A 72,089-nucleotide genomic window follows, 5' to 3' on the forward strand; every position below is an offset into this window, starting at 1 on the left:
GGTTATTGCAACACGCAGGGAGAGGAAAGAGGAAGCACGGATTGGATGGACGGACAGAACTGCAAAGTGAAGGGAAAAAAGGACGAGAAACTAGAGATTGGTGAAAGGCGAACGACAAGCAAAGCCATGAACTGGAAGGATGGATGGGGTGAGAGAGAGAGAGAGAGAGAGAGAGAGAGAGAGAGAGAGAGAGAGAGAGAGAGAGAGAGAGAGAGAGAGAAATTTGTGTTTTCTCTCAGTCTTTACATGCCTCTCTCTCTCTCTCTCTCTCTCTCTCTCTCTCTCTCTCTCTCTCTCTCTCTCTCTGTGTCTCTCTCTGTGTCTCTCTCTCTCTCTCTCTCTCTCTCTCTCTCTCTCTCTCTCTCTCTCTCTCTCTCTCTCTCGGTAAACTTCATATATTCACAACGATTTTTTACTACTACTACTACTACTACTACACACACACACAAACACACACACACACACTTTCCCTCATGTATCAAACTCCCTGCTCATCTTACAGACAAATACATACAAACACAACTGCCGTCTCACATTTCTCACTGTTTGTCTGTCAATTAATGCCTGCCTGTCCATCCATTTGTTTCTCTCTTTTATACACACACGTCCGCCCCCCCCCCCCACACACACACGTGGCCAAGTATTATCAAGGCAAACTTAATGAGCCGAGTCGAGTTTACAACAATAAGAGAGAGAAAAATGTTTATAATGTAGCGGAGAAAGAAGAAGAAAGGAAGTGTATGACAAGGAGGAGGAGGAGGAGGAGGAGGAGGAGGAGGAGGAGGAGGAGGAGGAGGAGGAGGAGGAGGAGGAACACACAAGAAATTCAACAATAGCAACAACGAAAAGAAAATGTAAGAGTATACACAAAATAAAAGAGAAAAATATCAAGAAATCATAATTGAACAAAAAAATTTTAATAAAAACAACAAAAGCATTAGACAAAAAAAAAAAACGAAGAAAACAACAAAAAGAAGAAAATATGAAGAGATCACGCAGGAACTCGAACAAAAACACGAATAAATCAAATAAAAACACAAGCCTTTGAAATAAAAAAGAGCAAGATCGGGAAGAAAAAAGGAAGGAAAAAGTAAATATGAGGAAATCACGAAGGAAGCACGAAAAAAAATAAAGAAAGAAAATGGAATAAAGAAAACGAAGGATAACAAGACCAAGAAGTAAAATAAAGGAAGGAAAGCACACACAAAAAAATAAAGAACGGGGGAACAAAGAAAAAAAATAAAATAAAATAAAACCCATAATTTCCATTAAACAAGAGAAGGGGAATCTTGCAGAGGGAAAAAAATATGAAATTAAAAAAAATAAATAAAGAAAAAATACTTAATCTGCAATCACGATCTCAGGGGGAACACACACACACACACACACACACACACACACACACACACACACACACACACACACATACACACACACACACACTGGCTCGGTGGTCACATTCTTGCCTCTAACTGGAAGGGTCTGGGTTCGTGTCCCTTTCAGATAACTAAAGTATTCACTGATATATGAGAAGTTAGTGTCTGTTTATCTGTGTGTCTGTCTCTGTTCGTCTGTCTGCTTATTCCTGTATTTATTTGTTCCTCTTTGTATCTGTCTTACTGTCGATTTGTCTGTCTGTCTGTCTTATTTGTCTGCCCATTTGTCTATCTGTCTATCTATCTAGCTATCTGTCTATTTGTACGTATATACGCATACTTGTTTGTCTGTATGCTTGCCTCTCTCTCTCTCTCTCTCTCTCTCTCTCTCTCTCTCTCTCTCTCTCTCTCTCTCTCTCTCTCTCAGGTAACATCCTCTAATTGGCGTAAAGGTAACACAGCCAGTCTCTTAATTAGCGAGGAATGAAACAAGCCTGTAATTGCCACACACTCATCCATCAGTCCATCAGTCAATCAATTACTCATTCCAGTGGTAACAATCTCCAATATCACTATCCTCAATCTCTCTCTCTCTCTCTCTCTCTCTCTCTCTCTCTCTCTCTCTCTCTCTCTCTCTCTCTCTCTCTCATGTTGTTCGCTACGTTTCTTCACTGACAGGAGGAGGAGGAGGAGGAGGAGGAGTAAATATTTGCTTTTCCTTCCTGTGTACATATTCTCGTGTGTACACCATTACATATTTGTCACGTACACAACGCACATGACTCTGTATAGGTCGATGATCACCACCACCACCACCACCACCACCACCACCAACAACAACAACAACAACAACAACAGCAACAACAGTAGCACCACCAACAACAACAATACCAAACACCACTCTATCACCAATACTAACAACTATAATAATAATAATAATAATAATAATAATAATAATAATAATAATAATAAAAATAATAATAATAATAATAAATAATAATAATAAAATAATAATAATAATAATAATAATAATAATAATAATAATAAAAATAATAACAATAATAGTAAATAATAATAACTTCAAACACAACACAGCATTATGTACTTTACTAACAATCCGTGGACACACTCATAATAATAATATTCCAACTGCATTAACAAACACAGTCTGAACATGATCCAACACACACACACACACACGCACATACGACTCTCTCTCTCTCTCTCTCTCTCTCTCTCTCTCTCTCTCTCTCTCTCTCGAGCCTCACTCAGAATTACGCAGTTCACACCGGGGGTAAGGAGGAGGAGGAGGAGGAGGAGGAGGCGATAGTGGTATTGGTGGTAACTAGTAGCATCGCAGCTGGTGGTGGTGGTAGCAGACCCAGTAGTAGTAGTAGTAGTAGTAGTAGTAGTAGTAGTAGTAGTAGTATCAATAATATTAGTAGTCGTGAAGATAGCGGTGGTAATGGTGGTGGTGGTGGTGGTGGTGGTGACGGCAGCGGCGGCGGCAAACCTCCCCCATCATTTTTCTTGCCTCTCATCGTCACACGCTACGCCGCTAATAAAAGGTAATGGATGAACAGCAAACTCGTAGACCCATAAAGGCAACCAACTAAATACACCATTACCGCTTCTCTCTCTCTCTCTCTCTCTCTCTCTCTCTTAATCTCGAGTACTTTCATCTAATCACGTAAAACTTTTTATAACTAATTAAGTTCAATATTGTATTACTTCATTAATTTCTATATGGCTTCCCTTTTGAAATCTATTAAGAATTATGTCAAGGCAAGTTCTTAAAAGCCTCTACGTTTTGCTCAATTCTAAATTAAAATAGAGTAACAAGTTGTAAGAGGGTTAATTAGTCAGCCTCGTTAATTTTAGAAGAGTATGCAGTGTTTTCTTATCGAGAGAGAGAGAGAGAGAGAGAGAGAGAGAGAGAGAGAGAGAGAGAGAGAGAGAGAGAGAGAGAGAGAGAGAATAGTATGCAGTGTTTTCTTATCGAGAGAGAGAGAGAGAGAGAGAGAGAGAGAGAGAGAGAGAGAGAGAGAGAGAGAGAGAGAGAGAGAGAGAGAGAGAGAGAGAGAGAGAGAGAGAGAGAGAGAATAGTATGCAGTGTTTTCTTATCGAGAGAGAGAGAGAGAGAGAGAGAGAGAGAGAGAGAGAGAGAGAGAGAGAGAGAGAGAGAGAGAGAGAGAGAGAGAGAGAATAGTATGCAGTGTTTTCTTATCGAGAGAGAGAGAGAGAGAGAGAGAGAGAGAGAGAGAGAGAGAGAGAGAGAGAGAGAGAGAGAGAGAGAGAGAGAGAGAGAGAGAGAATAGTATGCAGTGTTTTCTTATCGAGAGAGAGAGAGAGAGAGAGAGAGAGAGAGAGAGAGAGAGAGAGAGAGAGAGAGAGAGAGAGAGAGAATAGTATGCAGTGTTTTCTTATCGAGAGAGAGAGAGAGAGAGAGAGAGAGAGAGAGAGAGAGAGAGAGAGAGAGAGAGAGAGAGAGAGAGAGAGAGAGAGAGAGAGAGAGAGTATATGCAAGTCCCCAAAATTAAAAAGTCAGTTTAAAGGTTATGAATCTTTTATTAACACAATTACCAAAGTTATTGATGCCAACAAGTTAAAAAAAAAAAAAAAGGGAATCTTTAACAAGGCTATCTATGAACGTCCCTGAAATTACAAAGCCGGTTTCAAAGGTTTAGAGAGAGTTTTTCATTAACAATATTCTCCAAGAGACTTAAGGGATTAGGAATCTTTATTAACAATATTACCCAAGCTATTAAAAGGAAGCGGCAGGAATCTTCCACCAGGCCGCGTGTTTGTGGGGACAACACATTCTCAGGCGACGCGGTGTCATTATTACGGTAATGAACAATTTTTACCCTAACTGGCAATCCCTCGCCGCTGGTAGTGATGGTGGTGGTGGTGGTGCTGCTACCTCCACCACTACTACCAGTAACAAAAACACCCATTCAAAAGTTCACTATTACTGTTGTTTTTGTTTTTAATGTTGTGGTCATGAACAGTGTCAACAAGGATATTATTATTATTATTATTATTATTATTATTATTATTATTATTATTATTATTATTAGTTTCGTTGTTGATATAAGTGTTAACATTAAGCGTACACCACCACCACCACCGCCGCCAAAACCACACCACTACCATTATCACCATCACCACCATAACCATTTCAACAGTCTCCCATCACCACCATCATCACCACCGCTATCACCACCACCACCAGCACTGCCTGCCCCTCCAGTCCTCCATTCTGTTCCGCCACCATCACGTTCATTACACATTCTGTCTCCACGATATCATCATCACGAAATACCACGAGAGAGAGAGAGAGAGAGAGAGAGAGAGAGAGAGAGAGAGAGAGAGAGAGAGAGAGAGAGAGAGAGAGAGAGAGAGAGAGAGAGAGTATGTGGCATTATGTTATCACTCCTCACTACACACACACACAAACACACACATTCACACACACACACTGATAACACTATTCCCTCAGCCCCGTAAACTGCTGTCATACCATCGGCAAAACAACACTATGAAGTGTGTGTTTTGTTTTTCTACATCTCCCTTTTATCGCGAGTGGTGAGCGGCGCGCCACACGAAGCATATGAAGCAGGGTTCGCGAAACAGCACAAGGCTCGGGGAAAACACTGCGGCCAGCTTTCAGGCGATTCTATGAAGCTTCCTTTGTCTCGACGCTGTTCAGAGGACCAGGGAGTGAGTGATGTGCTGTATCCTGGCGTGCGTGATGCGTCGAGACTTGTTTGTGAGGCAGGAAAGTGTGGGATGTATATTCTATGAAGATTTATATAGAGTACTGCATGTTGCACTATAATCTTTAAGCATCGACCTGTGTCTGTGAGGGAAGAGAGTGTGAGAGGTGCAGTATATGACGAACATGTTGTGTACGATCGGTATGATGTTTTACACTGTTACTCGTAATCCTATGAAGTCTTAACAAAAAAAAGGTGCTTGCGAATTATGTATCAAGAGGTGCATATTATCAATGTCTTGTTGAAGTATAGTATATGATGATGTGAATACGAATATCATGATTATTAAAAATTACTATACTTTATCATTATTGTTCATGTGTTATACGGTGTTCCTCATGATGCAGTGAATGTTTATGTGGGAGTGAAAGGATGAATGACTGTAATAATGTGCAATGCATCAATGTGTGTATTATGAAGTCTTACATATCATTATGAGGTACTGCATGTTATATTTTGGTGTTTATTAGCAAGGAGGGTGTTGTGTGAGGAATGGAATGAAGATGTGTGTTATGCGTGTCATGAATCGAGTGATGCATTTCATGAAGACATGAAGAGAGCACCAAAATGTGGTTTTGTTATCTTTTATACAGAATAATACACGAGACTGCGTATATGAGTGTTATTCATATCTGAGAATGAGAATACTGTTGTTGTTGTTGTTGTTGTTATTGTTGTTGTTGTTGTTGTTGTTGTTGTTGTTGTTGCTGCTGCTGTTGTTTTTGTTCTTGCAGTTGTTCAATTTATGTGATAATTAAAAGCAAAATGCGTGAATGAAAATATTGAGAGCGACTGCGACTAACATTATAAATATTTTCTTTCGTTTTTTTTTTTTCGTGTGTCTCCGAAATAGAGATGAAAGAAGGCTGCTCAAACATACGCACATACTTGTATCGGAAAAAAAATCCTGTGGTGAAATGAGGCTGAGACATACATACATACATACATACATACATACATACATACATACAAGCAGATCGAAACAAATAGGTGTAGAGATTGGGAGACAGAGGGACAGTCAGACATAGGCAGATAAATAAAGTTGAAGATAAGGGAGAGAGAACACACACACACACACACACACACACACACACACACACACACACACACAGAGAGAGAGAGAGAGAGAGAGAGAGAGAGAGAGAGAGAGAGAGAGAGAGAGAGAGAGAGAGAGAGAGAGAGAGAGAGAGAGAGAGAGAGAGAGAGAGAGAGAGAGAGGAAACGCTGAGACAAATAGACAAGAATCTAAAAGCCTACACACACACACACACACACACACACACACACACACACACACACACACACACACACACACACACAGGTAGATACGTTCCAGGAAAAGAGAGAAACAAGAGACGAAGGAGGCAGGTACGAGACAAGGGCACCTCAAGTATTGCAGGGGAAGGTGTGGGCGAGGAGCACGGAGGCAAAGTTACCTCACCTGTCATCGATAGAAGAGAGAGAGAGAGAGAGAGAGAGAGAGAGAGAGAGAGAGAGAGAGAGAGAGAGAGAGAGAGAGAGAGAGAGAGAGAGAGAGAGAGAGAGAAATTCAAGCAAAGAAGTACATATCTTAATAAAAATAACTATGAATAAATAACAAAGTACAAATAATAAAAAAAAAAATGAAAGAAAACGTTAATGGGATTGAAAACAGACAGGAATCGTGACTAAAAAAAAATAAATAAATAGAAATAAAGACAAAAATACACACAGAGAGGAATAGACACACATAATCAATAAAGAAAATAAGAAAACAAAACCAATAAGAATAATAGTGAAAGACAATTAGACAGACAGACAGACAGACAGATACACACAGACAGAGGAGAGCAGATACATAATCGGTACTGAAAAGAAAAAGGAACAAAAAGGAAAGATTAATCAATGAGAATATAATGAAGAAAGACAAACAGACACACAAACAAACTCATTTCATTCCCCCGCGTCAGATCTTTTAAGACACTCCTCCATCTCCCTGATGACCGTAAGCATGAGTGATGGGGAAGTGAAGTCAAGTGAAGTGAGGTATATTTAGATCAAAATGTCTGAAAATAGTTCTTGATTTTATTATATTCAGTACGTGGTGGTGGTGGTGGTGGTGGTGGTGGTGGTAGTAAGAGATACGAAATGTTGGACTAGATGGAAATAATGTGAGATACCAAAGCTAGATTCTTCTATTTCACTTCCATAGAAATAAAAAAAAAAACCGAACATATTTAAATAATACGAAATGTTATAGTAGAACAGAATAATGTCAAAGAACAATACCCGAGTCTTTATCTGTTTGTCTGTCTCCTACACAAATAATAATAGCGAGGAATTAGGGGCAGCAGGAAGCATTATACTGCATCATAATTACTGCACTCAACAATTCTGGATCCTATTGTTTATCTTCAATACAGACAAAGACAAGAGAACTATAGGAGGTCGGCAGGGATACCAGAGTTACAGGGAAGACAAGGAAGAGGCGAGGGGTGACGAGAAGAGTCATAAGGCATACAGGGAAAACAGGAAAGACGAAGGGTGAGGACAGAACTCTTACAATACAAAGGAAAATGTGAGACGAGAACTGAAAAAAAAAAGATGAAGGAAGACAAGGACAACAGAGACAATAGAGGTAATAGGAACAAGGCCACATGATTTACAAGACAAGAGAAGACAAGAGGCGACGAGAGGAGGCCACCAGGGTTACATGAAAAAGGGAAAAGAAGACGAGACAAAATAAACATGAGGAATCAGGATAGGAAATGATAAAAGGCTAATAACCAAAGAAACGTCAAAAGGACAGCAATGTTACAAAAGAAATAAGTGGAATATGGAAGGGGAAACAGAGACAGCAATGTTAAAAGGGGAGAGATAGAACGGTTCAAGAGGAAGACAAGGGAAACACGAGGGGAAAAGGACACCAGGTAACAAGGAAAACAAGGCAAATGGCAAGGGGAAACAGGGGAAGCAATGTTAAAAGGGGGTAAGAAAAAGGCACAAAAATAACAAGGTTGCAAAGGGTAGGGAAGGAAGACGAGACAACAGTGTAAGGGGAAACAAGGGATAAACAAGGGAAACAGGCCATTAAAACTACAAGCAAGGAAAAAAAATTAATACAATAAGGCAAGATAAGTGGAAATAACGGGAAAACAAGGGTAGATAAGGAGATAGGGACGGTGTTAAGAGGGGAGAGGGGGGTAAGGCGCAGACTGCAAGGTGAACAAGCGAGTTACAAGGGGAGGGGGAGATAAGGGTTGGCAAAGAGGACAGTGCATGAGGGTTGAAAGATAAACAAAGGGAAACAAGAGGAAATAAGGGAGATACGTTATGAAGTTTACAAAGGAGAAAAGAGGAAACCAGGGAAAGGAAAACAAGAGCAGGAAATTTACAAGGTACATAGACAAGAGGAATCAAGGAAGATTACATAGGAAGTCTGCAAAGGAAACAGGGAGAAACAAAGGAAAACAAAGTGAGACAAGGACAAATAATGCAGGCTGTGGAAAAATAGTAAGGAAAGACACAAATAGGAAAAAGCGAGGTAGGGTTTAGTGGCAAGTTAGGGCAGTGGAAAAGAAAAGGAAGAGAAGGGTGACGAGAGAAGATAGAGGGAGATTTAAGGAGAAGATGACGGTCTCAAAAGGCAGGGAGGTCACCAGATGAAGGCAAGAAATATTCAGTACAAAACAAAGAAAAATAAAGGAAAAAAAGTAGGAAGAGATCAGGGAGAAGGTGAGAGTAACAAAGGAAACAGATGAAAGCACCACATGAAAACAAGATAAAAGAAAACAGTTCAAAATAATTACAAGGGAAGACTATTCTATCTATTTCTATATAACAGGCTGGCAATCAAACACGAGGCGGCCCAGACAAAAAGCAGCGCACACACACACACACACACACACACACACACACACACACACACACACACACACACACTCTTAGTCCTTAGCCCTTGGTGGAGAAGAAAATTTAAGGGAAAACAAGGGTGAGGAGAAATTCAGATTCAGGTTTTAGGAACAGGGCAGGGTTACGAAGGACACAAGGCAGGTAGGCAGGTGTGATCAGTGCGAATATTATTTACCTGGTGGATCCACGTAATGCGCAGGTTAATTAGACGAGAGACGATAATGACCCAATCCCAAATTCGATTAAACGCAGGACTTGTACAAATTCACCTTCATTAACGAGGCATTTGCCATGAATTACACTGATCACACCCGCGGCTTCCAGTGAAGGCACGGTAAACACATAAAAGATAGGTAAATAAATAAATAAATAAGTAAATGTAAATAATTATGTCCACGTGTGTGAAACGTTATCATTGAACCTTGTCCCTAAAAAAGCTACTACTACTACTACTACTTCGACTTCTACAACTAATAATAATAGAAATAATAATAATACGACTATTACTATTGCTACGACGACGACGACGATTACTACTCCTATTACTTATAACAACAACAACAACAACAACAACAACAATAATAGTAATAATAATAACAAAAGGAAGGAAAGGGACGTAAAACTTAACCAACATTCTAGATTTCTGCAGACAAAAACAATTCAATTCCACATCTCTTAAAGGAAGAAAAGAAGAGGAAGAAAAAAACTTAAGCACCGTCAGTATTCCTCCCCAACAAAAACACTTCAAACAAATTCATATCGTTGTTGGTGTTGTTTCATGTGAAAGTGATTACCTTCTGGCTAAAAGGAAAACAAATATGAAGGGCAAGTGAGAGAAAAAAGCACAACAAAAAATCCTACAAACAAAATAAGTTACAACAATTTCACGTTTCTAATAACACGTTTGTCTAGTTTTTCCATTTGTTGTTTTTGTTGATGTTGTTGTTGCTACTGTTGTTGTTGTTGTCATATGAAAGAAGCTAAAATGAAAGAAACAATAGCGATCAGATTTGTGTAAAACCTTTTTTTTTTTTTATGATGAATGTGGAATGCAAGAATGAACATTGAAAACTAAATATAATAATAATAATAATAATAATAATAATAATAATAATAATAATAATAATAATAATAATAACAGCAACAGCACCAGATCAATAAAAACATTGTGATGCAGAAAGGTACACACTAGACCGACTTCTGGAAACAGCGAGACAAATCGACAGACGGACAAACAAATACCGATAACTGCAAGAAATAGATGATAAAAAAAACAAATTCCGCGATAACACGAGACAGACAGACAGACAGACAGACAGACATAGAAAAACAGACAGACGTAAAGAAACACAAACACACACACACACACACACACACACACACACACACACACACACACACACAGAGAGAGAGAGAGAGAGAGAGAGAGGAGAGAGAGAGAGAGAGAGAGAGGAGAGAGAGAGAGAGAGAGAGAGAGAGAGAGAGAGAGAGAGGAGAGAGAGAGACTCGTAAACAAACCCACATATATATACAAGTTTTCTTTTCTATAAATAAATAAAAAGGCGATAGAGCAAAGCATACAAAAAGTTAGACAGACAAACACAAACAAACAAACAAACAGACAACAACAGAAAATACAAGTGTTTCTCTTTTATTATTTATCTTATCGACGACAACATATATGACAAGCTTTCCTCTACTTTTTATTCATTCATTTTTTTTATTTATTTTCATTTGTATCGTTATTTCCGTTACTTATAAGATATACAAGTTTTTTTTTCTTCGTATTTCTTGTTCATTTACTCAATTTTTTTTCTATTTTTTTCTATTTATTTTATCTACAACACATACACACAAGCTTTCTATTTTTTCTTCCTTTGTTCATATTTTCTTCATCACAATTTCTCTTATCGGCAACATGCGTTATCTACACTTCATTTATTTACTTTATATATATATATATATATATATATATATATATATATATATATATATATATATATATATTTTTTTTAACTTTCATTGATACCAACGACAAATCCCACGTCCTTCCATGTTCCCTTCACTAACAGAACGAACAACAAAGGTAAACAAGAAGGTGTAGATACAGTTTTCCAATAACGTCTCTACAACACTTCCCAGAGAGAGAGAGAGAGAGAGAGAGAGAGAGAGAGAGAGAGAGAGAGAGAGAGAGAGAGAGAGAGAGAGAGAGAGAGAGAGAGAGAGAGAGAGAGAGAGAGAGAGAGAGAGAGAGAGAGAGAGATGAGGACATATGCTACTGCCCCTACACTCTCTCTCTCTCTCTCTCCTCTCTCTCCTCTCTCTCTCTCTCTCTCTCTTCTCTCTCTCTCTCTCTCTCTCTCACCATTACCATCAGCGCCCTTCCCGCAATGCTCTGGTAATCCTTCTTCAGTTGCAAGCTCACTCACACACACACACACACACACACACACACACACACACACACACACACACACAATCTCTTACAATACTCTTCATTATTCATATCCAATCACCATCACCATCACCACTAACTACATAACTACACCCACCCCTCCCCCTACAAACATACACACACACACACACACACACACACACACACACACACACACACGTACCTTCCCCATTTTCATTCACTATTCACGTACTGCATGGCACGTGTCACCGATCAATACACGATGGGGATGAAGGAGTGAAAGAAAAGAAGGGAAAAAACAGAGAAAGTGAGGGAGGTAGGAAAAAAAAAGACCGATGATGGTAAATGACTAGGGTAGAGAGAGAGAGAGAGAGAGAGAGAGAGAGAGAGAGAGAGAGAGAGAGAGAGAGAGAGAGAGAGAGAGAGAGAGAGAGAGAGAGAGAGAGAGAGAGAGAGACGTAGTAAGGAGTAAATGGGAAAAAAAGATAGGATGAAAAGAGGAACAGAGAGGAAGGGGAAGATAAAAGGGAAGATAGGAGAGCGATAAGGAGGGAAGGGGGAAAGGTGAGAGGGGAGTGAGAGAACGTGAGGGGAAGGGAGAGGAGAAGGGAGAAAAAACAATAACAGGAAAGCGAAACAGGAGACAGAAGAAATTTGGATAGCTGGGGTGAGGAGAAAAAGGAGAACTGGATGGGAAGAGGAAAGATGTGAGGAAAAAAGGGAGAAGAAAAGAAGAGGGGAGGAAGAGGAAGAAGAAACTTGGAGGGTTGGATAAAGTAGAAGCAAAGAGAGAGAGAGAAGAGGAGAGAAGAGGAGGGGAGGGAGAGGAAAAGAGGGAGATAATAGGAGAGGAAGGAAAAAACAGAGAGAGAGAGAGAGAGAGAGAGAGAGAGGGAGAGAGAGAGAGAGATGAGGAGAGAGAGAGAGAGAGAGTCAGGTAAGAAAACTTGAATAAAAAAAAGGCAGCATTAATTTACCTTACATTATTAATAACTTACACCTCTATCCAATAAACACTAAATATATTACCTGCGAAAACAATTAACACCACATCATAATTTCGAGTCTTTAATTACAACATAAGACAGACAAGACCGGGATTGGAGGGAGGATCGGCCACGTGAACTCGTAAACTCCCGGATTAAATCTCACCGTAGGAGGCGATTAGAGGATCGTTCAAACTCCCAAGGCTTTCACGGCTGGAGGGAGAAAGAGACGCGATGTACCTACCAGGGCCACCACCCGTGTTCAGAAATACTGCTCTCTCAACGTGACTGTTTTCAAAGGTAAGAGAGGTAATTAGCAGGGTTCTCAAAAGTGTTTCCGATGTCAATAATGTAAAAATCTTGTTCATCTATCACTAAAACCTTGAAAAAACATCCTCAAATATCCGCGTCACTTCAATTACTAACTTTTGAAAATAATTACCGGGTTTTCAAGTGTGTTTCCCGAGTTAATAACATGAATATTTTGTTCACCTATCAGCAAAACCTTTAAAAAACATCTTTTAAAAACCCGCGTCACTTTAACTACACCCTTTTGAAAACAATTTGTCGGGTTCTCAAGTGTGTTTCTCCATTCAATAATGCAAAATTCTTGTTAATCTGTCACTAGAACCATAAAGATACCCTTAGAGACACGCTTCACTTCAAATAAAGCCTTCTGAAAGTAGTCGACGTGCAGGCAGAAGTGTTTCAGAATATGGACCTAAGACTTAAGGGATCGTTCGGGATTCCGGGGCTGTGAGAGCTGGAGGGAGGTTGAGGGCCGCGATGGAGCACTACGAGGCATCAGGAAGGATGATCCTCACTCAGAAAGTCGTCACACTCTTACAGTCTTGCTGGTTTAAGTGTTGTAGTACAATGTTATAGGAAGGTACAAGTGCTGTTTTTAATTTTTCGAAGCCAAGGATCAGTTTCTTCTACGACTGAAAAAGTAAATACACAAAATAAATAAAAGAAAAGAAATAAAGTAAAAATGAGAAAGAAAAGAGACATTAAAAGAAAGAAAAAACAAAACATACTGGTATAAATGTCAATATAACATACGTAGACACAAACTAAATAAACAAACAAACAAATAAACAAGCAGGAAATGGAGCGTTACTTAAGTACTAAGCACACAACTTTCCTTAACCCCCTAATTAGTTTTCCCTTGCCCATTCACTCAACTACTTAAATCTCCATTCACAGTCCTCCCTCAGAGACGTAAATTACTCCTACTATGCCATTCCTAACTCAGCCTTCGTGCATTACTTTCATTATTCACCTCCACATATTCCTAGCGTCTTTCCTTTACTTGTATTTACCTTCATAAATGTTGTGTTTACCTGCTCCATGTTCGTCCACTTACTTCTCTACTTTCTTTTAAAAACTCGCTATTTGCTCATTCAATTATGCATCATTCTGTTGCTAATTTGCTCTGCACTGGCTGCCTCATGCATGACAAAGACCTGTATTTTTGTAGCCGTTCTCTCAAAAGGATTGGATTTGAAACTATACGAATTAATAGCCATGATTATCTTTACAATTAATGGTGTTAATTTTTTAGCTTTCTTTGTATCACTTGAACAATAAAACTAACTTAAAAAGTACCAAAAGCTTTTTTTCTGGCTGACTCACTATTTTGTAATTTTGTTCTCTCATAATGACTGTTTTAAAGAAACCGATCAAGCGAATTATCGGTTTAGTTTCTTATTCATGGTCTAGAATTACTCAGACACTTTTCTCCTACTAATAGAACCATAAAACATCAGTAAAAAAAAACATAGCTTTTATTTGAACCCGCTGAAAGGAATTTAAACAAGGCAGCGAAACACTTCACCCTGCAGGAGCCAAAAAAAGACAAACAAAAAAAATATATAAGCTTCGTTGAGAGAGAGAGAGAGAGAGAGAGAGAGAGAGAGAGAGAGAGAGAGAGAGAGAGAGAGAGAGAAAGCAAAGTACCACATCCAAAAAGACAATTTCGAATCCAATTATCAACTGTCGAGATTCAGCAACAAATAGGAGGAGGAAAAGACAAACAGAAACACGAAAACTTGATTATGACACTCGTGCATCTCAGAAGGAAGAGATTACGGACACAATACCAAACTTAAGACACGAGTTTAAGAGATTATTGTCGCAACTCAAGGGAAAAAAAAAAAAACACAAAACCAGAAAGCTGCACAACAAACATTAAATCTCTCACAATGAAGCCAAGCAGATCCCGTAAGCACCATCAATTCCTGTACCTCACCATCTTACACCCTTGACACTCACTAAGCCAGTATTCGCGTAAAGGAAGCAAGCACAAGCCTTCTCTATGCAGTGTTACGCCCCTCACCTCACTAACGCACAGTATTCACGTAAAGAAGAGCTCGTGTTCATATTGATCAGTACCACACAGCACCCAACACTGAGCGGCGTCACACAATCACATCATATCATACGGGGCTTCTCTCTCTCTCTCTCTCTCTCTCTCTGTTTTTTTTTTCTTTCCTTCCTTTTTATCGTTTGATCTTTTCAGTCTTCTCGTGTTCTCCCTTTTTTTCTTCTTTTGTTTCTCCCTCTCTTTTTATCTCTCACTCTTTCCTTTTTCCTTCATCTTTCCTTATTTTTTTTAAGAATTTCCACTTTTTTTCTTCACCTCTTTAGAATTTTAACCTTTTTCTTCACCTGATCTTTTTTCTTACTCTCTTTCGTGTCATCCCCCTCCCTCTCTCTCACTCCCCTCCTCTCACAAAGGTGGTATTCGTGTCAGCTTATTCTCTCGCACTTAATATACTTGCCGCCAAGTTCTTTACTCTATGAAATTTTCAGTCACCAATAATCTCGCTGCCAATCACTGCCTTCCAATATCGAGGCACATTATCCCTCCTTACTCCGCCAAGCCTCACTAAGTCTAGCCGAGTCTCCCCATTTACTTGTTACGTTTTCTTCAGCTCGTGTGGTTATCTGCTGCCGCTTCTTTCTCCGTTTTCTTTTTCGATGTCTCGTTTTCTTGACACTTTTGTTGCTATTGTTGTTGTTGTTGTTGTTTTCTTATGTCCCTTTCTTCTTGTCACGTTTTTCTTGTTGCTCCTCTCTCTCTCTCTCTCTCTCTCTCTCTCTCTCTCTCTCTCTCTCTCTCTCTCTCTCTCTCTCTCTCTCTCTCGTCTAGTTCTCAATTCTTTCTTGTCTCTTTTTGTTCTTTCTTCCTCTCTTTTTCTTTTCTTATCTATTTTCTTTCTTTTCTCCTTTTTCCTCCTCTTTTCTTTTTTTTTTTACTCCTCTTTCTTCTAGTCTTATTCTTGACTTTTTTCCTGTTTCTTTTTTTATTCCGTTTCCTTTTTCCCACTTTTTTATTTGTGTTCTTGTTATCTCCGTTTTTTTTTCGACATGTGATTCCCGTCTCTCACCTCTAGTTTTTTCCCTTTTATTTATTTATTTATTTTTTTTTATTACTAGCTTACCTTTTGTTTTTTTCCCGAGATCTCGTTTTTCCAAAGTCACTTTTTTCCTCTTTTTCCCTTTACCAAGTCGGTTTCTTCTAGTCTTTTTTGCCTCTCTCTCTCTCTCTCTCTCTCTCTCTCTCTCTCTCTCTCTCTCTCTCTCTCTCTCTCTCTCTCTCTCTCGTTATCAGGTACGATTTCTTTCTCCATATGTGGTTTTCTTTTCCTATCACACGATTTCACCTGATCGTTAAATTTTCCAGTCTTTTCTTCTTATCACTCTTCATTATTTGCTGTTGCTTTTCCTAAGATCTTACCCTAACGTTTTTTTTTTTTCTTTTCATCTCTGAACTTTTTTTCATCATTATGTAATTTTGCCTGTCGTACATTTTCTTGTTTTTCTGTCATTAGAAACTTGTATGTACTTTTTTCTTTTTTTCTTTTTTTTTTCCTTTAACGAGTAATTTTTCTTTCAATTTTGTTTCGTGTTTTTCTGTTGTTATTTTTTTCTTTTCTTTCTTTCCTCTCGTAGGTGATTTATTTTTTCGATCTTTTCCCTTTTCGCGTCTTTTTTTTTCCTGTAATTTCGTTTCCTTATTTTTTTCCCTCGTCGCTTATCTATCTCGTGTTTTGATGTAGTCCTAATTTATTTTCTTTATTTTCCCCTTCAGAGCCTTTTTTCACCCTTTTGACTTTCCTTTTGCTGGAATTTCGCTTCTTTTTTTTCTTTCCTTCTTTTTTTCCTTCTTTCATGTTTTCTTTAACAGGATTTGGTTTCTTCTTTGTTGCTTTTTTTTTCTTATCATCTTTTCCCAGTAATAAAATAATCTCGTTCTTTTTTTCTCATTTTGCCTTTACAGTGACTTTTTTTATCAGTATTTCGTTTTTTTTTCCTTCTTTTCTTTCCTTATCATGGTTAATATTTTTTTTTCAAAACCTCACCTTTTTTTTTCTTCGGAAATTTCTTTTCTGGAATTGCGTTTTTTTTTTTTTATCTGTGTCTAGTAAGTTTTCTTCCTTGATGTCTGGTCTTCTACCTCTCCTTTTTTTTTCCTTAGAAGCATTTTTTTTTCGTCGGATTCCATTTTCTCTTTCCATCTCCTGGTTATCAACTTTTTTTTCCTCTCTCTTTTGGGAATAGAAATGTCTTGCTTATTTTTTATTTATTTTTTTTTTGAGTCGCTTTTTACTCCAGCATGTTTCCATTTTTCAGTCTTTTTCACTGGAATTCTATTTTCTTCTTTTTTTTAATTTCAAGTCTAGGTTTTTTTTTTAGCCGACTTTCTTTTCGTGGAGTTAAATTGTATCATTCTTTCTTTCTCCCTTTATATACGTTTACCTACGTTTTCCTCTTTTCGAGATCTAATTTTACTTTTGTACTGCACTTTCCTTCTCCAATCTAATTTTCCCTTTGTAGTCTTTTTTTTCTGCTATTCACTTGTGTTTAGTTTTCAGTTTTATACATGACTTTTTCTTCACCGAATCACCACAATTTCCTCCACAGTATCTAGTCATTTTCTGCTGAGATTCTCTTCACATTTACACTTTCCACTGAGTATTATTTGAAATTTTAGCCATTACAATATTCAACGTTCTGTTTTTCAGCATTAAGAGCAGCATCCTTCACTTTATACACCAAGAACAACAGTATTTCAGTTTATGATTCAAGGCACGTTAACATTTTCTATATTTCAAAGAACATCCATCTATAACATCCTCTGAACATTGAATAACACATTTATCCTTCAAAAATATCACTAAGTTTGCACACTGGTACTTTCCATACATTGTTAAGTCTATGGAGGCATTCACCAACACTTTACCATCAGGAACACCGAAAATATACATCGCACGTATCCATTTTATATATAATGACTGAGTTTTAAAGGCACATTTTCATTTTCCATACTTTAAGTTAAAATCCACGGCAGCAGCCTTTAACATTTCACTATTACAAATATAGTTTACATCCCGGAAATACACAAATACTACATAAATATAAATCAAAACACAAAAACCACCAACAAAGAACACAAAGAACAACACATCCACTCTCCAACAACAACCAGCAGCAAAATCACACGAGTAACAAAGTATAACAATCTACCCATAGCGTGTTTATCAAAGTACGGTACGGTACATATAACCATAGCGTGTTTCACCCCCCCCCCTCCCCCATTCCCCCAAGCAAGGCAAGCCCAGCACTCCCCGCCCCGTGACAGCATTAACATCATAAGCAGCACTCGCCCAGCCCCGTCCGCCCCGAGGCTCACGTCAAAATTAACTCCCTGCCAACACTATTTTTTATCTCCCACACCCTAGACTCTTCAATTTGCCATCGATCATATTACACACGCCGCGCCGCTGCTCCCTTTCACGCAAATACCTCACGGGGGAAAAATTATCATCAAAACATAGCGCACTTTTCACGAGGCGGAATCTATTAAGTGCGTGTGTATGTGGTGGTGGTGGTGGTGGTGGTGGTGGTGGTGGTGGTGGTGGTTTAGTAACATGTCCACTCTAGACGTAGATAATGGCAAATTTTAAGTGTGATACAATTTTTACACATTATTTCATAGTAGTAGTAGTAGTAGTAGTAGTAGTAGTAGTAGTAGTAGTAGTAGTAGTAGTAGTAGTTGAAAAGAAGAAAAAAAGAAGAACAAGAATAAGATCAAGAACAGGATCAAAAAAGGATGAGGACGAAGAAAAGACAGGAGCCGAACAACAACAATAGCTGGAGAAAAATAACGAGGACAACAAGAAAGTAAATAAAAGTATGCATTACTACACACACACGCACCTCCCAGCTGTGTAATGAAGTGTGGTGTTGTGTTGTGCAGTGTACGCTTTGCATGTCCCTGCGTAGTTTGTTGGCTAAATTTATATCGTGCGTGTATGACTAATACGTTTGAGTTTGATGTGTATGTGTGTATTTATGAGGTAATGTATAGGTGTGTGTGTGTGTGTGTGTGTGTGTGTGTGTGTGTGTGTGTGTGTGTGTGTGTGGTACGGTGTGGTGTCAATCTATCAATGTATTTATCTATCTACCTGTGCGCGCATGTGTGTGTGTGTGTGTGGGTGTATGTATGTGTGTGTGTGTGTGTGTGTGTGTGTGTGTGTGTGTGTGTGTGTGTGTGTGTGTGTGTGTGTGTGTGTGTGTGTGTGTGTTATTACTAGCCTTTGCGTAACTTAATTAATTTCAGATTCACTCAGCACAAATCCGGACTTCTCTTCTCTCCTTCTCTTTTCCTCTTTCTTTCTTTCTTTCTCACTCTCACACTCACTTTCTTCCCCACTTCGTTAACTTCATTTCCACTTCTTTCCCTTCAACTCGAACACACAACTTTCCTTCCTTCAACATTGCACTTTTTACCCACCACACCACACCTCCTCTTTCCTTCCCTCCACCCGCAAACCCAGCACCGTTTTTTTTCAGATTTCCTTTCACACCCGCAAAGTTTATCCCAGGTAGGAAGAGAGGAAAAAGTAGCGGCAGCATTCTTCACAAAGTTTGCACCTCGTAACGTCGCGGTCATTTCCCTGGCACGGTCGCTAATGGTAAGGAACAACCTCCTGTTAAGCCCCAACACAAGGGAACTGGCGATCATACGTTGTGTTTTCCCAGCATGAGGTGCCTTTTGTATCCCTAGCGAGAGAGTGAGTGAGGGAGGCAATGCACGTTACACTGGAAGTACTACAGTCTGCTAACACACACACACAAGAAGGTAAGAATTGAGAGATAGTGAGATAGGTTAATGATTATGACGGATATTAATTCTAGAAGTTATGCCTTTACTTGTATGTAGGAAAGCGGTTGCCATATTTTTCTCTCGAGGGAAATTGCTTAGAGAAATGCTTATAACCGTTTAGGAACATTTTTTTTTCTAAGAGTTAAATATACATAACGGCACTGGTATTATAATATCATAACCTACGAAACACACACACACACACACACACACACACACACACACACACACACACACACACACACACACACACAAGCAGGTAAGAACAAAAGTGACAGCACAGTAACGATTAAGAAAGTAATCACCTTAAGAAATAAACGCCTGTATATTGGAAAGCTGTTTGATATCTTTTTTTTTTTTTTCGATTTCTTGCTACCTTTCCTTCCTTTTCCTTCTGCAAGTCTCTACCACAATTCAGAGCAGTCTGCCAGCACCCTCACGGAACTAACTTGACACCGTGTATTGACTGAACTAAATTACCTCTTCAAATTATATCATCTTTCTATTGGTTAGTTATAGACATTACAACTAACTTTGAATAGAAAGAATCATATCTTTTCTCTAAAAATATTTTGCTACATTATTGCCCCGTGTAATGATTAAGCAAAGTTACCTCTAAAAGTTATACCACGTTTCTATAGCTTAATTTTTGGGACTCCGTTACTTAAATGTAAGCAACCCTTAACATTTTCGTCTGTAAAAACAACATGCTACATTTGCTATATTTAATTTATTACACCGCGTATTTATTAAACTAAATAACCATGAAATCATAGCATCTTCCTTTGAATTAACTGTAGGTAAACTCTGGAGCTCCCTTCCTGCTTCCGTATTTTCTCCTTCCTATGACTTGAGATCTTTCAAGAGGGAGGCTTCAAGACACTTATCCTGTAATTTTTGACTACCGCTTTTGATTCTGTTCGGAGATCGGCACTTCAGTAGGCCTTTTTCTTTATTACAGTTTTGTTGCCCTTGGCCGGTGCCCCTCCTACATAAAAAAAAAAAAAAAAGTAACTCAAAATAAAACAAAGTTCGCATCTCAGTTTGTAAAAAAAAAGTTTAGCTATATTTGTTACATTTCATTCATTACACAGCGTAGTGGTTAAACTAAATAACTCCATGAGATTATAGCATCTTCCTCAGGGTTAACCACAGGCACTGCAAGCAACTCAAAATAAAACAAACCTCACATTTTCGCTTGTAAAATCTACCTTGCTACATTCGCTGTACTTCATTCATTGCAGTGTGCCAGCACACAAAGAGCTTATAACAAGGGAGAGCGCTTAATGGCTCGCGTTCTTAAACGCTTTGTTCTCTCATCAGAACTATTATCAAAGGCCACACAGATAATTGGTCGGGTTTTCATGCGTGTTTTCCCATTGAAGATGCATGGTCATTAATACTCTATCCCTAGAATCATTAATAACCTTTGAAAACTACAGTAACTTCGACTTGAGCCTGTTAATTGCAAGAATAAGACGAAAGGTTTAAGAATAAAGTTCATTGGTTGAGAAAAAAAATCACCCTTGTAACCTTTGTAATATGTTTAAATGTGTTAAAAGTTATTTTGCTTTGCTTGTTTTCTCACCAGAACCTTTATCAAAGACCAGACTCAGGTCGGGTTTTCATGCGTGTCTTCTCATTGATGATGCGCTGTCCTTGATAAATACCCCTGAAAACCTCACTCATTTCCACTACTGTCTATTAAAAATAGAGATATGATGTAGGATTACACACACACACACACACACACACACACACACACATGAAGCAGGACTTAGTAACCACTCACTTAAATATTGTGTCAAAAAATGTTGGCCCTTTTTCAGTCTTGCCAAAAAGAGTTGGGATTTTTTTTCTCAAAAAAAAACGTAACATTTTCCAGTCTGCTTAAAAATACAGAGCATTTTCAGTGCATCTAAAAAACTGTTAGCCTTTTTAGCTTCCAGGTTTCAAGGTTACTTCAATATCTTCTGCTTCAACAATTTCCTGGAGGTAAGAACAAGCAAGACTAAGGATTGCAACAAGAAACAGTTCCAGAAATCATAGGTACTCGCGTGTTCCAGAAACTCAACATTTTCTTATGTGCTAGTTCTATAATTCCAATACAGTCTAACACACGCACAATGGTGGAGGCATGAACAGGCGAGACCGTGGTGATTGTGTAACCAACTCAGGACACTGTATCTCTGTAAAAACGCTTAACACTTGCTTTCCTTTGAGTTATTTCAAAAGTCTAACACACACACACACACACACACACACACACACACACACAAACGTGCAACTAAGGCAAACTGAAATAACGCATGTAAACGTAAAATAATTAATGCCTACATGAAGCCCGCATCGTGGTAACTCAGTAACTCCTGGTAGACTGAGAGAGACAACCCAGTGAGTAATAACGAAAGTGACTATTGTGATAGATGTGTCGGTAAATCACTGCTGGTAGACTGACAGACGCGACCCACCAACTAATAACTAAGGTGAGTATTGTGATAACTGAGTAACTAACTGCGGACAGACAGACGCAGCCCAATAATAACTAATATGACGTGACGTGGCCGAAGTGCTGCATCACAATAAAAGATTAACAAAGTATACCACGTCTTCCCTACAGTGGCGGCACCATTACGAAACTACACCTGTCTGTCTCACTTGGGAGGTCAACTACGGTAAATCAATATGTAACTATGCATAGATATTGACCTTTACATTACCGTGCCTACCATTTCCATCACAAATCCCTCTTAATGATACCTTACAATCATCATTTTAGTTCATTTTTCCTTTTGATTTTAATCTACTTTCATTTTTCAGTTGCAAATCGCTAGCTCTGGAGGGAAGGTACAGGAGGAGGAGGAGGAGGAGGCAGAGATAAACTGGTGATTTACAACAGAAACGTCAAACAGATTAATTGAAAGCGCATCGGCTGGCTGTTAGCTTTTGAAAATATAAAAGAAAAATAGTTTTGTTTGCCGAGGTGCTTCCAACAAACATCAAAATTTGAAGAAAAAAATGAAAAATGAGTAAAAAAAAAAAAACGCCAATATCTTTGCAATTGTTATCTACTCAGTAAATTAGGTGTGACAATTACAGTTACAAATATAATCCCACAGGAGAGGCAGTGCGTGTCAGCCTCGCCCGCCAGTAGCAGCCCGGGCCGAGAGCCGCCCTGCGTTCACCTGTGCTGTACTCACCTGCCTTGGTGGCGGCGGCGAGGGCTGCGTGAGCGATGAGCAGCAGTATGTGCAGCGCGGCCCCCATCACCACAGGGGCCTGCCAGCACCTGGAGGCAGCACTACGCGATCACAAGACACTCACAGGTGGTTGTCGCCAAACTAATGTTCGCTTGTACTAAAACTCCCATTCATATATCAACTCTGCAACATTCCCCGCCACACTAATCTCGGTAAAAACATGGAGTACTATTTCAGTAGTAATCAACTGCACTGCATTAACTTTTTTTTCAAAAACTATAAGGGCGAAGCTACATAGTTACAAGTCTACAAGTCGGTCCTCTGAACTTCCTCGGGCGGGGGAAGTGGCGAACCGCGCACACAATCACCCGTCACTCGCTCAGTGCCACTGAGCGTCAACTCTCTCCGTGACCTGTTAGCGCCGCGCAGCGTACCAACGTGTCGCGCTGGATCACAGCCATCAAGAGGCTACTAACTGATATATAATACCACAAATATAATCTTTTAAGACGCGGTAAGAAACGATTTGAGTATTATAGAACGAGGAGCGCCAAGGGAAGCCCGTATAGGGAAGAATCAGCCCGGCAGAACTCACACTGCGTCATACGCCTGGCTGTGCCGCCGAGCCCAGAAGAATCATGCGTGGTGCCGATTTTCGGTTCAGGATTGCCATGCCTTATAAACCTTCGGGATTCAGTATTGTTTTGTTACACCGGAAAAATGTTACTGATCAACAAGAGCAAGGAGACGACCCAGAACCCTGACAAGAAAAAGTATCGTGAACCATTATCAACTGCAGACGCGATTCTTGGCTCAAACACTGACCGAAAGGAACTTCACCTCGCTATCCTCCTCCTGTTAGTCAATTTTCACCCTCTTCTTGACGAGAGCTTAATGTAAGCCCTTTGCCTCAAGCTACATTACCACCTGTTAACTGGCGATGTCTGGCGAGGCAGGGAGAGAAGGTTAAGACAGCAGAGAATGACTGAAAGAACAGAAGGACGAGGAGTGGAGTTACAGTGAGGTGAAGCTTCAAACTGCCCTTTCGATAGCGCGTTCTAAATAATGCCTCACCCTGCCAGTCTCCGCATCGACCTTGAACGCCCTGACAAGAGACGCTCATGCCACTCACACTTGGATGTCATCGCTATCACTAAACTCCACCCTAATTAAACACGTGTCCCTTTTATACTATTAGCATTATGAATTACTAAAGGAGTAGCAAACATCACTACCAATCTCTTTCATAACCCTACCCTACGTATCATTGTATCACTACCCATCCCTTCCTGAACTCCACCATACGCACATTTCCTCTCTCCTTTACTATCAACATTATGAATTAGGGAAGGGACCGCTGAGGAAAAGATGCCGCCGCTAGGCAGTCCCGGGGCAACGCAGGGCAGGAATGGTTCACCCTGCCCCTCCCGCAGCGAGGCGAGGCGAGGCTGAGAGGTGCAGTGAGTCAACAATGAACTTCATCAGCTTTAATGACTTCCCGGGACGACACGAAGAGGCACTAGATTTTATGATTCATGGCGTAATTCTTCTGGTGTGTGTGTGTGTGTGTGAAACTACTTTTTTCCTTTTTTTTTTCCCTGCTCGTGTACTTTTCTTTTGAATTTGTTTGCATGTGTCACTTCGTTTATACATTTACGAAATATAACAATGCACGCTTTATGAAACATTTAAACGTAATCTACACTTTCTCTCGGGAAAAAAAAAAAAAAAAGCTTTCACATTCATGGCAACGAAATGGTAAAATTCTGACATTTTCAAAATTTCATTAATTTTACGTTTTTGTGCAGCATGTATATATATATATATATATATATATATATATATATATATATATATATATATATATATATATATATATATATATATATATATATATATATATATATATATTTTTTTAATGCCAACAGATTTGACGTAAATATTTACTTAACTCATCAAAATACATGAAGTAGATGCCTTTGTTTCGTGTTGTGCTGCTGGGAGCTGGATGAGCTAGGCGGTGGTGGTAGTGGTGGCGGTGGCGATGGTGGAAGGCTGGTATTAGTGGTGGCAGTTGTGGTGGTGATGGAGGAGGCGAAAGGCTGGCCGTGGTGGTGAAGTAGGAGGGATTGATGAGCTGGGTGGTGATGGCGGAGGGTTGGTGGTGGTGGTGGAAGCGGAGGTGGAGGTGGAGGTGGAGCGGTTGTTGAGCGACGGCAGCTCTCCACTGGTGGTGCTTTATCCTTCTTTAAATTTGGCTGTGAGTGGCGGAGGCTCAGCGCCGCTCACTCGTGTCTGACTTTTGATCTTCCAGCGGGTGACGGGGCTCGGGGCTGCGAGAGGCCGTCCTTCAGCAGCGAGCGGGGGATTGCGGGGCTCTGGCGACTGACGACGAGCGAAGACTTCATTAGATTGCGTGCGTGTCGCCAAACGGAGGGATTGTGTGTGGGGAGGGAGGTGATGGCAGGAAGGCACGCCGGTTTTCACCACGACAGCTCAAGAACCACCAGGAAGATAATTCTATTGGATATATTTACTCTGTTTTACATCATATGGTTTGGCTTAAGTGTTTGTTCTGCACCGTCACTCAGATCACGGTCCATATTTTGAAACACGCGGGCGCTGGACCTCCAGTACATTCACACTGCTTTACTTGAAGCTATACGGGCTTCTGACGATGTTTTTTTTTTTCTTTTTATGGTTCTAATGACAGATTAACATAATTTCTATATTCTTGGGAGCCCGACTAATCTCTGTGGCATTTGAAAGTAGTCGTTTCTGAACACGGGACCTACGAAATAACATTTCGGGGTGTAGCCTTTGCAACAGTTTTCTTTTATTCCTTTAAGTCTATTTTCTTGTGTGTGTGTATGTGTGTGTGTGTGTGTGTGTGTGTGAGGGAGGGGAATCTCGTTCAATGTCTCTGAATGTAGTACTGAAACAGTGCTCGGAAACAGGTTACGTAGACAAACACTGAACCACCGAACCACTTCCGCTCTTCCAGAGTAGAGTGAATACTTGTGCAGCCATTTGTCTTGGGCATATATTTTTAATCGCTTTTCTTCTCCCATAAGGAATATTCTCAAAGACTATATATATAACATGTCAGATTCATGGGTCTCCTTTATCCAATACTGACGCAGAATCCTTGTTCAACTACCATGAAAACACCCTTGAGCATACATAACAATGGTGTCTGCTACAGCTTGTGAACACAAGACGCCGCAATGTTTGGATATGCTGTTTTCTTTTTCTCTGTGTTTTTCTGACCTATGACGATTCTACAGACACACTGCACTGGGGGGGCGGCGCGACACCCTAACTCAGGGAGGGAAGGGCGTGAGGTTCCAGTGGGACGGGAGATGAAATGTAAAGTTAAATTAATCTGTTTTTTGCTTCAAGACTCGCCATTCAAGTGGAACTAAAGTAAACTTGGGAGTGCTGGAGTTTGTTAAGGCAGTGATGGCGTCTGGGAGTGTGGGGAGAATTGGCGTGGATGTTTCGTGTGGAATAAACACTTTACCGTTTTTCAATAAAGTAATGTATATAAATGAACCAGCCACCTATTTATTTTTTTTATTCAGTTTATTAATTTACTTTTGTTTGTACATGTGTAAGTTATGGATAACATTGCAAACATATAGCTAAAATAGATAAGGTGTTAGAATGAACGGGGTTCAGAATTTCGACGGAGAAAGAAATGCCAGCCGATGCACAAACATTTTTCAGAGGTGCAGATATATATATATATATATATATATATATATATATATATATATATATATATATATATATATATATATATATATATATATATATATATATATATATATTTTTTTTTTATTTATTTATTTTTTTCTCTCTCTCGTTAAGGCAGATTAATAATGTATACCTGAATATTACTCAAATGTGTGAGGAAGCTTACGTCTGACGTAATATTTAAAAAAAACACTTGTAGGATGAACATTTCACATTATTTCAATTAATATGAAAGGTCAGTTGCAGGCTGAAATGCAAGAAAATAATAAATAGATAGTATTGTTTGAAGTGATTACTGTGAGATGCAATAAAGATGACACACAAGCTCCTCAGTCAGTAGCGTCTCACCTACAAATAGAACGCCGGCCGCATCGTGAAGTACGTTGTGCGTACCACTGGAAAAATGAGCAGCAGTACGGGAGTATGACAAATTCTTTCTAGTCTCGCAATTAACCCGGGAGAAAGAAAAGAAAAAAAAATGTATCGACGCAGTCTGAAAAACAAGTAGCATTAAAGAGTCAGAGCAGCGAGGCGTGACCTGAACTCAGCAAATGAAAAGAAGTTCCGCAACACTTTACACTTTTGCACGCTGGTTCCGCTGCCTTTAGTGCAAAACAAACACAAAAATCAAAGTGCCAATACTGCAACTCTGCCTGCATGCAGCGATAATGCGAGGCCACTCCACTCCCGGTGTACATCCTCGCCATCCGCGGAGACTTGATGCCGCGAGGACGTGAAGAGCTTAACGCCCCGACCCCCGACCCCCGAGTCTCGAGTCTCGAGTCTCGAGTCTGCAGCCCTACGTCTGTGGACCATATTCTGAAACGCTTCTGCCCATAACTCTACTACTTCCAAAAGACTAATTAAAGTGACATGTGTTTTTAAGGGTGTTTTCGTGGCTTTAGTAACAGATTAACGAGATTTATACTCTATTTACAGGGGAAACACTTGAAAACGCGGCTAATCCTCACCGTGGCCTTTGATAAGAGTCGTGGTGAGAGCAAAAAGTTTCTGAATACTGGTCTGTACCAGTACCGGACGGGCAGATCCTTGGGCACTCTCTGGTGGATGCTTCTGTATCTTCAGATTACTTGTGTATTTTGGAAACTACAGAACGATTCGAGTATTGTAAAAGTATGTGAAAGATGTAGGTGATTAGTAAAAGCAGAGAAAGGAGAAAAAGGAAAGAAAAACGTCACAGCTCTGCGTCTGTGCGGGGACCGGAGGGGCAGATCCTAACAAGAGTGAGTGTTCAATGGGGACTGATCTGCAATGGCTGAGAAGGTTAAAAGCAAAGGAAGAAGCAACTGGTCACCTTACTCCTGTGCAATCTTGTCAGTTCCAGCCCAGCCTATTTCACTCCACTCCTCTTATTTCCAGTTCACCTTATTCGTGTTCACTTCAGTCCTTTCTTATCCTCTCCTATACAATCCAGTCTAGTTTAATCCAGTACCGGTCTGCAATGACTAGGAAGGTTAAAAGCGGAGAAGCTGGCCAATGTACTTGTGTCGAGGCTCAGGATTGCGTGTCTCGTGGGAGTGTGGCTTGCTGTAAAACCTGCACGATTTTTCAGGGGAGGAATAAAACAACAGGCAGTAAAAGGTCTGAGCCACTCCATTACTCTTTTTGTTGTCAGTGTTGTCTCTCCAAGCTGTATCTTTTGACTTTTCTCTCTCTCTCTCTCTCTCTCTCTCTCTCTCTCTCTCTCTCTCTCTCTCTCTCTCTCTCGTATATTTGTATAACTGGATCATGCAACCAGAGTAATTTTGAAATATTTACCTAACTAAACGCTAACTTAAGATTAAAAACCGTAGCTGTCTTGTTTGAATGAATGTCCATGAGAGAGAGAGAGAGAGAGAGAGAGAGAGAGAGAGAGAGAGAGAGAGAGAGAGAGAGAGAGAGAGAGAGAGAGAGAGAGAGAGACGCTCCCTTGATGTCAGAAGCAGCAAGTCATTACTCTGGCATCTAAATTCTGTTTCATTATATCTGCCAAAGCGATTCCCAGCGTTGATGAAAGCACGGCGGTCCACGAGCCAGGGGAAGCCGGGACCAGCAGCGCGTCACCAGTTGGTAGCCCCTGGTTTCCACATGACTCCTCCTGCAAATAAATAAACAAGTAGAGCTGTGTTTGTAGATTCAACAGAAAGGCGAGAAAGTGCTGGACGCTAAGAGGAGTGGCGTTAAATCATGCAAATATTAGGAATGCATTGCTGAATCGTCGCTCATATGCCGAGGGTGTCAACGAGCAGCTGTCAAGTGGAAAAATAGTTCAGTTTTCAGTTTACTGGGAGTCGATTTCAGTTACGTTTCGCTTTGGTAACGACACAGCCTCGAGGTTTTTTTTCTTTTCCTTCTGGCAAGTCGTTCCTCTTGCAGTGTCTTTCCTCTCGTGTCTTAACAGTAATATGTATGTTGCATCTTGTGTCTCCAGTGATTTCGTTATCAAATACAGTCAAATTTGTTCCTGCATTTTACGTTCTTGTGTTATTTTTGGTTTGTAGTATTGTAGTTTTAATTTTTGTCGTAATTTCTGTGGTAAAAGGTAATTTATATTCTACTACGTGTTTCAGATAGTTCAAATGTTTATTTATTGTATAGCATCAGTTATTTGTTATTGTTTTTACTATCCGGTAAGTCAGTCAGTCAGTGCCTCTCCCTGTCTCCGGTTCAGTATTATCAGCCTTGTTAACGGAGACCCGCTGAGTGTTTGATATCACACTTATTACATATTTCAACACGTATGGGATGGGTAATAGCTTCTGTCCCTGCAATATTGTCGTTATTGGAGAAGTGCCTGATTCTTGTCTCCTTGTGGTTATTATAAAATTGTGGTTTTAATTTGCTTTCTCGTATGTACAGAATTTATGCATTGAAATTTATGTCCCCAGTATTTTAGTCATTAAATAAGATTCTGCTTATTGCGTCCTCTTGTTACTAGTGAGTTTATTGTAATATTTTGCTATTCATTTTCTTTTCTCCGATCGTCGAAGACTGGTGTATTGCAATTTAGGCCTTCCCAAAATTTTCGAGGTCGAGGTCAAGGGTCGTGTTGGTCGTTGTGTTAAGATCGAAGGGCGTGTTGGTCGTTGAGTTAAGGTCAAAAGTCATGTCGGTCGTTGTGTTAAGGTGTAGGGTCGTGGTGGTCTATATATAGCAAAGTGAGGGTCGTGTTGGTCACTATTAAGGTCGAAAGTCTTGGTGGTTGTGTTGAGGTGGAGGTCGTCTTCTCATAGCCGAGAAATGTTGCGATCGTCACTCAGTATATAAAGAGTCGCACATTCTCTCCCTTATTCTTCTCGCCGGCAAATTCTGGACCAGACTTCTTCGGTGCATTTCTTATTTTCCATGACTTTTCACATTTTTCAGGAGCGGAATATCAGGTTGCCTTTAGAGCTAAATTGAATTTGCCTGTTTTGCAATCCTGAAACTTGAAAGAACGCCGCACATCAAGCCTTTGTTTATTCCTTGCTTCCAGTGCTCTCTCTCTCTCTCTCTCTCTCTCTCTCTCTCTCTCTCTCTCTCTCTCCCCCCGGAGTGATAAGACTCGCCTATTTCTCTCGTCTCCAAGGCAGACAGGGTAACAAGGTATAAATATAGTTTGCAAAAGTCTATGGTTATTTTAAGAGTCCTTTTAACTTCCCCAAAGATCAGGTTTCTGGCACATACTGGTACATGCTCTCTGTTACTCACTCCTCCATGAATAATAAGGCACACCCATTCAAGTCCGCTCTTAACCAGGTAGGGCATATGTGCATCTTGTAGACTATAATTATCTTGAGTTTCCTTATAACTTTACAGAACTAGTCTCTTTGCCACAATATTAGTACATATTTCTCTAACGTGCACCTTTTACACGTGTTCCGACACAAATGTACTGTACGCTTGAGTGTGTTTGGCCACGAGAAACAGGGTATGTGTATCTTGTAGAAGACTATGGTTATCTTGAGTTTCCTTGTAACTTTCCCAGACAACAAGTTTCCTCAATAATGGTACACATGTACTCTCCAACACTCGCTCCTCCCTGTATGACAAGGCACACCTGTTTCTCTCCTCTCCCAGCCCGAGCATATGAAGACTTTCATATCTTGAATTTCCTTGTAACTTTCCCCACAGAACAAGCCTCCTCGTCACAATAATGATGCTTGCCCTTTACACTGGGCATATTCTCCTATTCTGCTACATGTACGACATAACTGTACGTAAACTTCAGTGTAGTGAGGCTCCCGCAGCCACCTGTCACTCCAACGAAGATTTTCCCTCCCACTTCCTCTAGTCACGGAGCCACACTGCACATACTAAGCGAGGCCCACGCAGGTCAACGCCACTAAAGGGAAGTAAGATAAATTCGTTACCATCCACAACGTTCCATTCTCAGTGAGTCGCTGCCCCTGTCGTTGCCTCCTCCCCAAGTACACTGACCACACTGTCCGCCGCCTAGCTTCAATAAATCACTCCAGCCGCTGGTGGATCCTATTTCTGTCGAGATTCTGGGTGTCTTGTTTAAATTCTAACAATCCTTTGAATCCTTGTTCGCAGCACTGCTGAAATTGTGGCACACACACATTGGGTATTTGGATTGAAAGAATATTGTGACTTGTTTTTTTTATTTCATCGCTGAACGTGTATCCAGAGTTTCAAATTGTAATTGTACTCGTAAAACGTATTTGCAGATTGATTTGAGTGTGTGTTTATTCTCATGTAGGTACATGTATGAGCTTTCATCCACAAACACTTTAAATTTCATATCTGGCTGAACTATTCCGTTATGTTAGATTACGTTGGTTCAAATTTTAGAATAGTACGCTTCAATTCAGTCTTCGTTTCTTACTTTTCGTTAAGTTGGGATAGGCAGGGGAAGGAAAAAGGAAGGAAGTAAGATAAGATTAGGTCACATCCAATTTCAGAAAGCAGTAATACGCCCCTGCTTGGCCATCAGCGGTTCCCTCTTATTTCACCCACGTGAATAGAGTGTTCAGATGTGAATCATTTAGGTGTGACAGTCTTTCATGTGGCCTTCCTGTACATCATCATGGGGGGTTTTACATTACCTCGCCCTGGTCATCAGCCCCGCTCTGTTATTTGACCCTTCTGGATAGAGTTCAGACATACAGCATTTGTGTGTGGCGGTCTTTCATTTGACCTTCCACTACACCATTCGGTCGGTGCACTGTCCGTATTTTTTAAGATTTACTTCGTCGCTTTCCGCCTCAGCGTTCCGTGCCACAATGGTCGACCCGACTGACAGATTCCATGCATTCGTTGCGTCCCGCTGAGTGCGACGCCGCGCCATTTCATTCCCTTCCTGCTTTTATTCCCGCACCGCATAGACCACCAAGGCGTCTCTCCGTCTTTCAGCCCCTTAATTAGTGTTCATTATTACTTTTTACAGGATTTTACTCTACACTGAGGACTGCAATGCTAATTAACTAGAGTATATATATACGAGTAGTTTTTTTTATCTTATTTTTTTTGCAGTTCTCTTATTATTTCATCTATCACATCTTCTTTCAATATATATATATATATATATATATATATATATATATATATATATATATATATATATATATATATATATATATATATATATATATATATATATCTGCACCTCTGAAAAATGTTTGTGCATCGGCTGGCATTTCTTTCTCCGTCGAAATTCTGAACCCCGTTCATTCTAACACCTTATCTATTTTAGCTATATGTTTGCAATGTTATCCATAACTTACACATGTACAAACAAAAGTAAATTAATAAACTGAATTAAAAAAATAAATAGGTGGCTGGTTCATTTATATACATTACTTTATTGAAAAACGGTAAAGTGTTTATTCCACACGAAACATCCACGCCAATTCTCCCCACACTCCCAGACGCCATCACTGCCTTAACAAACTCCAGCACTCCCAAGTTTACTTTAGTTCCACTTGAATGGCGAGTCTTGAAGCAAAAAAACAGATTAATTTAACTTTACATTTCATCTCCCGTCCCACTGGAAGCTCACGCCCTTCCCTCCCTGAGTTAGGGTGTCGCGCCGCCCCCTGCCTGTGATACACTCGCCCTCCATAAAAGATATCGCCGTCTGTTTTTTTCCCCCGCACACTTTTTCATGATCTCCGCCACCACTGTCTCCCCCTTTTACTCCGGCACGGGGAAAATCCAAACTGACTCTTCCCAACCCGTGAAATCCCGCTTGCAAAAAACAAACCTTTTCACATGAGAGCCGCGGCGGGGAGGCACCTCTGCCGACACATTTTTAAGGCAACAGGTAAGGGTAACGCTAACAAAGAGGCTTCAGAGGAGCACACGAGCTGCAGCAAGGCAAGAGTGTGGCGTTTTATCGAAGCAGTAACGTGAAGAGACTCTTGAGAAATGTGTCCGTATTCTGAAATGCACTGTTCTTATTATTCTATAGTGGAGAGATTCTGGCCCTCTGACTCTGGGCTACAAGACAGAAAAAAGGCTCAGTGATGGTGCCAGTCCTTAAAGAGTAGAGCCAAAAGGATCTTGAAAGGCCACAGATGATTTAGTCAGGTCGTAATAGGTATTTTTCTCATTAATTATTTGAATCCACAGTATTTTCCTCAAGAATCCGTTAAATGCAGCCATCGTAAGGCACCATAACGTCACAGAGAACAAGACATCATGACATCAGAAACACGCGGAATGTGGAATAAACACTACGTAGAATATCTGTAGAAGCAAATAAATATCAAGAGTGTGGAACAAGATGCCCTGCTAAGTACTACCAGCGGAACATTAGGGACAAAACACCATTGCGCGAGCTTAGAAAGAGATAGAATGATGGAATAATGGAAGCAACAGGTGCAAGAATCAATTTAATCACAGAAAATTTAAACAGCAATACAGAATTTACTTTACTAAACAGCATCTAATTTTCTGTTGGCAGTAAGTGCAGACGCAAAACAACGAAGAAGAAGAGTAGGATAAACCAATAAAAGAGCATATACGAGTAATAACAAAAGAAAATAGAGACTGCAAAACCCCAGTTGACCCACACACAGCGACTTTTGACATTCCCACAAACTGAACTGAACAACGAAAGAGAAAGAAGAGCAACATCACGAAGACAAAACAAGAAAGAACAAGGCAAGACAACTTCAGATGCATATAAAAACAAAAGAAAACAGTGACTACAAAAGCCAACTGACCAACAGGCGGAGACTTCTGACATTCGCACGAGCAATACTGGACAGGACAACACAGTGAAAGAAGAGAAACATTACTGGACTGGACAGCAGAGAAAGGTGATGACATTGTGAGAAATTGGATGTAGGTGGTGAAGAGGGCAGGCACAGTCCTCTGAAAAAGCTACTGCGAGACTAGTCAGGAATAAAGTACACATTTCTCAGGTCGTGTTCCCTTCACCTACCTCCAACAGGGTGAATGTAGGATGATGATCATTACTGGATGAAAAAACAGAGTGAACATGAAGAACTGCTTGTTGGAGATCTGCTCGGCATCACGGCTGGCAGCTTTAGCATATCTGAGGAGAAAGGTGAGGAAATAAAGGTTACAACTAGATCTGATTGCCTTTAAAAGCTGCTGTATTCAGGCAACGTCTCACAATAATTTGAAAGGTGACCTTTATATCTGCCTGCCTGTCTGTCTGTCAGCCTGTCTGGGTGTTAAGGTGCATACACACTGCGCTGATGTTTCGTGTTAGCACGCCATATGACGTGTTAACACGTGTTAGCAAAAAATCTGGAACAGGCGTTCTCATAATGAAGTTCACACTGGTCTGATATGTCGCGTAACACGTCAGCTGACGTGTTATGCGACATAACATGCATCAACACGCATCAGATCAAATTCAAAACTCCCAGATATTCGTCAGAAGGAAATCTGCGTCAGATAGGTGTAGGCGCATATTATTGTATAGTGTTTTGATATTATTCAATAGTGTTTCGAAGTTATTCTATAGTATTTCGATATTATTTTATAGTGTTTCGATATTATTCTATGTTATGTGTTTCTATATTATTCAACAGGTACTATTCTATGGTGACAAAGTGTTTTCGTTATGGAGGAACAGTTAATAGAATATGTAAGAGGATACGATCACTTATTTAATCCACGAAACTCGCCCAAACTATCCCTTTCGGCGTTTATCACATTTGTTTGAGTTTTTTCTCCAGAAGTAGCAAGCGCTATAGCTATTGCTACTAACTGCTCCTCTTCTTCATCTAGTTCATTTAACATATTTTCATTCATTTTCAATTTTTACAACACAAAATTGGAGGATAAGAAAGAAAGAACGTGCTCACTCCACAAAAAATCAAATCTTTCTGACGTAACATGCATCAGACAAATAAAAACGTCGTTGTGTTATATGATGCAATCTGTTGCTGTGTGTTGACACGTCACATGGCGTGTTAACACGAAACATCAGCGCAGTGTGTATGCACCTTTAGTCCATCAGTGTGTCATGTTAAGGATCAGTGTCAAGCTTTGTGTCCTGTTGCTCTGTTCCTTTTGGTCTACGAACTCCCTTGGTGTGAGTTCGAATCCCTTCATAGCTTTTAGTTACTGAGTTTTTTGCAATTAGATTTTTCACTCAGCCACTGATCAATCACTGTGTAAATTTGCAGAAACTTTATCATAGAAACATACTGTGTTCTTTTCAGCTATTACCTGACTTCATGCAGAATACGCTCTGCTTTAATTGCTGTTAATGAGTTACCTCCAAATATAGGAGGAATTCTCATTTGTATAATTATTCTATTATTAGAGTTGTCATAGTTTCTTATTTCTCAATATTATTTTTTTCTATTAATCTAATTTATTCATTATTGATATATTTTTAAGCTATATCACATTCCACATCAGTTTCAGCATGCCTTTATTTATATATTCTTTTATCTATTATTACTTTTGAACACTCCATTATTAAATTATGTCCTGTAGCGACTCGACTAACTCAACATTTCCAATTTTTCAATGCTTATTTATATATTTTCGTCCCTTTCCATAATTCGGAGCTTCCTTGAATTTGTGTTGGAATGCTTCCCTGCCCTCAGAAGTCATGATTACCTGAGCCAGAAAGTGTTCCTTCTTCCGCTGCCTTCCTGGAACTGAACCTTCACACACTGATCCCTGGCTTAGCATTATGTGTCTGTCTTTAGCAGCAGCATTACTCGTAAGTCCTGCACTTGTATTCTGTTACACGATTATTTCATCCTATCCAAACAGATCACCATGCATTTACAATAATATTTATGGGACTTATCCAAACTTTGATATTAATAACCGCTCCCCGCCAGTCTAATTAATTTATGGTATTAGCGATTAATTTTTACCGCAGGGACTTGAACTCTTCACTTCAACGACACACAGACCAGGACGCGCCATTCTCTATGTACTGCCGCCTTTCCCAAAATACCAAGAGGTCACTGGGCTGCTGCACTACACTATAGCTGATATGTTTATTTTATGAATTTAAGCCATGTTATATTTCATGTCAGTTTCATTATTTTTTTTCTTTTGCTATAAAATATTTCCATTAATCCTAAATAACGAGATGGTTGACTAACAATTTCCATTTATTTATCTTATTTCCATTCAGTTTTAATTAGTGTGTGTGTGTGTGTGTGTGTGTGTGTGTGTGTGTGTGTTTGTTATTAATTTCCCGACATTGACTGCGTTTGTTCTTCCATTAAAGTCTGTTATTGTTGCATTAATGTGCGTATTCTACATCGCTGTGTATTTCCCTTCACTTCGATCAAAGTATTTCTCTGTTATTTTGCACTATTGCATATTTCATACATTAATTAGCGTTACTGTCCACCACATTCTTTTATTATTACTATTATTTTGTACCTTATTCATGTATTACTGTGTATGTATTCTCGTATTACTGGATAACTCATTCTTGTATACCTGCATCTCTCTCCTCTCTTACTGCGTACGTAATTTTTGCATCATTTATCATCTCCCTCCTCTTATTACTGTGTACTTCGTTCTTGTATTATTTGGCATCCCTCTTTTCTATTACTCCATACCTCATTCTAATATTACAGTGCTTATGTCTTCTGGTACATTCCTGTATCCCTCATGCTTATATCGTCTGGCATCTCTCTCTCTTCTGTTACTGTTCACTCATTCTTGTGTTATTGAGTATATATTTCATTCTTGCATCATCTGCTATTCCTCTCTTCTAATACTCTGCACCTCGTTCTTGCATAATGCCGCACCTCTCATTTGCATGCAAGAGTTGGCCTGCACAAAGCGAGTACACAACTGTTTCTGCTTGAGGTTACTAATGTTCGCTGATGTATAAATGATGACACGTGGTGAAAATTTGAGTGTGGTGTTTAGCGTTTGTTAAAATATTACAATGTTCCGAGTAGTTTCTTGGGAGTAATTTTTCATCGTTTGTCGGGCAGATAATGCACAGCCGTCAAGGATATCAGGGTTCATCAGTGTGTGTGTGTGTGTGTGTGTGTGTGTGTGTGTGTGTGTGTGTGTGTGTGTGTGTGTGTGTGTGTGTGTGTAGTGAGGAAGTGAAAGGAGGTCTTGTCTGGTGTTAATCTAGCGAGTTATAGAGCAGCAAAATAAATAAATAGATAAATAAATAAATAAATAAATAGATTAATAAATAAATAAATAAATGAATAATGTAATAAATAAACATCAATAAAGTAAAAAATGAAATCAAAGCAAAAATAAAGAAAAACAAAAGAAATAAATGAGTAAATAAAAAGACCTATTATTATTATTATTATTATTATTATTATTATTATTATTATTATTATTATTATTATTATTATTACTATTATTATTATTATTATTATTAAGGCAATGGTGAGTTTCCTTCCAGTTTTCTTTATTTTTTGAGCATTTACTTACACTATTTTACGTGTAATATTACTTTTTGTCTTCTTTCATTCCTCTCCTTATATGTCTGTCTGTCTGTCTGTCTGTCTGTCTGTCTGTCTGCATGCATGTATGTATGTATGTATGTATTATTATTATGTATTCCCCTACAGTGATTAAATTATAGTTTTCCACTTAAAATATTACCTTTCTTTGCTTTTTTTTCATAGTTTTTCACATTTTTTTTTCTTATTTTATTGGTGGCGGCCATTGCAGGTTGAACATTCCTGTGCTGCACATTTCACGAGCGGCATTCACCTGCGGCTTGACATTTTCCCCAGAGCTTTGCATCATTTTTTGACAACTGAATCATTTTACTTTTGTCATTCATCTGGTGTTATGTTTTTGTTCATCCATGCTCTCTTTTTTTTTTTTTTGTTTTACCTGAACTGAATGAATTAACCTCTGTCATTCATCTGAAGCTATGCATTCTTTTTTTATTCAGCTGTAATATTTATCATGTCATTCATCGAAATTAGGTTATCTGTTTTTTTCTCAGGAGGATTATTCGACCGTTATCATTCATATTTGTGATTTTTTCTATTATTATTTTTCCACGAAGCAATTGATTTGGCATATTCGTGTGTGTGTGTGTGTGTGTGTGTGTGTGTGTGTGTGTGTGTGTGTGTGTGTGTGTGTGTGTGTGTGTGTGTGTTTCGAGTACAAATTATTTGCCTTGGTCATTCCTGTCTTATTCCGTTATATATATATATATATATATATATATATATATATATATATATATATATATATATATATATATATATATATATATATATATATATATATATATATATATATTAAAGGACACCAGTGCAATATTATTGAGTGCGCGCCCTGTCAATCTAAGTTCCTCCATTGGTTCCCCGTGACATCCCTGGGAGCGGTAATTTCCTCCCCGTCAGTGAGGCGCCGCGTGCATTTCGCCCCGCCGCCAAGATAACCTACATCACACAACACTACGCAGATATTACACACTTTATCTCTCTCTCTCTCTCTCTCTCTCTCTCTCTGTACCGAAAACAGACAACAAAAGATCAAAACTTTAGGTTCATAAAAGAAGTTATGGTGAGCGGACCACGGCTTGTAAGTTTATATCCTGTATTATTAGTTATTGATTCAGAAAGGCGGCACCAAAAAACAGCGGAAGTGTTATTCATGAGCCAGAATGCTGTTAAATTACTGATAGAATTATGAAAACCACCGGATGGTGCCACCGTCAGGCGACTCCAGCAGCAGTTCTCCGCCGTGACTGTGACTGTGCACGTGATTGTGCACTGTCACTGTGATACGTACTGTATCCACCAATTCCCAGTGAAATAGTATATAAAAGCAGTATAATATAATTATAATAATAATAATAATAATATAAGTAATAATAATAATAATAAATAATCATAATGAGAGAGAGAGAGAGAGAGAGAGAGAGAGTTTAGCATGTTCGTCTCACCTTTGGTAAGCCGCCACGCATCCACGACATCCTGCCACGCATCACGCTAAGCCGGGACGCGCCGCACCTCTCAGCCCCTATTAACACAACTTCCCCCCCGCAATGTAAACCAGTCCTGCTAACGCCACGACGCTAAGGCAAGACTCAAGCTGCTCCCCGCCTGTCTCTGAACCATATTCCGAGACGCTTCAAAGGCTGTAGTTGAAGTGACACGGGATTGTATGTTAGGTTATGGTTCTGGTGCTACATTAACAATATTTCTACACTATTAACAGGAGAAACACTCTTGAAAGCCAGGTTTCTGAATACAGGCTTTCATTATTATCATCATTATCACTTTTATAATCCTCGTCATTACCTTTGTGCTCCATTGCAACTCCACGACCTAAGTCTTCTGCAGTAATTCTCCACTTATACCCACCAATCACCTCCTCCCTTAATGAATCAGTCAGGTTAGGTTACGCTGGGAAGAACGAAAGGAAGGAAAAATGAAACAAAGAATCACCACCATCGCCACCATCACCACCACCACCACCACCGCTAAGTGTCCCGCAGTAATTCACCACTTATATCCACCAATCATTCATCTCCTCCCTCAGTGGATCGATTAAGTAATAATTCTCTTCCAGTTCACACAGACTGAGGATAATTAATGCCAAGCCCTTGTTCTTCTACTTCTTTTTCTCCTGTACCTTCGCTCTCCATGTGGCGAGGTCTAACTTTACACCAGTTCGTCCTGTCCTCCGCGGCTCATATGCATAATACAGCCTTGTTTTCATATGCATAATACAGCCTTGTTTTCATTTATATTGAAGTATTTGTATATATATTCATTTTCTCTCTCTCTCTCTCTCTCTCTCTCTCTCTCTCTCTCTCTCTCTCTCTCTCTCTCTCTCTCTCTCTCTCTCTCTCTATATATATATATATATATATATATATATATATTTCTGTTTGACTTACTTATGGAAGTTTCACTGGCCTGGGAGCAGATCTGAAAAGATTAAAAATATACTTAGTAGTGGAAACAAACTTGGGAAACAGTTTTGTTCTTTGGTGGATGGTTGGTAGTAATACTGGAGGAGGAGGAGGAGGAGAAGAGAAGGCGGAAGAACAGGAGACCCTAAAAGAAAAAAAAAACACCACCACCACCACCACCGCCAACACCACTACCATCATCACCACCAACACCACAGCCACTACCACCATCACCACCACCACTAATACTTCAAAGAGCCTCATTAACACCTACTAGTTCGCGAGGGTTGATACTAGAGGGAGAGACTGGTGGGTGTCTAGGAGCAGTGTGTGAGCGTCTCTGTTCCTTCCCAGATTGAGCCCCGGGCGTGTCTCAGCGGATCCCCAGTAAGCAATACTAACCGCGTTACTGCCACGGCATCCATTTATATATTGATGAGGGTGTTTCCGGCATGTTCTACACTCTGTGGATGCTGCAGCAGAGACGCCCAAGGCCTAGCCCAGACCAAGATGCCTTGTATCGAAACAGTTGCTCAACGATGTACATCGTCTGGAGTGTTGCAAAACAATGTATCTGGAGTGTTGCGAAACAGTTGCTCAACAACTGAGCAACAATAAGCTACGTGAGACAATACATCTGCGTGATACGGTACTATTTTTTGCATTTTATCAGACTTTTTCCCTTCTCTCCTGCTAGTGCAACTTCTCCTGTAAAAAAAACGTAGAAATTTCACCTATGAGTGTAATGTAGATTCCATAAATTTTTCTGTATTCAATCTCACTATTTCCCTCAAAACCCTTAACAGCACGAGCCAGCAAATCACTGAGTCGAACTGACCAGTGACAACCAGATGATGAGTCGTGTTGCCAGCAACACTGTATCGTGTTTCCCATATCCAGGGGGAAACACAGAAACACATTAGGGCAACAAATTTGGATTGTTGCTCAACTATTGAGCGACCTTTCAGATACATTGTTGTTGGATGTTTATCAACAGTTCCGAAATATTTTTTGATTTGTTGATCGTCTGTTGTGAGCAACAATGTATCTTGGTCAAGGACAAGGTTTTAATAATAAGACAATAAGTAGTTCACTCTCATTTGCTATAACTGTCGTTTAAATACACCACACTCACACACACACACACACACACACTCACACAGGTAGGTGGTCAGCTGAATGGGCAGTTGGATTGGTGGGTGGGTGATCTGGTGTGTAGATGCGTGGGTGGATGGGTATGTGTGTGTGTAGGTGGATGGCTGAGTGGATGGGTGAGTGGAGGGTGTGGGTGAGGTGCGGATGGTGGGTTTAGTGTAGACGAGTGGATGGGTGGGTGGATGGATGGAGAAGTGTTTGGGAGGATGAGTGTGAATGAGTAAGTTGTTGGAGGGTCAGTGGACAGTGGATGGATGGCTGGATGGATTAGTGGCTGCTGGCGTCTTATATCGAATATTTTGAAGAGGCTACAGTGAAAGTTATCGGCGCATTCAAGGATTTTATTTTTCTTTTATAATTCTATAAATTGTTTCACAAATAGTTGTTTACCCAGGCAGGAAGCAACCATTCCGTAGCATCTCCAGCTCCTTAACCAATCCCGTGACATTCCTACTCCTTAGTGTGCCTCGTAACATTTCCACCCTTTTTTAAGATACCAGTAACATTCCAAACCCTTTAAATACAGCCCAGTACCTTTAATAACCTTTTAGCGGGACCCGTAACATTTCCACCCCTTAGCCTGACCCATGATGTTCCTCGCCCCGTAAGGTTCACCACTAAAAGGGCTCAAGGGGTCGCAAGATTAGGTTTCCAGTGCCCGGATTGACGGTGATCTGCCTGGATGTAACGTCATTAACGCACACTAATGGACTGGAAGCTGCGTATTACAACGTCTGCACTCAGAGGCCGACGCTCCATCTCCCCCCGTCTGCCTGTCTGTCTGTCTGTATGGGTCTGTGTTTGTCTTTGTTTGTCTTTGTTTGGTTCTATTCCTATCTAAGTTTGTTTCTGTGAGTGTCACGTGACTGCTTCTCTCTGTGTCTGTCTTCATGCCCCTGTTTCTGTTTTTGTTTTTGTCACTGTATATCTATGTTTGTTTCCGTCACTGTCTCTTTTTGCCTGCTCGTTAGTTATTTTGTCTCTATTTATATTTGTGTATCTCTGTCTAAATGTTGTGTCAGTCTGTTCGTCTGTACTTGAATACATCACTAGAACAAATTTGTTACAAAAAGAGCGGTAGATTTTTGCTTTTTCTTTCCTACATTCCGAGTTCTGTTTCTCTCTTTCTGTGTGTGTGTGTGTGTGTGTGTGTGTGTGTGTGTGTGTGTGTGTGTGTGTGTGTGTGTGTGTGTGTGTGTGTGTGTGTGTATGTGTGTGTGTGTTTACGTATTTACATGTTAACAGGATTGAGTCAAGCTCGTAATGTCCCGCTTTTTAATATCAAATGATCATACTTTTTCCTTTGAATTTATGTATATTGTTTGCATACACACACACACACACACACACACACACACACACACACACACACACACACACACACACACACACACACACACCATGGTGCGAGCCATCAATCAATAGTATTTCCCTCCTAGATTAGACTTACCTTTAGGATTAATGTTAAGCTTTTCCCCATCCCCTATGTACATTTTCAGTTTGTTAACTGCCTAAATAATAAACCGTTTATTATTATTTGTTATTATTACACACACACACACACACACACACACACACACACACACACACACACACACACTTTGAATGGAGCTAAAACATTTCCTTGCTCGCCCCAATTAGATCTAAAAAGTTCATTGAGTCATCAGCACTTCAACACTTCCTCCTTGTCCAGCAACACGCAGGAGCTTCGGTGTGTCATTACCTTCCTCTGTCCCCTCACTCGTGTCTCAAGTGTTGGCTGACTGACACACTGACGGCAGGTAGAGGCCAGTTGTTAGCGTCAGTCACCCCATAGCACTGTCCGTCTGTCTTACCTCCTAAAGTGTTTTTTCCTTTAGTTTCTGCATAGGAAAATTAGGTTAGAACAGGAGAAATTCATGCTGATGCTCGAGTCAATGATAGACGGGTGTTGTTTTCTTTAATTATTCAACTTTACTTCTGTTCTTTATCAGTGTCACATCCTAAAGTTGGACTGTGTTTTCTTGGGTGTTTGTATAGGTAAAGTTAGATTATAGGGTAGAGGTAGTGGTAACTGATGGCTAAGTTAATGATAGATGGCTGTTGTTTTTCATTTATCTTTCCTGTGTCCCACCTACTAAAGGTTATGTTTTTATTTAATATATATATAGGGAACAAATTTACTTGAAGAATAAAGGCAATACACAGTGAAGGCTGAATTAATGACAAACTGCAGATCTTTTAGTGAATTATTCAACTTCACTTGCGTGCCAATTTGTCTGTCTTCCCTTCTAAAAGTTGTATTACTTTGTGTTTGTTATCTGTAGGGCAAATATAGCTCAAAGAATAAGAGAAACACACACAGACTGAATCAATACACGACAGATGTTCTCGTTAATTATTCAATGTCACTTCTGTTCTGCATTGTTTGTCTTCACCGCTAAACTTGTACTTTCTTTAGTATCTATATAGGAAGGAATGAGCTCAAAGAATAAAAGAAATAGAGGTGGTTGAATTAATGATAGCAGCTATTTCGTTAATTATTCAACCGTGCTTCTGTTTAAAAATTGCATTATTAATTTTTCTTTGGTATCTGTATAGGAATAATTTGCTCAAAGGATGAAAGAAGTTTACACTGATACCTGAATTAATGATGTACGACACCTGTTTTCGTTAATTTCAGCTGCATTTCTGTTCTACTGGTCCGTCTGCTTTCTCTCCTAAAAGTTATATTATTTTTTATTTAGTATTTGTATAAGGAAAATTATTCAAAGCAAAAATAAAAAAGACATTAATGACTGAATTAATGATAGACAGCAGATTTTTTCGTCAATTATTCAATCATATCACTATCGTTCTACTGTAACTGTCTCCTCTTCTAAAGTTGTACGATTTGAGTGTTTTGTTTTTTCTATAATGAACCGACTCACTGGTCCATTAGCGTCGCAATATCGAGATCATATGGCAACGCTTTCTGAACCCGCTAAAGATAAATACATAAATAAAATAAAATAAAACAATAGAAAATAAATAAAAATAACACTTTCCTGCAATTCTACGTATACAAAACATGGATAAATACGTTCTGATTTGCTCTCTTGGAATTGCTGACAATATAAAATACTAAAAAAACAAAACACAATTACTGTAAATCAAATGCACTTTATGAAATTGGTTAGAACAGGATGTGATAAACAAACTGTTGCAATAACATATAACAAATGGATGAATGCGTCGTAGAATGTTTTCCTACAATTACTCAAAACGCAAAACACTACAAATCAAAACAGAACACCCTTTAAACCCAATCTTCCGGTACTCTCATTCTTCTGCCTACAAGTCCATCTCTTCATTTCTCTCAGTCCTCCCTCACTCTCCTTCCGCTGTTCAAGTAATCAACCTTCCCACTGCCTCTTGTCTGCAATCCCTCGCACCTCTCTGGCAATATTTTTTCTGTCTTATCACTGCTCTCACGGACGATACTCCTGCAAACTTCCTTCCTGCCTTCCTGCCTCCCTTCTCACCGCAACCCTTCCACCTTGGCCTTCATTTTCCCTCCCAGCTTATTCAGGTCATGTGTTTTTTTTTTTTCTTAAGCAAGAGTTCACTTTACCTCTCTCTCTCTCTCTCTCTCTCTCTCTCTCTCTCTCTCTCTCTCTCTCTCTCTCTCTCTCTCTCTCTCTCTCAATGGGGATCTTAGACATTGTTTCACCTACTATTTTTGTTTGTCTATCTATTTATTTTCTAACATTTTTGCACTACGGAAGTGTATATTATTATTATTATTATTATTATTATTATTATTATTATTATTATCATTATTATTTTCTATTGAAAATGTTTAATTCCTTTCAAATTTTTGCTACAATGTTTTCTCTTATGACTTTTTTTTTATTTAATCATCACAATTAATTACACTTTTCTTATTTTATTAATTTATGTGCACTATATTTTTTCTTACTCTTCGTTTTCATTTTTTTTTTCCCTCTAATTTTCAAAAGAGGATTAGAAGGTGGAAATAGATGTGTTTGATGCAGTGACTACCAGTGTAGGTCTGATGGCCTCCTGCAGCTTCCCTTATGTTCTTATGTTCTTATCTATCTATTTGTTATTATTATTATTATTATTAGTAGTAGTAGTAGTAGTAGTAGTAGTAGTAGTAGTAGTAGTAGTAGTAGTAGTAGTAGTAGTAGTAGTAGTAGTAGTAGTAGTAGTAGTAATAGTAGTAGCAGTAGTATCATTGTCATTATTTATTTTATTTAAGGGAAGGAACGTACAAGAATTAATACTGTTCATTGGTGGGATAAAATTTTTCTAATCCTCTTTTCAATTCGATGCGCCAAGAAAAAAAATATATATATATGGTTATTTTTAAAACGAAACCAGACAAGGACAGTTTTTATTCATTTATATTTCTTCCCGTTTCCGAAAAAGAAAGATACTACAGAATTATTTTATTTTTTTGCTTAGTGTGGGTTTTTATTTATTTATTTTTTATTTATTTTTTTTCGAGTCCCTAAAATCAACTATCACCTTCACCATCACAACCACCACCACCACCACCTCCTATTTCTCATCCTCCACCATCACCACCACCACCACCACCACCTCCATCACCACCACCACCACCACCACCTCCATCACCACCACCAACAACAAAAGCAAAAACGAAAACAATTTAGGGTAAAACCACTTATTTCCGCTCCATTAAAAAGAAAATAAAGAAAAATAAATAGGAAGAGAGGAAGCGGGCAGAGATCAATTGAATTTTGGAGGTGGCCTAAATTTTTCTCTCTCCAAGGCAGGAAAGTTAAAAGAAAAGGAAAAAATACAGAAATGTTGCAGAATTTTGCGAGAAATTGATAAGACCGAGTAACCTTGATACGAGAGAGAGAGAGAGAGAGAGAGAGAGAGAGAGAGAGAGAGAGAGAGAGAGAGAGAGAGAGAGAGAGAGAGAGATTACACACATCAATGAAACATCACTCTATTACCCTTGGCGTCAGCAACAGCACCACCACCACCACCACCAGCACCGGCATAATGTTCGTGGCGGCAGTAATCCTCTCAGTGCGCGGCGCCGCCCCACAGAACACTCCGCCGCCCGTGTTGAGATTAGCAAGCCACGCAGGCAACACAACGCTACGCTTTGAAACGCAAAACATACCAAGGCACCGCCACGCAAAACGCAACACAACGCAATGGAACATAAGGTGACACAAGACAACAAAACGCAAGGGAACGCAACACTGGATAACACAAAACAACGCCACGAAACGCAAAGTCGCGCAACACAAAACAAAACTATAACACAAATAATACAACACAAAGTCACGTAAAGCAACGCAACACAGCACAAGGCGACACAGGCAACGCAAGGCAACACGAAGAACACAAGATAATACAAGACATCGCAAACCAAAGCATCACAAGGCAATACAAGGAAACGCAATTCATCGCAATGCAACTCAGGGCAAAAAAAGAAAACGTAACTCAACTCAACTCACGAAAAGCAACACAACACGAGACAACAAAAGGCAACGAAACGCCACGCAAAGCAATTCGACGCCGCGCAAGGCACAGCAACGCCGCGCCAAGCCACCCAGCGCCCGAAGCCCCAATAATTAAGGCCACCGGGACATTTCAGCGGTGCCAAGTGTCGGAAGAAAATATTTTGGAAACTTCCATAATTGCTTTCCTCACTGAATTCCATTAATTTCCCGAAGACTTTGGCGGCCGAAATGCAATTTTTTTTTCCATTCACTCGGCAGCAAATACGTAAATATAAGAGAAAACGGAGTGAGCGAAATTTTTGACCTGGACTGAGGCGGGGGTTTCGAAATGATTCCTAATACATCTGGTGTTGCTCTTTGTTTCTGCTGCACCACCGCGCATTATTGTTTCCCAGCACTAATGCATCGTTCACGCATTACACTGAAAGCTGATGTGTCGGGCGAGGGCGGGCAAGAAGTGACAACGCACAGAATACAACTCCATAAATATAACCCTTCATATTAGCAGCGAGATGTTATGTTCTCACTCCACTCTTACCGTGGAATTAATATTATCTCTTGCTAACACATGCAAGTCGGGAAGCGGAGGTGAAAGGAAAAAAAATACATGTTATGAAGTGAATTTATTCCCGACTAGTCTTGCTTCTGTGTAAATACTACCCCCATTATTGCCCAACACCCTTCATAAATCACTCACCCATTGCACTGAAAGCTGACTTGGGGCGAGGAAGTGGAAAGCAAAACAGCACCACGTCTGTCACTAGTGATGGACAAACATGCTCAATTGTCACGGTTTGCCTAAATATTTGCCTCACTATTTCCAAACTTTTGATAAATCACTCATCCCCTGAAAGAGAGAGAGAGAGAGAGAGAGAGAGAGAGAGAGAGAGAGAGAGAGAGAGAGAGAGAGAGAGAGAGAGAGAGAGAGAGAGAGAGAGAGAGAGAGAGAGAGAGAGAGAGAGAGAGAGAGAGAGAGAGAGAGGCAAACAGCTATCCACCCATCCATTCATCCACTCATTCAGCCATCCATCAAGCCATCCATCCATCCATCCATCCATCCATCCATCCATCCAGACAGACAGACAAAGACAGCAGAAGGCAAACGGAAGAAGAAGAAAAGTAATTATGATTATTTACAAAACGTGGCGTCGTTCCTTAAACTTGCCGTACCTTTAATTAGGACTGCTCAGACCAAATTATGGATTCCTGGAGGCTGGCCTTGGCGGCAGGAGGAGGAGGAGGAGGAGGAGGAGATAGAAAGGTGCCAGCAGAAAAGAAAAAAAAAGAAGAAACAAAGGGAATTCAGAGGAAGAAAATGAGGAAGGAAAAGAAAGAAGAGGAGGAGGAAGAGAGGTGCGCGCAGATGGGAAGAGAGAAGAAACAAAGGGAATTTTGAGGAGCGGGAGGAGGAGGAGGAGGAGGAGGAGGAGGAGGAGGAGGAGGAGGAGGAGGAGGAGGAGGAGGTAATGTGAAATGAAAAATCAGAAAAAAATAAAGAAAAGAAACACAAGTTCTTTTCTTCTTCTTCTTCTTCCTCCTCCTCCTCCTCCTCCTCCTGCTCCAATCCGCATCTAAGATATTAATCATCATGGCAACAAAATTTAATTAAGTTTTCCGAAATGCTTTTATGATTTTTTTTCTTTTTAATGCTGCAGATGAGCTGATGGTGGTGGTGGTGATAGTAGTAGTAGTAGTAGTAGTAGTAGTAGTAGTAGTAGTAGTAGTAGTAGTAGTAGTAGTAGTAGTAGTAGTAGTAGTAGTAGTAAACATAACGGAGAAGGCAGAGTGGGACGAGCGCAAGCGCTATAAGTTGCCAGATGACAACCCCCACCCACCTTGACCGTAGAAAGAAGAAAGGAAAAGCAATTAGCACAATAGTAGGATGAAATCAGAACAGGAGGAGAAAATAGGTTAAACAATTATAAAGAACGCCTCAACGAACTGAGAATTATTAAAACTCACAAAAAAATTCAACAAAAAAAATCAACAATTCTGACTTATTTAATATATGTCAGACAACACGAGTAAATGTAGTATAACTACTTAAAACTTGATGGTATAAAATCACAGGTATAGTTACATAATTTATCACAGGTATAGCTGCAAAAGCAACCAGAGTTCAATTGACTAGACTCTTCAAGATTTTGTTCGAAGCAGACTTGAATTTTTGCACATCACTCGCAGTGCATGTGCCCTCGTCAAGCATGTTCCAAAGTCTTACAGCACAAGGAACAAAGCTTCGCTGAAACTGACTGGTGTGACACCTAACCTGCTGTAAGCAGCGCGCATGTGAATTTGACGCAAGTCGAGTGTTTCTGGTGGGCACAAATGCATTTGGGATGGAGGTATTCAGCGGGTGAAGCTGGTTGGCATGAATCTTATATAGCATGCAGACACTGCTGACATTGCGTCGGTGACCAAGATCCCAAGCTGCTTCGCCACCACAGAGGAACCTAGCGGAGGAGACAACTCTGTCAATGAGACGGAGGTGGGACACAGCTGCGGAAGATCACACAGGAGCACAATACTCCAGCAGTGGAAGAATAAAACACCGGAAGCAGCTGGCAGAGATAGACTGGTCACCAAAAATCCGGTAAGCCTTCCTCACAACGCCAAGCTTTTGCGAGGCAGAACTGACAAGACGCCTGATGTGCCGTTCAAAAGACAGTTTTGAGTCGAATCTGACACCCAAAATATCAAGTAGTAGTAGTAGTAGTAGTAGTAGTATTAGTATTAGTAGTAGTAGTAGTAGTAGTAGTAGTAGTAGTAGTAGTAGTAGTGGAGTGGTGGTGGTGGTGGTGGTGGTGGTGGAATATTCATTAGTATATTCCTCCTCTTCCTCATCTTTCTCCACCTATCCTTCCCTCTCCTACTCCTCCTCCTTCTTCCTCTTCCTCCTTTTTATTTGGTTTCGTTTTTCATTGGATATTCACCTGTATATCCTTTCATCTCTCTTTCCTCCACCTATCTTTCTCTCTCCTCCACTACCTCTCCCTCTCCTCCTTTCCTTCTACCTATCCCTCTCCTCCTCCTCTTCCTCCTTCTCTTCTCGTTCTTCTACTATCACTCACCTCTTCCTCTTCTTTCTCAACCTATCCCTTCCTCCCATCTCCTCCTCCTCCTCCCACATGGAAATCCAATAAGCCGGGCAGATAAATCTTGCACTCTTTCGTATTTCAATTAATTATTTGTTTCAGGCAGCCTTCCATTGCCACCCTGCGCGAGTCATCACGGGGGAGTAGTGACGGGTTCAAACACGCCAGTAAGTGTATGTACGTCAGGACATTTAACACTTGATTGACTTGGTTCACAGCACTCCATCGCACCGCCAATATATCGCCACTAAAATATTCATCCGTAAGAGGCTCAATTATTCAATACAACTCGTAATATCTGAGTTTTTTTTCTTTCATATTATTATTATTATTATTATTATTATTATTATTATTATTATTATTATTATTATCTTTCTTTTATAAGCTGAGTACCTGACTGACTAACTGACTGACTGACTGACTGGCTGACTGATGGGTGTGTCTGCGTTGCTGTCGACCAGGTATTATGTCAAACTGGTCCTGACTGACTGACTGACTGACTAGCTGAATTACTGACTGGCAGACTGATTTATCTTTTTTTTTTTATATCTTACCAGTCCTTTCCTGTTTCCTCTCTTAATTATTGTTCATTATCTACTCTCTCTCTCTCTCTCTCTCTCTCTCTCTCTCTCTCTCCTCTCTCTCTCTCTCTCTCTCTCTCTCTCTAAACCATTAACCTACAATGTTTAAAGACACGAAAAAACGACAAATAACAATAATAACGCTATGAATATCAAGGTAAAGCTGTCTGAATACAGATGGGGTTTCATATAGGGACAACACAATTTTCTTCTTCAGTCTAACGGTATGTAGATTTCCTTTTTCTTTATTAATTATTTGATTTTTTTTTTCGTTTTCATCTAAAGGTAACATGATCAATCTTTTTTTTTTATCTGAAGGTCACAATTTTTACTAATTTTCCTTTCTTTTTCATCTTAAGATAGCACGCTGACCTTTTCATATCCAGAGGCAACACGTGGACTTCATATACCTGTACCAAATGGAAAAAATAACTAGCAGTACTAATTAAAAGAGTAACACGTAAACTTTTTTTCTCAGCATCCCATGGAGGTCATGGGGAGGATTTCTGCGTCTTAAAGGTAACGTGTGGAATATTTCATTGTTATACGTTAATTTTTCTACTCCTTTTTCTTTTTTAGATCTACAGGTAACACGTGGATTATTTTTGTCTGTCTGTCTTTATTTATCTTATCCAGAGTTTTCAAGGACAGGAAGGTTTCATCTCTTACATCTAAAGTTTCCGGGTTCTTTTTTTTATTAATTTATATGCGCATTATTATCATTATATTATACAGGTGAAGGTGGTATGTGTGACGTGTGTGACGCGTAAGAGTGAAGGTAGCAGGAGCCTTTCATTAAATCTCGTGGCACTTCTTGTAATTTCGAATGTTCTTTTTGGGTATTCTCTTTTAGGACTGGCATCTAGAGTGGGGCTTTTATTTATTTTTATTTATTTTTTTTTTTTCATCGTATTTTTTATGCCCTCGACCAGTACCAGTCCAGCATTAAAAATAGTAATAATCAAAGGAAGAAGAACGCAACAGATAGAATTTTCTCTTATATTAACAGGCGAAATCTTTAAACCTAACGTAAAGAGATAAAATATTTAATCTCAGCGTAATTATTCTAGCCATCAAATAAAATAAAATAAATAAAAACTAAAATATCAACGTTTCTAAAATACTTGTTGTTTATGCTCTTATCGCTTTCTTTGTTTTAACCCTTTAACTGCTTTAACTGTGTGTGTGTGTGTGTGTGTGTGTGTGTGTGTGTGTGTGTGTGTGTGTGTGTGTGTTTGCGAGACAGACACACGACAGACAACATTACCCCAAGCCCTCCATTCCTGCACGAGCACCGCTGAGCATCGCATACAGTTTTTCACCACCTAAACACAAGCCTTATAATGACTGGAGCAAAAATGCCGCAAGAACAGGCAGCGCCACCACCCGCCGCGGCACTGATGGCACACTTTTCTGATAAATATTTCCACACACACGCGTAAATATTTGCCACAACATATTTTGCGCTCTATTCTCGATATATCCTGTGCGCCCGCCTCGCTCCAGCCGCCTCGCCTTGCACATCCGCCTGCCTTGAACACCTCGCCTGCTTCCCCAGCCCGCTCTCCTTTCCTACCTTCCTTACCTAGCTTACATCGCCTCGCCCCGCCTGCCGCACCCCGCCACACCTGCCGCCCCGCACAAACCCGAGTTCCCGCGCGTGGCTCCAGTAATTATCTGGCCCTCTGCTCAGGGTTACGGAGCCTTCTCACGAGCCCCGGACTGGTGTGGCGGGATACAAACACCACATGATGCTTTGTTTGTTTATCAGATTTACTAAGTGCACAGGACTGAGACTACAGACTTGACCCTTCCACTGGTTATTGGCACAGCGTTCATGCATGTAACACACACACACACACACACACACACACACACACATACACACACGGAAAAAAAAAAAACCTTCCCCGCAAAAAAAACGAGAAAAAAAAGAACCACTGAAGAAAGTTTGAGGAGTCTTTTGATCCTGAGCGAACTAGTAATGGCTGCCAATGATGATTATGATGAGGAGGAGACGAGTCGTGGTGGTGGTGGTGGTGGTGGTGGTGGTGGTGGTGGTGGTGGTGGTGGTGGTGGAATAAGAGGAAGAGATGATAAAGCGAAGATGAGAAAGAGGAAGATAAAAGGAAAAGGACGTGGATGAATAATAATAATAATAATAATAATAATAATAATAATAATAATAATAATAATAATAATAATAATAAAACAAGAGGAATAGAAGGAAAATATTACGAAAGTAGCAGGGGATAAAGATGAGATGAGAAGGGAGAGGGTGATGACGATAATGATGATGATGATGATGACGAAGACAGTGACGATATTGATGATAATGATGATGATGATAATGAAGAAGAGAACCAAGAAGAAAATAAACGAGACTATAAGATGAAGAAATAAGAACACATTAGATTACTTTCCACGTAATATGCTTAACTTTACTTTGGCTAATGTAACTGTGAAAGACGATCTTGTCCTTACGTGGCTGTTTGCAGGGAGGAGGAAGAAGAGGAGGAGGAGGAGGAGGAGGAGGAGGAGGAGGAGGAGGAGGAGGAGGAGGAGGAGGAGAAGAGGTAATGATGTTTAGTTCTAGGAGATGGTATAATCAAGAAATTAAATATAGTTCTGAAATGAGAAAAAAAAAAGAGCAAAAGGAGGAGGAGGAGGAGGAGGAGGAGGAGAGGTACAAGTATAAGATGAATATTAGACGGCCAGACAAACAGACAGACAGACAGACAGACAGACAGACAGACAGACACACACACAAATAGATAGACAAGCAGACAAACAGACAGACAGAAACATGCACCACTCACTCACCGCCCCCCCCCCCCCCCACACACACACACCATATATAACCTAACTAAAAATGAGAAAGTAGGAGAAAGAAATAAAATAAAATAGAAGAAAAGAACGGTGGAAAAAGCAAAGATGAAGGAGGGTAGAAAAATATATATGTATTTCAGTAACGTGTATGTATGTGTGTACGTTTGTAGGTACGCGTATATTTTGTTTTCAATAATCGAGGTAAAAAATTCAGTGTTGTTTTATTGGGTCAAGTTTTATTCCATTTAGCTGCGAAGAATAAATGGTATAAATAAATTGTCCCTCCATTTCCTGTATTTCTTTTGTGAATTCTGATGTACGCTATAGATTTTACTCTTACCGCCCCCCCCCCCCTCTCTCTCTCTCTCTCTCTCTCTCTCTCTCGCCACTCTATCTCTCTTTTCCGATTGCCTCTTTTATTTCAACGATCCATTCCATTTTTCAGGTTACTTTTCATTCTGACTCAATGTTATCCACGTCTACCTCGAGAGAGAGAGAGAGAGAGAGAGAGAGAGAGAGAGAGAGAGAGAGAGAGAGAGAGAGAGAGAGAGAGAGAGAGAGAGAGAAGGGGGGCAGTGTGGCGGCAGGTAATGCACCGCGGCACTCTGGCACCAATATTTCTGCGGTACTCAAAGGCAGGAGGCAGGAGGAGGCCCGGCGTGGTTCTCTGGCTCGCTACGCTGTCCAGGCCGCGGCGAGGCTCAACACGAGGAGCGTCTAATGGAGTCTCCTAAAGGTGCAGGAGTGTGGTTCACAGACATGCCTGCACACACGCTGACACTCACGCTGACACTCATGCTGACTAACACGTGTTTCAGTCTTGTATTTCCAGACATGCTGACACGTTTGCTAGCACCGTGCCTCAGTTTGGTATTTTTAGGCATGTTAACACTCATGCTGATCAACACCTGTTTCAGAGCAGCAGCAGCAGTACCACCACCACCACCACCACCACCACCAACAGCGACAATAACACGTAGATGATACAGGTCTCTCTCTCTCTCTCTCTCTCTCTCTCTCTCTCTCTCTCTCTCTCTCTCTCTCTGCCTCCCAGCACGGGCGCAGCGGTGCTCAGGGAAAGGAACACCTAATGGAGTCTCGTAAAGGTGTGTTCCTGTGTGAATGGTGCAAGGAAGGCCTCAGACACTCCGCTCTTACTTGTACGGCAGGTTATTCCGCTCCTGATATTTGTCTTGCTGTTATAGGACGTGATGCTGTTTCTGTTGATACTGAGAATACAGGGGGTAATGTTTATTCTGTTGGTATAAGAGGTGTGTGGTAATACTGCTCCTTCTACTCGTAAAAGGAGGTATTGCTGTTTCTGCTGCTACAGGAGGTTGTGGTCTTTCTCTTGCTAGGAGAGATATGAAGTAAAAGAAAGGGTCTTGTTATATCTAAGGGTTAGGCTCCCCCAAGCCCTCGCACAGTGAGAATCCGCATACTGGGAACCCTTCTTTACATAATAAGGGGTTACGTTCCACGACTCTGTTTTGAGCCTCTCCCAATGTTAATCTCGGCACTTTTCTGCATAGCAATGTTTCTTCTACTGATATTAAGAGGTATGTTGTTTCTACTGCTACAGAAGGCAATGTTCTCCCTGCTGCCGCAAAAATTCGATAATCCTGTCCCTGTAGCAGCGTCTTTCAAACCTACACTTTCAGTTTACACCACACAAAAGTATCAGACTTGAAGCGAAATCACAACAGACGGAAGATTAAAGGAAAACAATAAAAAAAAAAAAATAAATAAATAAATAAATAGATCTATACGCACTAGAAGCTTTGAAATACTTGATTGCTGCTCTTGTCATCAGTCAAAATTACACTCTAAACTTACAGCAGACGGAGGTATCAAGCTTGAGGAGGCGCCGCAGCAGTGAGGAGGTAAAGAATGCGAGGCGCGCGACACGGTGACGGCCGCTGTCCTCGCCGCCACCGTAATCTAATTTGGCTTGAGAGGAACCTCCAGTAATGTCTCATCCCGCCTCTTCCCGTGCACCAACTTAACGCCTCGCCTCGTCCTCTCCCTCTCTCTCTCCAGACTCAAGGTTACGTGTAGTCTTGCCTCACCTTTCCCTCTCCTTCTCCCTCTCTCTTGCCAGACTCAAGGTTACGTGAAGTATTGTAACGTGTCTCTCTCTCTCTCTCTCTCTCTCTCTCTCTCTCTCTCTCTCTCTCTCTCTCTCTCTCTCTCTCTCTCTCGCCAGACTCAAAGTTACGTGTTGAGTCTTACCCCGCCTCTCAAAAATGAATAATTAAATAAAATAAAATAAAATAAAATAAAATAAAATAAAATAAAATGAATAAATAAATAAACAAATAATAACCCTTTCGTGATATATTAGATTGATTGTATCTTAGGTTAAGTTTGGTTATTTCCACCAAAAATCTTTCCTCTTGTTGATTGGTTGGTTACGTAAGATTAGTTTTACTTGGGTGACGCTAGATTAGGTTTGGAAGGGAAAGGTTTGATTCTGGTTAAGTTAGGTTAAGTTTATGTACGTTAAGTTTGGTTGGGTTAAGTTTGGTTAGAATGTTAGGCTGGCTCAAGATAAGGAACGTCAGGATACGATAGGTTAAGTTACATTAGGTTAAATCTTGTTCCCGCTACTCTCATTCATTTCTCCTCTTCATCCTCTCCTCATCCCCATCCTCCCTCCCTCAATGCTTCCCTCTTCCCTAAACTTGGCGCACTTCACTCAATCACAGTCCGCACAAGATCGAGTCGCCGCCTCTCAAAGGGTACAGAGAGAGAGAGAGAGAGAGAGAGAGAGAGAGAGAGAGAGAGAGAGAGAGAGAGAGAGAGAGAGAGAGAGAGAGAGAGAGAGAGAGAGAGAGTCAAAGTTACACTATGACCGCCCACGCCTCCCGACTCCCGATCGCTAACACTCCAAGTCTCTCGTATCCTGAGCTGCCAAACTCCCAGTAGTAGTAGTAGTAGTAGTAGTAGTAGTAGTAGTAGTGGTAGTAGTAGTGGTTGTTGTTGTTGTTGTTGTTATTGTTGTTGTTGTGTTGTTGTTGTCAAGAGTGCTTCTTCTATTAATAATGTAGAAATCTTGTTAATCTGTCATCAGAACTACAAAAACCCGTGTCACTTCAGCACAGATAGTAAGCCGGGTTCTCAAGAATATTTTTTTCTGTTAGTAAGGTAAAAATCTTTTCAAACCCTTGCCACTCCACCACGAGTATTTTCAAAGGATTCAGAGGTTATTAGCCAGGTTTTCAAGAGTGTTCCTTCTGTTAACAATATAGAAATCTTGTTTATTTGTCGCTATAAAAATAAAAACACTCATTCATTCAATAACTAGCTAAATAATCTAGTAAAAACAAGGAACACAGCGCACCTCTCTTTTCCTGTACGGGTATTAGACATAACATTTCTTCTTACTGCTTACAATTAGAGAGAGAGAAAAAAAAAGAAAAGAAATCAAGTAAAGTAAGAAACACAGTGCCTTACTCCTCATTCCACCCACACGCGTATTAGACAAAATCCAGGTAGTAATCTTTCCACGGCAGAGCGGTGAGGTGAGGGAAGCAGGGATAGAGAGAAGCATGAGTGGCGGCAGCCAACGTAAATTAGCACCTCCACTCCCTCTATGCAGCAAGAGATTGGCGCCGCACAGCAGTAGAGTAGTCAATGTAGCGGCGGTTGGCAGAGGTTGGTGCCAGGGAATCAAATTAACAAGACTACTAAGAGAAAGAGAGAGGGAGAGGAGGAGGGAGCAGGCGGCAGCGAGCGCACCAGTGTGAGATTAATTAACGTGATTACTCTGATCTTTACTCCTTCCAACATCTTGCCGTGTAATTAGTTTTATTTACATTTTGAGGTGTGGAATGAAGGTGTGGAAATGAGAGACAGAGGAGGAAGTGTGTGTGTGTGTGTGTGTGTGTGTGTGTGTGTGTGTGTGTGTGTGTGTGTGTGTGTGTGTGTGTGTGTGTGTGTGTTGCATGTTTCTAATGTTTTAGTTGTGTCTAATTTATTTACTGTAAGAACAATCTGTTGGAGTATGCTAGTTATTGGAATTATGCTGTGCTGTGCTGTGCTGTGCTGCGCTGTGCTGTGCTGTGCTGTGGTCAACAAAATACAGGAAGGAAAGAAGAAAGAAGCGCCGCAAGAACACAATGGTTAAGAGAAAACAATTCCTTCAAAATAACCTAACCTAACCTAACCTAACCTAATGAAGGACTCCTATACTTAATAACTACAAGTAGGAGCAGTTTTGTCCAGTAAACCCCGGAAGGAAGCTAGGAAAGACGCGCTGCAGGAACACACAAACACCACGAAACAACAGAGAACATTCGTTGCAAGAGATCAAAGCGCTTCAAAAGATCACAATACAAGACAATTAAACATTCTTATGCCTGATAACAAGAGAGACGAGCAGTTTTCTCCAGTGAATCTCCACAGAAAGAAAAGCAACAATGCAATGGCACACAACAACGATACAAGAAAGCACTTCAAAAATACAGATCATCCTACAAGGCAATTAAAGATTCTTGCGCCCGATAACACGATAAACGGGTAGTTTTGTCTAGTAAATCTCTCCAGGAAGGAAAGATGTGCTGCAAGAACACAGAGGCCCCAGAAAACAGCATCGAATCGGAATGCGGGAGCAGCGGGAGCCGTGAGCGTTAGTCTGGCGGGGCGGGATGGACGGGTGGACTTCGCATTTTTGCTGTCACTCTGAGCCCCGGGCAGAATTCCTACATGGAAATGGGAATTCTTGTGAGTGCGGTCTATTTATCACCAGCAGAGAGAGCGAGTGTTGTGCCCAGCGTCGGGGATCAACACAAAGGGCGCGGAGCAATACATGTAGATTGAGGCAGTAACTGGTGCAAGCTTGGAGTCGCGGGCGGCTGGGGGTCCTAGCGGCTATTGTGTGAACTCCTTGAAAGAACCGAGAAAGTGGATCGTTTGCCGAGTCCTGGTGTCTAGTTAGATATAAAAGGCGTCGTTATGTGCTGTACACTCGCCACACTCTGCAATAACAAGGAGGATGAAAGGAAGAAGTGGTGGTGGTGGTGGTGGTGGTGGAGGGAGGCGAGGTGGGGGAAGCAGCAGCAGCCACCAATCAGTGAACTCAATGCGATTCCCATTCACGTATTGATATTCATGTTGTTGCGTCTTGAGTCGTAAGTTGCCGGCGCGTCTATTACACTCTCCTCGTGTCCCATGTGTGCAAGTTACGCCAAGAATTTGAATATTTCCTGTTTACCTGCGTCTTGTAAAGGCTGGTGAGTTCATGGTGGTGATGGTGGTGGTGGTGGTGGTGGTGAGGCAGTTTGGTGAGAGAGAGAGAGAGAGAGAGAGAGAGAGAGAGAGAGAGAGAGAGAGAGAGAGAGAGAGAGAGAGAGAGAATGGATGCGTGGGTGTGTAGTTCCAATGGCTGGCTATCAAGGTTTTCTATTTACTTTTCTAACTTTTTAACAAGTACTTCCCGCCACCAAGATTTACTGGAACTGTACACCTTCAGGAACTGTAGTGTGTGTGTGTGTGTGTGTGTGTGTGTGGTGTGTGTGTGTGTGTGTGTGTGTTGTGCTGCTGTTGTTGGTGCTCTCCTAGTAAGAATGACAAAAGTTCCTTAAAAGAATTAGTACAAAATAATACAATAAATCTGGCTTACACTGTTACAAGCGGAACACATCCAAACCTCGAAAATAGAATATCTTAGAAGCGCTACAGGCAAATACAATAAGTAAATAAATACATAAATAGAATGAAATTATAAACAAATACATACATTGCCTGAAAAAAGTTTTAGTTTACCCTTCATGTGTAAATATCTTAAACATATTTCATTTTTTTTCTATTAATAAAGTTTGAAATATTTTAAATGCATCATACACACAGTGACGTCAGGCCGATCTTTTGGTTGAGAAGCCTCCGTGTTTCACTTTGCTCCCGCTGCCACTGCAAAACAAGTCCACTATTTCCTGCTATCGAGCAATATGTTCGCAGTATGAAGTTGACACTAGAATATTTAGAATAGTAAGTTTATCCTGAAGTGTTGATGGTATAATGTTTATCTTAAGCTTCTAACTTTGTACTGCTGTGCTTATGGTGAACTGTTTATTGCATGATGTGGCGCGGTGTATTGCCAGCGAGGTGTTCGCAGGCTGTGATGGATTACACACACACACACGACACACACACACAGGTGATGCCTCCAGAAGAAGTATTCCCTAACATTAAGATTCTATCACCTTACTCCCCATATATTCCCCAATGCAATAACATTCTCGCTCTCTCTCTCTCTCTCGCCTATATTTATATATATGCATTTATATCTACATCTATCTATATATAAAGAAAGAAAAAAATTAATATATACTCGTATATATATATATATATATATATATATATATATATATATATATATATATATATATATATATATATATATATATATATATATATATATATCCCACTCTCTCTCCATCTGCCTTCCAATCCCTTTGTCTGACTGGTAACAAAGGAAAGGGATTGAAAACACGCCAGGTTTAGTTTTATTCATTTATTTTATACCTTTACGTGGACTGACAGAGAGAGAGAGAGAGAGAGAGAGAGAGAGAGAGAGAGAGAGAGAGAGAGAGAGAGAGAGAGAAATTAGATTAAAGAAAAATAAAGAAATACAAATAGTTTTATTGGCACATTCGTACGGTCACTGACCTTATTACACACTATCTTGATTTTTACACTATACCTGCACGTATGACCGTCTTTCTCTATAGTGTGTGTGTGTGTGTGTGTGTGTGTTCAAGGAATAATCACCCAGAACAAAATCACACCTAAAGTCTCTGCTCTGTCACTGTCTCTTATATTTTGTAGAGGGAGGTTTCAAGACACTTATCCACCAATTTTTGACTACTGCTTTGACCCTTTTATGCGACTGGCATTTCAGTGGGCATTTTTTTTTATTAGATTTTAGTTGCCCTTGGCCAGTATCCTTCCTACATAAAAAAAAAAAAAAAGTTTAAGAAGTTGCCATTTTCTACCACTATTTTCACGCTAACTCTTCCTCTGATCTTGCTAACTGCATGCCTGCCCTCCTCCCGTAGCCACGCTGCACACGACTTTCTTCCTCTCACTCCTATCTCGTCCACCTCCCTAATGTAAGAGTTAACCAGTAGTCTCAAATCTTCATCCCTTTTACTGATGAACTCTGTAACTCCCTGCCTACTTACGTATAGTATTTCTTCCTTCCTACGACTGGAACTCAAGAAGGGAGGTCTCAAGACATTTATTCTCAAATTCTGGATAATCCCTTTGGCTCTTTCCTTCAAGATCTGGCCTTTTTTTCCTTTCTTTTTTTTTTGGTGGTCGTAGGCTGGAGCCCCTCTTACATAAAACAAAATTAGTGATGGATAAAACACTCAAGATAACCCGACTGTTGCTGTGTGGCCTCTGAAACCAGTCATGATGGCAAGGAAAAGTTGCAAAATACGTGTCTAGGCTGATGGTGAGAGATACACGATCCCTCTCTGCATTTATCTGAGCAGGGAAGGACAGGCAGAGTCGCCGCGTGTCCGCCCGTTTGTCTGTCTGTCTGTTCGTGTGTATCTGTCGGTCTCTCAGTGGCATGGACTTACGCATACTAGAGTTGGTATGTTAATGAAAAAAGTTTTCTCGTTTATTCACGTGAACCGGCAGATCACGAGGCAGACAGACATACAGACAGACAGATGGGCAGGGCTGTCCGGTGTGCCTCCCCATTCCTTCCACACACACACACACACACACACACACACGAGATAGATATTTGACTGAAAACGAGAGAGAGAGAGAGAGAGAGAGAGAGAGAGAGAGAGAGAGAGAGAGAGAGAGAGAGAGAGAGAGAGAGAGAGAGAGAGAATGTTTCCTAAATGTATGAATTTCTCTCTCTCTCTCTCTCTCTCTCTGGCCATGTATTTTTTTTCTTTAATTTTCCCAAGTATTCCGAATGGTAACACAGGAAGACTCCAGAACAATGGTAACCCGTCACCCTATCCTCTACACCTCCCCCTCTGCCTCTCATTACCAAGAGATCACCAGCACGTGTTCCTCGCCTTTGGGAAGCTCTCATGACCCTTACAAGAAATCCCCACCTCGCCATTCCAGATTAGCAAGAGAAGCGCCGTGTGATGCTGCAAACTTTTTTTGCTTTTTATTTGATTTTACCTTTTTTTTTTTTACATAAATTTTACTCATCCACTTCACTTTTTACATGTTTCTTTATTTTCTCTTACTATGACTTAATTTATTGTTTCTTACTTCACATGTATTCCTTTATTAATCAAGCTTATCAACAATTCACTTAAACACCATTCAATTTTAAAAATTACTTTCCTTTTCTTACACTTATTCACTGTTTTACTTTAATCCTATGCTATTAGACTGGTAGTAGTAGTAGTAGTAGTAGTAGTGTTTTACTTTATTCCTATGCTATTAGACTGGTAGTAGTAGTCAGTTAGTCAGTCAGTCAGTCAGTCTGTCTGTCTGTCAGTCAATTATTTATTCTTTCTCATAATATACAGTAAGCTGTACATCACAATGATGATGAGAGGAACATACATACGTACGTACTGAAGATGTATGTTGAGTATGTGTGAGGAGTACTCAACTTACATAATAAATTAGTATAGCATATTATGCATATGGTTTTCGGTTATGATCCCGTTTCTTCCACACACACACACACACACACATACTGATTACATTAAATTTTGACGTCAAAGCCTGCGCAAGTAGGAGCTGTACCTACCTTGCATATTCTCTTTCTCATGACGGCGGTCAAGGAACACCACACACACGTCAGCGGAGGGAAAGGAGGAAAAGAATAAAGAGAAGGAAGAAGACGAAGATGACATGGCGGCGGTGGTGGTGATGGTTGTAGGGTAACGCACAGCTTGCTTCCCTCCACCACCTCTGCCACACTTCACAGCTCCACCACACCTTCCTCACACACACAGCAGCCCAGTGTGGTAGTGTTCAAGTCACCGTCAAAGTAGCCTAACTCACAGCGTCAAGAGATAGAAGTGTTCAGCGAGGAGCCACAAAACACGCCACAGCAGAGAAAAGCGCGCGCAAACTGGAGAGGAGTTTTGTGCTGTTGACTGTTCACATTTGTTGTCTTAGTTTAGCTAATAGAATAATAAGTACATTTTATTTATTTACAAGTGGAAGTAAAAGAACTGCTAAATATCCGGTATCTCAAGCCATACGCTCTTCACATGGAAGAAGCGGCACCACCGCGTGTTCGCGCGCAAACTGGATAGGAGTCTTGTGCTGTTGACTGTTCACATTTATTGTCTTAGTTTAGCTAATAGAATAAGACTAATAGAATAAGAAGTATTTTGTTTATTTACAAGCGGAAATAAAAGAACTGCTAAATACCCGGTATCTCAAGCCATACGCTCTTCACATGGAAGAAGCGGCAACACCGCGTGTTCCAGCAATGTTGCGAGCTGATGTCTGGCCCACCTCCTCAACTCACCATTTCAGCATATTTCCTCCCAGGCTTGTTTCTTCTGCTGTATATTAAGAGCCTGTCGTTTGGATACGAAAATAGATAAATAAAAATAAGTAAAATGTACTTATTTTTCGAAAAATAAAATCACAGCTAGACTAGATTTTATTATGAATCATTACTTGTTATAGTCTTCTAATAATAAATCAAATATCAAAACAATGCCAACTCCATTAATAGAAAAGAAAGAATAATGATATTGAGCCGAAATGTTTTTTTTTTTTCCTCCTTTCCTCGGTACCTAGTCACTTTTCCTCCCCTTCATACTTTTCCTCTACCCTTCATCTTTCTTCCTTCTCCTACTGCTATATAACACGAGTCTAGAAACAGCTAGAAATCTAGAAATTTACGCTAAATATTGACGGGGAGAAACTGTTACCGTGGCAGAGACGGGGCGGGGCGGGGCGGGGCGGGGCTCGGCGGGGCTCGGCAGGTTGGGCCCCAAGGATACGGTGGTGTTTATGCGTCTGCCCTCTGTGTACGTGTGTGTGTGTGTATGCGCGCGTTTAACTGAATAGCTGCTCTGTGTGTGTGTGTGTGTGTGTGTGTGTGTGTGTGTGTGTGTGGCAAAAAAACGGAAGTATTGGTTTGATGGTTGATTACTCTTAGGTTATAGTTGAACGTTACATTGTAACGTTTGTTGTAACGTTTTCTTCACTGAGGACGACACCTGCATCACAGCCACTGACGGTGACTCGCTGCACTCTTACAAGAAGTGAAGGAAAGGAAGCCTAACGATGCCTAACGATGCTTAACGAAGGGCCTGCATCACCATCTCCTGACTCTTCTCCACACATTCACAAAAAAGTGGCCGCTTTGCCGCGCTGCCCAACGAGGAGTAGCTCTGCGTCACTATCCTACCGGCGGGGACACTTCCCAAAGCTGACTTAAAAAGCAAAGCCCTGGAAGCAAGGAAGGCGGTCAAGTTGAGCGCACGTAAGCCAGAGAACAGCCTCATCAGCTCACCAAAGTCAGTGTGGCAAGACGCACGGCAGCAAGTAGCAGATAGTCATCAGCCCCGTCCTCGCCTTCACAACGCCCACAAAACCAGTCATCAGCGTCATCAGGTATTGATTGTCAGTCGTCTCGCCCTAAGAAAAGTATCCACTCCCGCCCCTCCGAGGACCATGAAAGCTGCCCACCGAGCTGTCTGCCCGGGGCCGTCTTAAAGAGAAGGATTCTATCTGCTGAAGGGAAGGTAACTGAAGGGAAGGAGGAGTTCTTAAGGGAAGGATGAGTTCTTACATAAAGACTGGCGCGTGTGTACCGGTGTGCAAGAACGGCAACAATAATAGCAGCAGCAGCAGGAGAAGGCGGAGGAAGAGTGTTAGTAATTGACACTTGGAGACAATAATTCAGAAGGTGAAAATGGACTTAATACATAAACAATAAATCAGTTTGGCCTGTCCTTGTTTTTAGCTTTCTTTTTTATTATTATTTCAGAGAGAGAGAGAGAGAGAGAGAGAGAGAGAGAGAGAGAGAGAGAGAGAGAGAGAGAGAGAGAGAGAGAAACGGTAAAAAGAAACAAGAAATAGAAGCAAATGCATAATAAAATGACGGCAAAGACGATAAAGAAAATACAAGTAAAAACAGAAGATGAACAACATGACAACGATAACGAACAAGAATCACTATACTCTACCTCCTCCTCTTAGCACAAAAGACACCGCTGACCCATACACACACATGTTCAGTAACTAACCACGGCCACCCTCAACCAGATTCAGTCGCTCGAGCGTCACTCACGTCCACTGCTGACTCGCTGGCTCGCTGACTCTCTGCCCCATTGCTTCGCTCCTCATCCTTCTCGAATACACGAGGTGAAAGGCTAGCCAGGTACTCACATCCTCGTTCTCTGCTCTCCACCAGGGGACAAAAAGGCCTCTTACTATTCATGGGATGTGATATGAAAGTGAAATTAAGTACTGGTAGGCTTACAGATATACGAGTACTACTAAGCATATTTGTAACGCTGGCACACTTTTGAGGCTTTTTGCAATAAAATATATATATAATGTTGCTTTGGTCTCTTTTTCACCTCTCTTGTTCCTCTCTAAGATTTTGTTTTTCCATATTGTATTTTTATGTTCTTATTTACTTTTTATTGATAAGAGGGTATAGGAAAAATAAATAAATAAAAAGGCCCACTGAAGGTTCTAGTCCACAAAAAGTGCAGTCAAGAGGGCTGTCCAAAATTTGAGGACTAGTGTCATGAAACATTTCCTCTCGAAACAGTTCAGGTGATAAGCAGGAGGTAATACAGAAGCAGGCAGAGAGTGGTGCTTGTCTCACTTGTCTAAATACCGGCACAAGGACTTTTTTGCTACATCTATTTCATATTTATCTATAATTTTTCATATTTCTTTTGAGACCAAAGTTACCTTAGAGTTATATGAAAGCGACGAAGGAACGTAGAAATAATTAATATTTTTATATTCTTTTCACCTTATTGGTGTTATTTTTTGTTCTTTTTCTTTTGATAACAATTTCTATCTTTTATGGAATAGTTGATTGAGTGACTTCTTTTTAATTCTCTCATTTTATTTTTATTTCTGCATTTCATTTTTTATTTATTTTCTTCCCTTAAAACCGAAATTGCCCTTGTAATATTTTAAATGGGAAATAAAGTTACCTTCAAACAAATCACTTTTTACCTTTTTTTCCCTTTTTTCCCTCCACTCCCTCGCTGCCGCCTGCCAAAATTAATATCCACAGGAAGGGCGGTGCGTGTCCTTGGAAACAGAAGCAATTAAGCCCTATGATATTATGCACAATGTTATTATTTTCGCTAATAGGAATAATAGTAGTAATAACTCTCTCTCTCTGTGTGTGTGTGTGTGTGTGTGTGTGTGTGTGTGTGTGTGTGTGTGTGTGTGTCAGGAGTCGCGGAGCGGATGTAAAAAATTCGGTCATGTTTTCCTCAACATACTAATCATATTCTGGAATTTTAATATATATAAGAATTAAAAATACATCACTCGCTGCTGTGTTCTGCAGAGAGAGAGAGAGAGAGAGAGAGAGAGAGGCGGGGCGAGCGCAAAGGTACAAAATAAAACTGGTATTGTTCGTGGGCAGGGTAAAAACACTTGTTGGTCCTGTGATTAATTAAGCGTACGCGGTAGTAGGAGACAATGAGATGATGAATTTTGACCCGACTCTATTTGGTAATCCCGTGTGTGTGAAAGCCTCCCACACACACGGGAGAGGCACACTCCATCATGAGCAGCAGCGAGTAGGAGGCGGCGGCGGAGGAAGGAGAATATCTGTAATTGAGGGCAATGACCCAGAACACCCAAGCTCATGCAATCTGATCTAGCTGAAATACCGGCTGTCCGTCTTTCATCTTGTCTTCTTTTAGGTTAAGATGTTACTGGCCTTTTCTTTTTTCTGCCTCCGCAACCTATTATATTAAAGTAGGGGTGTTTTGTTATTTTTTTCACCTGAAATTCCTAGATAAGTCACTTCACTCCATTAACATTATCTGATAAGTATGTGAAACCTCTAAGAATGTATTTCTTGTTTACTTCTTTTCACTTATCCAACTCCCTCATTCTTTATAGTGTCTCTTATTTCGGCATCAGTTATCCAGTTCACCCTCTTCACCGTTTAAAAATTCTACATATTGTTAAGTCTCTGAAATCTGCAAAGAATTTCTCTCCTCTCTTTCTCCACTTCTTTTCTCTCATCTGTATCCACTGTTCTCTTCTCATGTTAGATTTATTGCAGTCACTTCATTTCGCTAAATTTTTCTAATAAATGTCTGGAATCCAAGGATTTTCTCTCTCTCCACTTCTTCCCACTCGCAGGCTCATAAGCTCTAATGCTTATCTATCTCTCCTCGTGTGTTTTTGTTCTTATCCTTAAAATAATGCGCCTCCTTTACCTTCTTAACCTTCCAGCGGCGGATCGTTCATAATAATACCTAACTACATTCTTTCCCACTAACTTTCCCAGCCAAGACTGATTTTACTCTTCAAATCTGACTCAAATATTTTCTTCTCCCTTGCGGTTTAGTTTGGTCTCAAAATTCATCCAGAAACATTACATACATTTTTTTTTTCAGAACCATTTTTATTCTGATTACAAACACTCATGCTCAGACAAAGAAAGATTATCTTTCTGTTCAACTTTTTTCTTTGATGTCAGAATATTTCTACGTTAAGCTTCTCTAGCACTTTTCCCTATGTTAAAATTTTTATTGCACTAATGACACTGGCTGGAACCTTCCGCTCATGCTAAAACGAAACAAACGTAAAATCTTCCCTTTCCCACTCTTATTTTTATACATCACAGACAACGCAGCATTTACGTCCTGTTCACACAACAACTTCCCTCCTCACGAGTCTCTTTATCCTAATTAGTCAGCACATTAAAGGACTTAAGATAGATGAATAACACTAAAAACAGTAAGCACGGAGCGGTATGTTACTCAACTATTCACCATGACTGCACATTTAACTGAATACAAGTTTACTGTCCCTCCGCCACTGTTCTGTCTTGTTGCTTATGACAAAACACAATGTAATATAGGAATACTTGGTTTTGTTCCCGCCTGTCTAAGCTGCAGGTAAGGTTATGAGTACTGTAACACCCACTCAGGGGCGTCACACAAGGGTATTTCTTCTTGGTATATTATTACGCCTCGTTATTGACACTCGTTCATTCTTGTGCGTGTTTACTTGTCCCATATGGTGAACGTGAGGGTGAACGACAGGGTGAACGTGAGGGTGAACGCGAGGGTGAACGGTCCAACTGGAAAAGGACCCTTAATTAATCTCTATGCAATACAAAATTAACATAAGTAACATCACAAAGTCCACATGAAGGCATTGGAGCAACACATTAATGAAATCACTATGAACACGTGTCAAAAAGAAAAAAAATAACAAATACATGATAAATAAACTACTAGATGATAAATAAACTACTAGCTAACAAGCTATGGTGACTATCCTTACGGTGTAAAGACCCTTCTGGGTCACAAATCTCACATGAATGTTCGATTACCTAACTGCGACAATTTACGTTGAAATATCACAAAAACACAACATATATGTAACAGTTCTAGGTGTAAGGTAAAGTAAATACAACAGGAGAGAATAACAAGCAACAAATTACTACACATTCCTAATATATTCCTAATCCTATCACAAATGTAATAGAGGAACACTCACCAATCTCTGGCGCTCACAGGGAATAAATCCACAGGTTTCAATCCAACAAGGTGTGTGCGGCTGCTATACCACAGATAGACTGCCGGCTTGACCTCCCTCCCTGAGCTACCTTCCCTCGGTTTACCGCTCGAGGGATTCATACACGAATGAAACACTCATTACCACTCATTATTCCCAGGTAGTTATCATATGAAACGAGCAAATACTATGAAACAAACAAATATGAAACGAGCAATATACAGAAATAATTTGTATAGTGACCACCATCAAACACCATGTGTTACAAGTACACCATTGCTCTGTCTAGTCCCTCATCACCAAACACGAGGAACACTCTCTCATTTCCCGTCTGTCCCCAGTGCAGGTAAGGTTAACAGTATATATGTAATAGCAAAACTGTGTATTGGTGGGCAGGTTCGCACAATCAGTATTTAATAATGCTGTAGGAATAATAGATGCTTGCCACTCTGGTATTCTGCCCCTCCACCTTACTTTCCACACGTCCAAAGTAGCGATGGTGGTGGCAGCAATAATAAAAGCAAAGTTTTCAGTATGTAATTCTCTTCCTCTTTTTATTTATTCTCTCTCTCTCTCTCTCTCTCTCTCTCTCTCTCTCTCTCTCTCTCTCTAGGATCCTGGAAAGCAGAGCAACACATTTACACAAGTCAGCATGAACATCCTTATCTGAAGAGTAATTAATTACGGTGACAGAATTATCTGGCGCAGCTGGAGGTGCAGTGCCGTGCCAATGCTTCTTGCGGCAAATGTCTGCAACATAGGCCTATTCTGAATCACTTCCGCGCCGCACCACCACTACTTTCAAGAGGCTCTAGCTGAAGTGATTTTTTTCAAGAAATATACTTGGACCTACGTTTGTATATACATACACGAACTGCCGCTGTTGACTTCTTGCAGCGTCTTTTATATTCTTACGTTCTTGTTATGGTCGTAAGTTGTCCGCTGGCACCGAGTGAAAGTGAGCGGGAGCCAACCGTCTTGTACAAGCAGACAGGCGCTGAGAACCTGGCGCGTGGGAAGCTGTCATTGCACTAATGCCCGCACAGTGGCACCAGTTTCCGGTTTTGTCTGTTTTTTCTCCACTTAATACATGTCGACCTTATTACCGGAAAACCGCAATTTGGCGCGACTTAAGTGAACATTAGAGAGCATTTCCATAAAGTCCCTCCGGTAAGTATTCGTAATGGTGAGTAATGCTGCTGTTTACTTGTTCAGCGTCGGACCTCAGCCGCGTCTTCCCGCCGCGTCCTGCAGCCCGTAACGAGGCAACTTCTGCCCCGCGTCCTAACTTTTGGTACAAGACTCGCAGCTTTATGTCTGGACACACTTAGCGAAGAGAAGGAAAGAAGGAAGAATCTCAGCATTCATATTTATTTCAATGTAAACTTGCTTCCTCATGCGTGCCCATTGTAGTCACCCACACTACTTATGTATCTGCCTAAACTATGCACACTAAATTATACACTACGCCTGTACGAAACGAATTAATTTGGCAGCTGCACTTAACTCTGGCGGGGGATTCCTGAAATGCTGACGATGATGACTAGTGTGTATTTTTGACCTTTAAATATGGTTCGTAAATATAAGCGAAGCAGCTTCGTCCTCTTGTTTGTCAGTGAATCAGTGAGTGAAGCAGTCTCTCTCTCTCTCTCTCTCTCTCTTATACTGGTAATATCTGAATCAATTGGCTTCGGTAAAGATGATTACACAACACACAGCAACCATTAGTTCAAGAGAGAGAGAGAGAGAGAGAGGGAGAGATTATGTAGGTCCGAAGGAAGTAAAGAAAAAGAAAGGAATTGAAGGAAGTGTGTTGAGTGCAAGAGGGACTCAAAAGGAAGAGGAAATTAAAGAAAACGAGAGGCAGGAAAGGGATATCACGAGAGAGAGACTGTAGTAGACTATGGACAATTGGTGGCGGTGTAGCAGGTGATGTCACACGCTGCTGACGTCACCACTATATCAGACATCTCCTTCGACACGGCCCCAGATATTCAGTAATGATTCAATGGTACAAGAAGACGCCGCCGTGACAAGATCGCGGCGTGTTGGCTGCTGAGAGATAGCCTCGTCTTGTGTAGCCTGTTGCCTTAGCAGTGAAGAGCGACATGTAGGGACGTGTTCCTTTATACACGGACGCAGTTTCAACGATGTACACCCACCTGCATCATCACCACCAACACCAACATTACTGCTACCACTATTACCTCCGCTGTTACAAACTCTCACACCGCAAACCTCACCAATTTTCACGCCATCATACAATTGACAAGGCATCTCATTTCAAAATACCTCACAAACACGACACAGAAGAACAAAAATTAAAGAAGAAAGTAAACATGTCAAATAAACCTATAGTGAAACAGAAGAGTAGAGTGTTGGAGTAGGAGGGGAATGCTAGAAAAGAGCATCAGATAATTGGAGCACGCAAGGAGGGAATGCAGGGACGGAAATAAATGAAGGACAGAGTGTTGGATTATGTGAGAGAAAAGGGTCGAGAAGAGAATGAGATGATTTGAACATGACAGGAGAAATGGAAGGACAGGAATAAAATTTAATGAAGGACAGTGCTGGATTGTGTGAGAGAAAGGAATAGAGAGGAAAAAGAGAGGATTAGACTTTGCTGGCATTGCTGGGAGAGGAATAAACATCGTATTTTTTGCCTCACATTCGATGATCAAGTTGTGTTTCAAGTTACCAAATATACTGAGATGTGGGAAGATGACGTGTGTTATCACTGACTTTGGGTGTGAGCTTATTTCGAATATAAATAAGCAAATAGGTAAGAAATAATAACAACATGAATAATGAAGTGTTTCATTTAGTATTGTTAGCGCCATCATTATGACACGAGGTACTTGTTAATATTAATTATATTACAGCATGTGACACCAACACCAGTAATCACAGCACATTACAGCTCAGTGTGTTTAGGTGCACTGAGTTGGTGTCGATGCTAGACTCTCACACACACACACACACACACACACACACACACACTTTCAAAATGGAATACGTGAATTCACAGAAATATTAATTAGAAAACCCCAGATAATTTTCACAGTAACATATGTAAAGCAGCTGAATATATGAAAATGCGTATCCAGTATGTTGACAATTTATTGCATGAAGCTGTCATTCCTGTCGTGCTTGTGTTGCAATCACCTCCTTCCTGTAGTAATGGAAAGTAAAGCGGGGGGAACACTCTGGAAGGCTGTCGTCCTTGTCCTACACTATTGCTATTAAGTCTTGCAGCATATCAGTAGTGTTTCATGAAGGCCCATCTTCAATAATGGCGACTATGAGCTTTGTCAGAACATTATCAATACAAAACAAGGGAACATGACTCACTTTATTGGTGTTAAGAAATCCCCTTCACTGCGCTGTCCACAGTGAAGAGGTCATCTATCTTGACGACACTTACTAGTCTCGCTACCAGTGCCTCCAAGTTTTAGCTAAGTTTACCCTAAATTTACTCTTATAATTTCCTTTATTATCTCCATATGACACCAACGAATATTTTTGCCAATTAGGTCAAGGTCTCAAACATCCACTGTCAAAATAGCATCCTTGTCCGACGCTTTGTTAAGATTTTATTTATGAAAAACGACAGACACAGCATCCCAAATCTTTAGTAATAATGTTGAATGATTAAAGATGTAAGCGTATTAACTTTACCATTAACAAGGTCTAGCTGAAGTTATTGGGGGTTTCAAGGGTGTTTTCATGATTTTAGTAATAGTTTTGTAGGGTTTTGTGAAAATATTGGAGTTCTCAAGGATGTTTGCATGAATTTAGTGATAGTTAAACAAGCTCCTTAGGAAACTACGGTCTTCATAGATGTTTATAGTTTTATTGATAGTTTAACATGATGTAGTGAGTTACTAGGTGTTCGCGGATTTCATAACAGTTCCTTGTTCACGAGATGGATTGTGTTTGTCTGTGTACATCTTGTGGTTAGTTGCTGGACACTCTCTACCTAATCTATAAACAATAATGATGGGGCACTGTTAGGATGGCAATAATTAAAGTGTATAGCACATATGTTTTCATACAAACCACACACACACACACACACACACACGCACAGACACACATGCGCGCGCGCGCGAAACAAAATTCAATGATATATGCAACTGTATGAATAAAAATGCAAATAATGAATGGAGTACCAAGTAAAAAATGCACACGCACATATATACAAACACAAAAAATACTATGAAATAAATAAATATATGAACAAAAATACTGATAATTAATTACCGCTAAATATAAACTCCAGGCTAATTAAGTGTGGATAACGAAATAAAAAAAATATTAATTAAATTATAAATAATAAAAATG

The 72,089-nt window shown here is 40.3% G+C and overlaps 1 protein-coding gene and 2 long non-coding RNA genes across 6 annotated transcripts in view; all 3 read right to left on the reverse strand.

The window, feature by feature from the left end:
• The window catches only part of LOC135097188 (GTP-binding protein 10 homolog), a 99,829-nt gene extending 75,827 nt beyond the window's left edge, over positions 1-24,002 (reverse strand). For 2 of the 4 annotated variants that reach the window (XM_063998962.1, XM_063998961.1), the window contains exon 1: positions 22,823-24,002. The gene's annotated coding sequence lies outside the window, so the exon portion shown is untranslated. The remainder of the gene's footprint in view (positions 1-22,822) is intronic. The other 2 variants (XM_063998959.1, XM_063998960.1) reach the window with 2 other exon arrangements.
• A 4,426-nt stretch (positions 24,003-28,428) lies between these two features.
• On the reverse strand, positions 28,429-39,092 carry LOC135097152 (uncharacterized). Its single transcript, XR_010265416.1, has 3 exons — positions 38,925-39,092; positions 33,972-34,085; positions 28,429-28,679 (listed from the first exon to the last, which is right to left on the reverse strand). It is a non-coding gene; the product is annotated as an uncharacterized LOC135097152 (long non-coding RNA).
• A 26,605-nt stretch (positions 39,093-65,697) lies between these two features.
• Positions 65,698-67,874, reverse strand: LOC135097151 (uncharacterized). The gene is made up of 2 exons (XR_010265415.1): positions 67,728-67,874; positions 65,698-67,305 (listed from the first exon to the last, which is right to left on the reverse strand). It is a non-coding gene; the product is annotated as an uncharacterized LOC135097151 (long non-coding RNA).
• Positions 67,875-72,089: the final 4,215 nt, after the last annotated feature.

This window comes from Scylla paramamosain, unplaced genomic scaffold (genome assembly GCF_035594125.1).
Source record: "Scylla paramamosain isolate STU-SP2022 unplaced genomic scaffold, ASM3559412v1 Contig13, whole genome shotgun sequence".
In the NCBI taxonomy this organism is placed as follows: domain Eukaryota; kingdom Metazoa; phylum Arthropoda; class Malacostraca; order Decapoda; family Portunidae; genus Scylla; species Scylla paramamosain.